Source organism: Schistocerca piceifrons, chromosome X, assembly GCF_021461385.2.
Source record: "Schistocerca piceifrons isolate TAMUIC-IGC-003096 chromosome X, iqSchPice1.1, whole genome shotgun sequence".
Classification (NCBI taxonomy): domain Eukaryota; kingdom Metazoa; phylum Arthropoda; class Insecta; order Orthoptera; family Acrididae; genus Schistocerca; species Schistocerca piceifrons.
Genome location: NC_060149.1, coordinates 739,195,628 through 739,267,716, shown reverse-complemented (window position 1 = coordinate 739,267,716; position 72,089 = coordinate 739,195,628). Strand labels below are relative to the sequence as shown.

At 42.3% G+C, this 72,089-nt stretch overlaps 1 protein-coding gene across 1 annotated transcript; it reads right to left on the bottom strand.

The window, feature by feature from the left end:
- Nucleotides 1–17,531: 17,531 nt before the first annotated feature.
- Nucleotides 17,532–70,323, bottom strand: LOC124723102. Its single transcript, XM_047248278.1, has 4 exons — nucleotides 70,114–70,323; nucleotides 61,852–62,046; nucleotides 38,326–38,582; nucleotides 17,532–17,884 (listed from the first exon to the last, which is right to left on the bottom strand). Exons 1-4 carry the CDS (start codon nucleotides 70,168–70,170, stop codon nucleotides 17,626–17,628), a joined length of 768 nt encoding a protein of 255 aa, XP_047104234.1. The 5' UTR covers nucleotides 70,171–70,323; the 3' UTR covers nucleotides 17,532–17,625.
- Nucleotides 70,324–72,089: the final 1,766 nt, after the last annotated feature.

Genomic DNA, 72,089 nt, shown 5'->3' with positions numbered 1-72,089 from the left:
TGGCCTGCACATTTTCCAGATCTCTCACCAACTGAAAAGTCTGGTCAATTGTGGCCGAGTAACTGGCTCCTCACAATACGCCAGTCATTACTCTTAATGAACTGTGGTATCGTGTTGAAGCTGCATGGGCAGCTGTACCTTTAAACGCCATCCAAGCTCTGTTTGACTCAATGCCCAGTCGTATCAAGGCCGAAATTACGGCCAGAGGTGGTTGTCCTGGGTTCTGATTTCTCAGGATCTATGCACCCAAACTGCGTGAAAATGTAATCACATGTCAGTTCTAGTATAATATATTTGTCCAATGAATACCCGTTTATCAACTGCATTTCTTCTTGGTGTAGCAATTTTAATGGCCAGTAGTGCATATCACGAGAATGAGGATAACTGCGGAGAATTGCAGTAACAGAGGAGATATACGGGGTGTTCCACAATTCATATTACACACATCTTGAGGTTGTAGGTGGGACTTAGTAGACCAAGTTTTACGTAGGAACCCATGTGCGGTAACGTCATCCAATGACGCTATAGAGAGCAAAGTCACAGGCGCTGGTGCTTGTAATTGTATATGTATAAGGGTGATTCCGTGATGACGTTAAAAACTTTATAGGACGATGAAGAAGGATGAATGTACCAACAAGAGTGAGGGTCGCTGAAGCGGAAACGAATGAGTCGAAAGTTATAAACAAAAACCTTTCAGATACCTCTGGCAGTGGAATATATGTAGTGGTACTGCTGTTGCTACGATTGTAGGGTAGACGACATTCAGAGGTTGTAGTATGGACCAATACAAGAAAAAGTCTAGTAAACATTGGCGTACCTTAAGAGCTATGAGCACTTGTTCAGTAGAAGGGATTTGTTTCACAGAAGTGAAGATGAACAAGAATTTTAGAGACCACGTTTAATAGACATTTTTTCTTGTTTTGGTCCATACTACCACCTCTGAAAGTTGCATATCCTACAATCTTAGCAACAACAGTACCAGTACATGTGTTCCACTGTCACCGCTATCAAGACGGTTTCCACTTATAAATTTCGACTCGTTCGTTTCCGATAAAGATATCATCACCTCAAACTGATACATTTATCCTTCTCCATTATCCTAGCAAGTGTGTAACATCTCAAAATCACGCTGTACACACATACATTTACAGTAGCCGGCGCCTGTAACTCTGGCATTCTGTAGCGTCGTTGGATGAAGTTTCCGGACATGTGTTGCTACGTAAAACTCTGTCTACTAAGTTCCCTCTACAATCTCGATGAGTGTGTAACATGAACTGTGAAACATTCTGTATGTAAGAACTAGGAAAGAAATGAAAATACAGGAAGACATTTTTAGTATTTTTGTGCACAATAGACAGTGACCAAGTGAAAACAGGAGTGGCAGCGGCAAATGAAAAATTTTAATGAACAATATTTGGACCTTGTATAGGTATTTAAGGAAACGATTATTTAGCGTTTCATCTGGAGTGCAGTTTATATGATACTGAAAAACAGACATTATAAATACGCGAAGAGAAGCGTTTAGACGTTTTCGAAAAGTGCATGGACCTGTAAGGAGACAGAGAGAGTGAATCTGAGGGACAAAATATGAAAAATGAAACTATTAAAAAGCATCAATGAAGGAAATATATTACCAAGGATAAGCAGGAGTAAGAAAAGAGCATTCTAATAGGACAGACAGCATAATAATGTAAGCTCAATAGAAAACGTTAATGCGTGGAAGGTTCAGGAATGGAGAAGATACCAGCTTGTGGATGACGTTTGGTAAATTCGTTATACTCGGAAAACAAAGAGTTGAAGAAATAGTGGGTAATGTGGGGCTTGCAGAGGCTGATGAACCTAGGACAGAACACGTGATAATGAATATCTGATGATCAGGATAGGAAGTACGGTTTTACTAATTCATAACCCATTAGAAATCTAAAAATTGTCCTGTTGTAAATGCGGTATCCAGGAGGCGTTTTCAGGAATCTAGAGCGACGAAAGAGCACGACGAATGTGCTAAACAGGTTGCTATGTGCCGACAATACTGTTAATGGGCCCTGCAGTGCAACAATGGCGGAGAGTCAGCTGAAACGCTTTGTTTACGCGTGACAAATGCACGCGCCGCAGGAAGCCCGCCGACTGAAAGCTCACGTATATTCCCAGCTACTTGTCATTTACCTGCCCATTCATTAAGGAGCCCACAGAAAGGAGGAAACATCATTTTTCTGCGCTTTGTGTACGCTAAATAACAATTTACTTAGCTATTGTTTGCAAAATTAGGACGAATTATAGGTCCCGAATGAAGTCCTCGCTCCCTCTGCCCCCGCCCCCACTCTTTCTCGCTCCTTTCTGCGTTGTGCTCGAAAACGGTTTAATGTAAGTTTTTTACTACCTGTTTCAGAGCTCTGTTCATTGCAAATGGGGATAAAAAGAAAAGAATCTAAAGTGCAGTATTCGGCTAAAAAATTTCAAACACAGTAATAAATTATAGTAGAGTTTTCGTTCTTTTTTTCGCTGACAAACAAAATACGACATAGGTTCTTGTTACTGGTTAAGAATCTAAAGTGCAGTATTCGGCTAAAAAATTTCAAACACAGTAATAAATTATAGTAGAGTTTTCGTTCTTTTTTTCGCTGACAAACAAAATACGACATAGGTTCTTGTTACTGGTTAGTAATACACTGCGAAAGAAATGCAGAAAGAAAAGATTTAAGAACCTGAAGAGTATGAGTGTAGAGTCTGTAGTCTACCCGCCGAGTCGGTGTCTATTTCAACCCTTCTAGTCCCAACAATACAAAAAATTAATTTTAAATTGCCCTTTATCATCATAGTAAGCAACGAATTCAAGAATAAATAGCCAAAATATAAACAATCAATTATTTTATAGAGCTGGTTTCGCTCTGGAATATAATTTTAAAGTTTTTCACACAATTACCCTTTCTATAGCACTTTATTTAATCCGAACACTGACTGTCTAGTACAGTAGCCGGTTATGATTTATTTTTAAATAAACGCAAAAGATTCCTTTACGTTCCGATAAGACTTTTGACGAGAGGATGCCTTACCCAGATGATTTTTATTCTTATTTTATGCCCTGTTGTGCTAGCTGGCGAATGAAATCTCCTTTGCTGCATTTTTTCATTTTTTATAATCTTTATTTTTGAGCTTTTTCTCATTACAGAGGCATTTTTCCTTAATCTGATGATACATCACAAGTGCGAAACGTGTTACTAGTATTAACAAAAACAATTTTGCAACTGAGACTGCTTTTATTTTTAAAAAAATTACCTTTATTGTTATAGTAATGCAAGAATAAATTGGCAAAAAATAAACAATCAATTGTTTTAAAGTTGTGAGACGTTCAGTTTTCAAACACCTATCATTCCATGAGATATATACGAAAGCAAATTCGTATTTTTTCCTACACGAAATCCCAGACTCAAAACTTCCGTGAACTCGTAGTGCCTAAAACAATAAGCAAAATGGGCCTAAAATTTAATAAATTTATTTCAATAGCGCATACGACTCCACAGGTATCATTTCCAAACACTCATAACAGCGGTAGTACCAACTAAAATTTACATTGCAATAACTTCAGATATAATTACTTTCACTGTCAATGATCTCCTCAACATGATCACTATAAAATTAAAAAAAAAAAACATATCTCAATTTCCTAGAATCACGTAGCATAATCTCCGCGCCGAGTGTTGCTTTGAATGCTGAAAGTGACTGCTACAATGTAGTAAGTTCCTAGAAGTACCTCAGTGAACCACTAGATGTTTCTGTCTTGCAATTTCATCGGTGGTTTCATATGAAAGGCACTGGAACTTCAATAAATAAATAAATAAATAAAATGCATTTCCATGCAGGAACCACTTGTACACAAAGGTTTTAGCTGTGTAAAAGGGACTACTTTTCCTCTTTACGTTTAATAATGTAAACTGAATTCCAGCAAAAGACCTGAAACTTCTGAACTTCTTTTTGTGGTATTCCTTCTCTCCCATGGAGAAGGAGAGGAAAATTAGTGTTTAACGTCACATCGGAAACTTGGTCGGAGTGGAAATGGATTGGGAGGGATATCGGCCATCTTTTTTTCACAGATATCATTTTGGCGTTCAACTTAAGTGATCTACGGAACCACATAAATCCCATTCTTAGTGGCCGGACGAATATTCGAACCTCACTGCCGTAGGACATGAGTCCAGCGTTTGGAATATTGTGCACCATATCCCAATTTGTTTAATGGACATCCATCTAAAACAGTAACCAATCAGTGTTTTTTACATGATACTCTGATGTGGCAAAACATTATCAGCACTGCCAACCGCGAGATCGCATGTTAGCTGGTGGCTTTCCGGGCACGTGACGCGGCAAGGAAGAAACACTGATCAGCCATTACATTATGACCACCTACCTAATATCGACATAAGCCCGTCCAGACGATAGCAGCGTCACCTAACGCGGAATGACTGCTAGTCAGACACACGTACGGTGCATTTATACTGAAAAGCCAAAGAAACCGGTACACTTGCCTAATATCGCGTAGGGCACCCGCGACCACGCGGAAGTGCAGCACCACGACGTACCATGGACTCGACTAATGTCTGAAGTAGTGCTGGAGGGAATTGACACCATGAATCCAACGGGGTTGTCCACAAATCCGTAAGAGTACTAGGGAGCGGATATCTCTTCTGAACAGCACGTTGCAATGCATCCCTGATATGCTCAATAATGTTCATGTGTGGGGAGTTTGGTAGCCAGCGGAAGTGTTTAAGCTTGGAAGACTGTTCATGGAACCACTCCGCAGCAATTCTGGACGTGTGGGATGTTGCATAATGCTGCTGGAATTGCCCAAGTCCGAGAGAATGCACAATGGACATGAATGGATGCAGATGATCAGAAAGGATGCTTACGTACGTGTCACCTGTCAGAGACGTATCTAGACGTATCAGGAGTCCCATATCACTCCAACGGCACACACTCTATACCATTACAGAGTCTCCACCAGCTTGAAGAGTCACCTGCTGACATGCAGGTTCCATGGATTCATGGGCTTATCTTCATACCCATACACGTCCATCCGCTCGATACAATTTGAAACGAGACTCATCCGACCAGGCAACATGTTTCCAGTCATCAACAATCTAATGTGTGCGGCTGGTCCCGGCGGAGGTTCGAGTCCTCCCTCGGCATGGATGTGTGTGTTTGTCCTTAGGATAATTTAGGTTAAGTAGTGTGTAAGCCTAGGGACTGATAACCTTAGCAGTTAATTCCCATAAGATTTCACACACATTTGAACATTTTTTGAACAATCTAATGTCGGTGATGAAGGGCCCAGGCAAGATGTAAAGATTTGTGTCGTACAGTCATCAAGGGTATAGGAGTGAGCCTTCGGCTCCGAAAGCCCATATCAATGATGTTTCGTTGAATGGTTCTCAATCTGACATTAGCCGATGGCCCAGCATTGAAATCTACAGCAATTTGCGGAAGAGTTGCACTTCTGTCACGTTTAAAGATTCTCTTCAGTCGTCATTGTTCCCGTTCTTGCAGGATCTTTTTCCGGCCGTAGCGATGTCGGAGATTTGATGTTCTACCGGATTACTGACATTCGTGGCACACTCGTGAAATGGCCGTACGGGAAAATCCTCACTTCATCGCTGCCTCGGAGATGCTGTGTCCCATCGCTCGTGCGCCGACTATAACACCACATTCAAACTCACTTAAATCTTGGTAACCTGCCATTGTAGCAACAGTAACCGATCTAACAACTGTGCCAGACTCTTGTTGTCTTATATAGGCGTTGCCGACCGGAGCGCCGTATTCTGCCTAATTACATATCTATCTATTTCAATACGCTCGCCTATACAAGTTTCATTGGCGCTTCAGTGCAGTATCAGTAAGTGTGCTGTCCGTGTGCAGAATGGGCAAGGCGCGCGACCTATCTCATTTGGACCGAAGGTAGACTGTGATGACCCAGAGGTCCGGCACGAGCCTTTCGGAAACTGCACGACTTGTCGAGTGTTCGAAGAGTGCTGTGGTGAGCGTCTTCAACACGTGGCGAAACCACGTCCAGACGTCGTGGGGTTGGGCGGCCACCCCTTATCACAGATGTTGGACGTCGTAGGCTGGGGATACTGGTAAAATAGGACAGGTGGCAAACAGTTGCGAAACTAACTTCAGACTTTAATGCTAGGCAGAGTGTAAGTGTGTTTGAACACACGGTGCACCGAACACTCCTAGCGATGGGCCGCCGCAGCCGACGGCCCTTGCATGTGCCAATGTTAACACCACGATATCGACAACTATGACTGAAAATGGGGGCCGGGATCGATTCCCGGCTGGGTTGGAGACTTTTTTTCGCTGAGGTACTGGGTTTTTGTGCCGTCTTCACCAGCATCATTTCATCCTCATCGACGCGCAAGCCGCCGAAGTGGAGTCACCTCAAAAGACATGCACCAAGCGATCAGGTCTACCCGCCGGGAGGCCTTCACCACACGACATTTCTTTTCATTTCGCCTCAGCAGTGTCTCAGAATCAAAAGCTATCACTTAACCATTTCCTTTCAACATGTTTAAATTTAACTTTAACGGTGATTTAAATTATTACATTTCATCACTGTAACCTCCGCCTGCTTAGCTGGGTGGTAACGTGCTTGCCTCCCATGCAAGGGGCCCGGATTTGATTCCCGCGGGGTGGGAGATTTTCTCTGTTCGAAGACTGGGCATTGTGTTGTCCTAATCATCATGTCATCCTCATCACAGGCGCGCATGTCATCCATGTGGCGTCGACTGAAGATTTGCAATCGGCGGCCGAACTTTACCGGATGTGGACTCCCGGCCAACGATGCCATACGTTCAATTCATTTTTATCACTGTAATAACTTGTACGTTTGGAAAGCCCACTATAGACTTTATCTAATGTACTCTTCATTTACTGCATTCCGTACAATTTTCTGATGGCGATATATGTATAGACTTAAAGTAGCGACATCTAACTAGCTTACGGCACTACCGTTATGTTGTGGCTACTATTCCGCACTCTGTTATGAACAGTAACGCTATTGGCAGGATGAATCTACCGGCACTGTGGCCTAGTGTAGACTGTATTTTAAATATGTGACACGATGCTAAGCTGATTTTGTGTATATTTAGTGACGGCACCACTGTGGCTTTATTGTATTAGGATAGGCCGCGTCAGGGTATGTTTCCAAATCCATGAAAGCAATAATTTTCCGTTATGGCATATTTTATTGTTTTAAAATATTATCTGTCCACTATTGTACATCGTTTCCCATTTTCGCTACAGATGTGAAGATGATCATTGCTGACCGAAACCAGTAGTCTAAGGACCAACTGTATTGTGATCGTTGAAATCTTATTGGCTCTGAGCACTATGGGACTTAACATCTATGGTCATCAGTCCCCTAGAACTTAGAACTACTTAAACCTAACTAACCTAAGGACATCACACAACACCCAGTCATCACGAGGCAGAGAAAATCCCTGACCCCGCCGGGAATCGAACCCGGGAACCCGGGCGCGGGAAGCGAGAACGCTACCGCACGACCACGAGCTGCGGACGTGATCGTTGACTGGAGTACATAAATTTATTGTAGAGGGTGAATTATTGTGTGGCCGGCCGAAGTGGCCGCGCGGTTCTGGCGCTGCAGTCTGGAACCGCGAGACTGCTACGGTCACAGGTTCGAATCCTGCCTCGGGCATGGATGTGTGTGATGTCCTTAGGTTAGTTAGGTTTAACTAGTTCTAAGTTCTAGGGGACTAATGACCTCAGCAGTTGAGTTCCATAGTGCTCAGAGCCATTTGAACCATTTTTTTTTTAATTATTGTGGCCTGGCACCTGGGAACGATCATCTCGGAAGCTGCGACACTGGTCAACAGTTCGCGCGCTACTCCCGTGACTATCTACGGAGTGTGATTGTAGGACTGTGAATCCATGAGTATAACTTGCGCCGAAGAAATATTGCACTTGGCAGTTCGCGTTACTTCAAGTTAAATGGGTTATGCTCCAATAGCAATGTTGCAACAGCAGCCTCTATACACATAACAGTCGATACGGTGTTCCGTTCCCTCTCGTAAATGTAAGCTATTGAGCAGTATCAATGTATATAAGAATTCGTTTTTGAACTGATACTACAATACTAGCAAATAAACAATCACATAATAATGCAGATATAACTGTAACAAAGCGCACAGTTTCGATAATGTAGGAAAGAGATACAGAGAATAAGGATTTGGCGATGGCCGATGTCTTCAGTTCAATTGGGTATACACTTTAGAAACTAAATAATAGTCGATATTGTAACTTCTCGCTCAACGTCCTATAATGACAGTGAAGCAATAAATAACCGATATTCGTAGCTTTTAACTCACCAGTTTACGGCGACAATGGTGCAGTTCCATCCAGCTCCCTATTGTCACCCCTGTCGGAATCAACGTCAGAACCGTCTTCATCGTCGTCATCGCCAAGACAAATTATTAGCTGTTCATAATCAGTGATGATACCTTCCATTGTGTGTGCTGCTCGAATAAGCTTTTCGACGTGCTCGATCTTTTTGCTCCACGAGGCTGCAGCCACAGTCGCAAGAGTTTCACCCAACAGCCTTTCCCCCTCCGTAAAGGACTTTTATGGTCCTTACGTACGTCTTCAAGATCACTCCAAATCAATGGGGTTGAAATGGCAGTGATATGGTGGCAGCCTTGTTACAGTATGATGCTGCTCCTTGGCGATTTCATTTATTATATGTGTAGGCGTCGTAGACTTATTTTCTTTTAACAAGTGAGTATAAAAGCAGCTTCATCACATTTATATCAGCAGTAATATTTAGCGCTTGTAATCGCTGCATCATAACGTCATTCCGTTCGTTTGTGGTTGGGGCTTTTTTCAGGATCGCTGAATGATATGAGGCACAGTCCATTACAACTCTGTAGGGACAGGAAACTGGTCAAAAACTTCCCTGAACCACTAAACAAACTGTATGTTGTCCATGCCCTCATGGTGCTCAACTGGTTCTTGGACCGAAAAACTAGAAGTGCATCAGGGACAAAACCACTGGAAGAGCCTGCGTGGACAATAATTAATCTACGAATAGCTCTTCTTCTCGTCGGTTAAAGACCGCTACTGCTAGGAGTGTAACCAGTCCAGCATTTACTGACAGCTTCCCCGTGTTAGCCCACGTTTCGTCGTTCCATAATATGAAATGAACGTCTTTGCCCACAGTTTTGTGCAAGAAAATGCTGCGTCCATCTACCGCTTTGTAACGGGAACCCATATTTTCAGCACAATTTTTTGTGACGTTTCCCCACTCTTCACTTTCTTTTAACGACACTAGTAACTTCGCCGGCCGCGGTGGTCTAGCGGTTCTAGGCGCTCAGTCCGGAACCGCGCAACAGCTACGGTCGCAGGTTCGAATCCTGCCTCGGGCATGGATGTGTGTGATGTCCTTAGGTTAGTTAGGTTTAAGTAGTTCTAAGTTCTAGGGGACTGATGACCACAGATGTTAAGTCCCATAGTGCTCAGAGCCATTTTTTTGAACTAGTAACTTCACTATAGTAGCCTATAGGATACTCTTTCCTGCTGTAGTAAGCAGAAACATGCCTGTGAATTCTATCAGTCTGAAAAGAATATGAGTCAGTGACAGAAGGAGGCTGCTTTTCCTTCTTTCCAGGGATGGCTAAATATATGTTATTTGAACCAGATAGCTCGGAATCGTTCCGGCTCTCGTCTACAGCTTTTAACTTTTGCAATAACACTCTCTGACTTACTACTGTTCTTACACTAATCCAAGAGTTTATGATGCTCGTTGAATAACTTCATCGGCAGGAACTGATAGCTATCCATGTATGCTTACGTATTCTTCCTCCCATTCGTAAAATTCATCAGTTCTGGATGTTTAGCGCCACACCTTGAGACAAAAGATTCTGGGCGAACGAAGTCTTTTCGCTGGCATTTTCCAAGTGTCAGAACTTCTAAATCACAGCGAAACAAAGCACGGTCCATCTCAAGCGAATGGTAGGAATCAAACACAGCGCATGTTTACGTTCACGCAGAACGAAGCCGGGAATGCGGTCGGTTTGGGCCACACACTTAGCGTCTCGCACCCCTCAAAAAATGGTTCAAATGGCTCTGAGCACTATGAGACTTAACTTCTGAGGTCATCAGTCTCCTAGAACTTAGAAGTACTTAAACCTAACGAACCTAAGGACATCACACACATCCATGCCCGAGGCAGGATTCAAACCTGTGACCGTAGCAGCATCGCGTTCCGGACTGGAGCGCCCAGAGCCGCTGGACCACACCGACCGGCTTCGCACCTCTCGTTCTTCATTTGTTAAACTGTTACGCTGACAACTTAAAACGCATACGTCAAGCGCAATGTTTCAGCGGGCTGCATACAGACAACGTCCACATCTCATCAAAAAAACATGGAGGCCGGAGGCTTGCCTCACCTGTAAAGCAGGATGCGCGCCGATACGTGGCGGATCTGACGACAGAGTACTATTCTGGTCCAGTCACAAGTGTTTTAAAGCACACTGTCCAGCATAGGTTGTTGAACATTGAGCTCCGCAGCAGATAACCCCTACGTGTTTCCATGTTGATACAACGACATCGTCTGTTACGTCTGGAGTGATAAGTGAGCACGAGGTGATCGGGATAGAATTGAGGGTCAGTGGATATGTGTCGCCCGGTCGGATAAATTACATTTCTTGTCATACCAGATCGGATACAATAGTGATATTCAACCTGTTTTCCTCCACATACCCCCCAAAACAGTTTTCTATTCCATCCTTTACCCCTAGGCATAGGCACTTGGCCTATCCCTAGAGTTATCCTTAATTCAAATTATGCACAACCATATCTAAAATATATTATAAACTTAACTTATTAAAGAATACAAAAAGCAGTATTATGTTATAAATGTGTAAAATAAATACAGGAATTATATTGTACATAAAACACACACACACAAATTATGTGAATTTGAATATTTTTCTGAGCCATTAATGAAATGGCTGAACTTGTTTCCTGGACACCAGCTCCTCTATTTGCGGCTGAATCCATGTTAATGCGAGAATCAAGCAATTTCTTTGTTTCACTTTGATTGCTGTTAGTCCAAAGAGACCCTGCTTACTCAGATAAGTAGAGGGGTTCAATGGTTCACATGGCTCTGAGCACTGTGGGACTCAACTGCTGTGGTCATAAGTCCCCTAGAACTTAGAACTACTTAAACCTAGCTAACCTAAGGACATCACACACATCCATACCCGAGGCAGGATTCGAACCTGCGACCGTAGCGGTCGCGCGGTTCCAGACTGTAGCGCCTAGAACCGCTCGGTCACTCCGGCCGGCAAGTAGAGGGGAATGGGAGAATGTGTGTAGTGGCAGTGTCGTCAAATTCAGAATACTGTTTGCGCCCTTATCACCAGAAATGATAAACTGACATGTTTTCAGTTTTTATTTTCAGCGCCGGCCGATGTGGTCGAGCGGTTCTAGGCGCTACAGTCTGGGACCACACGACCGCTACGGTCGCAGGTTCGAATCTTGCCTCGGGCATGGATGTGTGTGATGTCCTTAGGTTAGTTAGGTTTAATTAGTTCTAAGTTCTAGGCGACTGATGACCTCAGAAATTAAATAGCATAGTGCTCAGAGCCATTTGAGCCATTTTGAGCTACGGTCGCAGGTTCGAATCCTGCCTCGAGCATGGATGTGTGTGATGTCTTTCGGTTAGTTAGGTTTAAGTAGTTCTAAGTTCTATGGGACTGATGACCTCAGAAGTTAAGTCCCGTAGTGCTCAGAGCCATTTGAACCATTTTTATTTTCAGTGAACTGTCAACATACATTTGTAAAAGACTTTCTTTTGTTTTGCCGGAAGACCAGAGGAATTAATGGCGGTGGTGAAAAACGAATATGTAATCCGTTCTTGTGTATTATCGTCTTTCTCATTGTCTGAAAAGCACTTTAAAACCTGTAATCTGATTTTTTGTACATAGGATTTGACTACAGTAGAGCGTCGATTATCCGAAGTAATTGGGGGACAAGGGTGTTCGGAAAACTGGTTTGTTCGGATAATCGAACTGTACATGTTTATTCGCCAAAACGAAGTACTGTACAGTAAATTTATTCATAAAAGACAGGCATCTCGTTTAGTATTACAAAGTAACATACAAAGGCAACTTCAGTAGGAATATATAGTAATAATCTCGTACTTGTCCCTCATAGAAAGGACAACACGTTTACGTTTAAGCATTGTGTATAGTCAAGTTCTCTTCTTCACGCAGCAGCACACAAGTGGTCGAAACAGAGAACTGTTTGCACCGAAGCTCTTCTTGTGGGCGCGCAATCCTTCAAACTGCCGCTCCGGCACGCCTCAAATCTAAGCTGGCGCAGCTGTTGCTGTGAACAGCTTTGATACTGCCGCTACTTCTACTGCCAGTGCCAAGCCGACAGAAGTGTGCTAATTGTTGAAACACAGCGACTGGCGGCTCGGCCGGTCAGCAGCGCCTTGTGAAGGCCCCATTAGAAGCAATGTTCCGCCAGCGGTGGCCCAGTGAGGCGACTACTGTGGGAAACTTGGTTTGGGAGTGAGGGGGATGATGGACGGTAGGGTGAGAGAGTACACAGTTCGGTTAAGCGGTCGTTCGGTTGACCGACGTTCGGATAATCGACGCTCTACTGTATTTTCAAAAGTCCACCAATAATACTAACTTCATTTTATTCACCATGTCTCAACACAGTTGGAAAAACTGCAGTATTCCTTTTATTGATGTAATCAATATAAATAAAACTTTCTTATAAAACTTCTTTATTTTTTCACGAGCATTAAAAATATTTCTGTCAAAACCTTGGAGTTGAAGACTGGGATCGCTAAATTTGTTGAATGTATCTGTCAAATAAGGTAAGTGGCATATCCAATCTTCATCTTCAAAATGCTTTACCAAATCGGATTTCTGTTCTGTAAGAAACATTTTATCTCATTTCTTCAGTTAAAAAAGACGAGCCAATACGCGTCCCCGTGATAATCGGCGCATCTCTGTGTGCAAAAACAGTTGAGTGTACGTAGCTCCCATCTACTAACACTTTTTCTGAAATTTAACCAATACGAGTAACAGGAGCCCTTTTTCTTTTACCTGTCAGTGATGCAGCACCATCTGTTGCCAAGCATATAGGCAAGTTCCATAGCAAATTTAATTTTAATTGTATAAGATCATAAAGATTTTAAAAAAATATCCTTTCAAGCTGTATGTTCTGGTAATTCGTTAAATCCTAGAATTTCATCAGCAATAGCACCTTTTTCAGCGTCAAAATGCCGAACGTACCCTAATGTTCAGAAAAAACAGGTCATCTTGAACGACTAGAGATTGGGACGTTCGTATTCACAGGACATGTACAATGGTATCTTCTGCAGAAACGATTAGCGTTTCACTCACCTCGCTTCAACATGTGTCCTGTTGCCTAGTAGGTGCAGGGTGTGCCATGGTCCCCGATAAGTTGTTCCATGTGTGATAGCACCAACGCGTATAAGACACGAATGGCTTCCTGTGGTATAGCCATGTATGCTGCGTTCACGTGGTTATAAAGTTCATTTGTGGTGGTTGGCGATGTATCACAGCGCTGCACCTGTCGTTTCACCATATCCCACACATTTTCGATTGGCGAGCAGTCTGTTGATGTGGCGGGCCAGGGCAAAAGGCTGGCATCCTGTGACACCAAAAAGGCATGTGTTCCCGCAGCAACAAATGGTCGTGCATTGTCTTGCTGAAAAATGGCGTCAGGTCACACTAGTCACAGTGCCCTGGACACACACCAAGTGTGATTTGAGGTTCTACCCAACAGCACCCCACACTACAAGGCCTTCAGTTGGCTCTGTATGTTCCGAAAACCGCTTCATGGGCTAAATAACTATTTTTAAAAAGTTACTGGTTTTCATGAAAAGGTTCGAAAACCGGTTCATGGAGTAAATAACTATTAGAAAAAACTGACTGATTGCAGTTTTCTGTATTTAAAATGAATAAATAGTCACATGTTCTTAACCATCCTTGATGGGTAACCATAAAGTAGACATTTCCTCAATTTTGTGTAAAGACAGTAGTATTATCTGTTTCCTGTCTACTTTTATCGGTCACCCATCGCCCTCCTCCGTCCCACTACTTCCCCAATTACTGAGACTTGTCTATGCCCACTCAAATCAAACTTGAGATTATATTTTTATTGTTGATCTGTGAACGACGATGCCGGCCGGAGTGGCCAAGCGGTTCTAGGCGCTACAGTCTGGAACCGCGTGACCGCTACGGTCGCAGGTTCGAATCCTGCCTCGGGCATGGATGCGTGTGATGTCCTTAGGTTACCTAGGTTTAAGTAGTTCCAAGTTCTAGGGGATTGATGACCTCAGAAGTTAAGTCCCATAGTGCTCAGAGCCATTTTTTTGTGAACGACGATAATAAACGTGAATGTATCCATACATATTACTTTTGAATTAAGCTGCTATATACCTGTTGCGAAGGCTAGTCAAGTCAGACTTCCAACTAATTTATTTTAATACAGTAAGTTAACTGCGACTCATTTCATTCCTAACATTTGCAAAAGGGGTATAATTTACATATACATAAATGATCTGACAATTGAATTTCAGAATATCTGCATGTAACACTATCGTGTTTAATCTTGCAATCAGTATTTCAGGATGGGTATATATTTATCTCTGTTGCGTCAGTGGGCTACTGGTACACTGACAAGAATATGAAGTAACTGATCAGCCAGAACATTATGACCACCTAGCTAATATGCTAGGATAACAGTTGCAACACATTATGGTATGGAACCAATGACGCCATGGTAGGTCACTGAAGGCAGTTGGCACCACATCTGCCACACACTAGTTACCCAATTCCCGTTAATTCTGGAGAAGGGGGGATGAGCTCTGACCCCACGTTCAATAACATCCCAGATGTGTTCTATTGGTTTCAGATCTGGCAAGTTTGGGGCGAAGACATCGACTGGAACTCGACACTGTGTTCCTCGAACCCTAGCCTTGTGGAGTGGTGCATCACCTTGCTGAAAAACGCCACAGCCGTCGGGAAACATGATCGGCATGAAGGGGTGTACGTGGCCTGCAACCAGTTTACGATACTCCTTGGCCATCATAATGCCATGCACGAGCTCCACTGGATCAATGAATACCTACACGAACGTTCCCCAGAGTATAATGGAGCCGCCGCCAGCTTGTCTCTGTCCCACAGTACAGTTACCAAGGAGTTGTTCGCCTGGAAGACGACGGATTCGCCCCCTCCCATCGGCATCATGAAGAAGTTATCAGGATTCATTACACTATGCAACGCTCTGGCACTGCCCCAACGTCCGGTGCTCGACTGAGTCTTAGCTGTCGATGTCGTGGTGTTCGGTGCACTGTGTGTTCAGACAAATGTGTACTCTGCCCAGCATTAAAGTCTGATGTTAGTTCCGCCACAGTTCGGTTCCTGTCATGTTTTACCAGTCTGCCCAGCCTACGACATTCGACATGTGTAATGATGGTTGGCCGCCCAACCCCACAACTTGTGGACGTGGTTTCACCTTGGTCTCGTCACGTGTTGAAGACGCTCATCACAGCACTTTTCGAACGCCCGACAAGTCGTGAGATTTCCGAAATACTCGTGCCGAGCCTCTGGGCCATCACAAACTGCCCTCGATCACACTTAGACAAATAGTACCACCTCCCAACTCTACACACGATCACCACCCTCACTGATACTGAATGCACCACGTTTGTGTCTGTCTAGCAGACATTCCTCGCCTGGTGACTCTGCCATCGCCTGGTCGGGTTTATATCGATAGTAGGTCAGTGGTCGTAATGTTCTGTCTGAGCAGTGTATATAACACGCTGATCCAGAATAAAATTCTTCTGGCAGTCACACTGGCACATCAAGACGCTTCATTCGAACTCAAACTCGATAACATAAAGTCAATGTTGTATGAATTCATGTAAACGATATGCAAATAACTAATAAATCGCAAGTGCGCACCGTGGTTGAAATACTCGAGACTGGTATTCACACATACATTCAAGACACGACGGTCACAGGAGCTTTTAGTTCGAGAGAGGCAACCGCACGCCAGGAGGCCGGTCCCAACCCATCTACATCGGCCGGTGACCGCCCGTAGAGCAGACAGCGTTTGCCCGAGTGAAAGGACGACCCCATGTTCAGCTTAAAAGCAAATTCCGCTGCATAGTGTGGCAGCGGCCACCCTACACATTCTCTACACATAGGACGCAGTTTCAGAGATTTTCACAGGGAGACAGCAAACGCCAAACGCCGATACTACAGATTTCCGGATTGGTCGCGTTAAACGATACGTCATTCTCCCGTTTTAGAAGAGCAACGCTGATTGGCAGACAATATTTCTGATGCCATGAGCTGAAGGAGTAATGGAAGAGACCGAAAGATATATCCCTTCACGTCTGGCATGGAGAGGGACCGTTCCGTTGTCGCTCTTGGAGCGAGAACACGTAACGAGAGCATGCGCGCTCGTACGTGTACTCAAAGAGCGAGTAACAAGTCTCTCCTCAGTACTTCACTGGGAGAGCACCTCTGTTGAGAGCGAATCGAAGTGCAACTCTATATTGAGTCTTTGCGATTAAGCGTTGTTCACTGTGTTGGCCGCCACACTTTTTGTGCGGTGTGAACGGACAGAGTTATAGTTAAACACCTGCGAGCAAATTTTGAGTGGTATCACGGTGGACTGGTTATCTGACCGGTGTACCACGCCAATAGTTAGACTAGGAGAGAATAGGAGTCCTTGACTTCATCAAGGCGTAGGGAGAGTTTGATTGGCGAAGGTCAATCTAGATAGAAGGAGAGTTATCTTATTTGTCAGCAACGAGCGGCGCAGACAACAGTCATCGCAGCTTACGGTATTGTGCGCTACAGCTATTGCGAGCCCCATATTTCCTCCACAGCAGTACCCTTCACTGCATTTCACACGCGGCAGCCTCGACCGTACATAGCAACATTCTAATGGGTAATTATTCAAGTTGAGTAGGCGTGGCTCTCAGCCATTCTGCCAAGTCAATAACAATCTTAAACTTTGTATAGAAATTTCATTAGCGAATCCTATCCTTAAGAGGTAACTTCCCATTCCGAAAAGAATCCGGAAACAACATGTTCAATTCGTAACTAAAAGTGCCATTGTGATTTCTCAGAATTTTTGCCAAATAAATAATAATTTTCGTTAGTTTCGCACTACTCCAGTACCCAAGTATCCCACTAGTTACGTAAGAAATTGTGTGAATTTTTGTGTCATTTCCTTACAGCGAACGACTCCAGAAGATATTTATTGCTGAAAGTTTTTCAGGCATTTCTCTTTAGAACGTTAGGAGCGTCTATCTTCCTTCTGTAGTAGTGTGGGAGTGGTAATTGCATCTTGCAGGAGCCACAGGGAAAGGGTACATCTCAGATCAATCCCACGCTCACAACACGTGACAAAATGCAACAAAATGTAGCAAAGAAACTACAAAAAATTTCACACTTTATTAATCAGCATATCTACGGGGCAAAAATTTTAATGTAAAATGATTGGATTTATTGTAAATCAGAGAGAGCATAATATAGATGGAGCATCTGCGGGTCAGAGCTCCTCCTTGGGCGCAGGCTGCGCGCAAGCCCGGATCTCCTGGCGGACTGCGTCGTACTCGAGGCGCATCTGGTCCATGACGTCGGCCAGGCAGCGGTTACCCCGCTTCTGCTTCTCGCGGGCTCGCTGCAGTTGCTTCTCCAGCTTCTTGTCCGCCACTTCCTTCTCCTTGGACGCCGACGTCACCTCTTCCGACTTCACGCACTTCGTTATGTGTTCCATTTCGCTCATCGACGGATCGGATTTCTCAGACCTGCCAAATACAAAAGGTAAACACTCTTCATTCTTTACCCATCATACGAAGTAGAATTAGCTGATGTTAAAATGAATGTTCTAATGATAGGGCTGCCTCGAATATTCTAGCAGCTACGTGTAATCGACTACCTTTTGGATTTCATCATAGCGCAAGATTTGCCAGTATTTTTAATAAAATCGAGATTTGCGACTACTTTACATCAAACCACAAATTCTTTATGGAAGGAGATGACCAGGGAAGCAAGAATATGATTGACAACGATAAGACAGCTAGAATAGACTGCTTGAGGTGGATGGTCTACAGAGTGAAAAGTATTTAAACCGTCAAACTCTGGGAGGCTGTAGGGGATATCAAAACAAATATTTTTCCCTAATGTCATTTTTTCCTATGAGGATTATTTAAACCGGTGGATGCCATATTACGCTCTTCAGTTGTTAGAGGCCGTATTACACTCTTCAGTTGTAGGCAACTGTTCTCCACCAGTGTAGCAGTGTATTGTCTCTGTTTAGTAATGGAACGATACACCCCGAGTGAGTACACTGATATGGTTGGTGCGTTCTACATAGCGCACAACAACGGACGAGCTGCACAGCGGGTTTATCAACAACAATATCCTAATCGCCGTATCCCGCATCATACGACCTTTGCTGCTGTGTACCAACGTTTGCCTGAGACCCGGTCATTTAGCAGATTACCTGGACAGGGACGCCGTCGCACGGTAAGAACGCTGCAATTTGAGGAAGCTGTCTTGCAGCATGTGGAGCGGAATCCTTCAATCAGCACTCGTGCAATTGCACGTAACATGGGGACGAATAAGACGAATGTAAGAACAGTCCTTCGAGAGCAATTGTTACGTCAATTTCACTTACATCGTGTCCACAACCTCGAACCAGTTGATTATCCACCCAGAGCACAGTTTTCGCAGTAGTACCTGGAACAGTATGAAATGCATGCTACATTTGCATCCTCTGTGTTGTTTACCAACGTAGCAACGTTTGAGCATGATGGAGTCTTCAACATGCACAATTCGCATGTCTGGAGTGAGGATAACCCACATGCCACAGTTACTAGCGCTCATCAAGTGCGGTTCTTCGTTAATGCGTGGGTCAGTGTTGTTGGGGACTGTTTAATTGGGCCATATCTCCTACCTAGGCCATTAAATGGCAGGCACTATTACAATGTTCTCACAAGAGCATTGCCAGGAAGACTCCCGCTCCCTACAAGACAACACATGCGGTTCCAACAAGATGGGGCGCCAGCACATTTCAGTCGTCGTGTGCACCGATTCCTAGACCGACGGTTCCTAGAAACGTGGATTGGCAGAGGTGGTCCTGTACCATGGCCTTCTCAACGGATATGTCCCTTCTGGACGTTTTTGTGTGGGGAGAGATGCGCAACCTTGTTTACGCTACTCCTGTTGCATCAGAAGAGGATCTGGTTGCCCGGATAGGGTTTTTGCCCGTGTCAGACAGAACATGATCCGACGGTGTAACCTTTGTTTACGTGTCAATGGAGTCATTTTTGAAAATCTACTGTAATTGAAATTGGGTTGTGTTAATGTGTTGTCTCTTGGTTACAAAAAAATGGAAAAGTGCTTGTTGGTTCAATTAATTTGCTGCCAGAGAAATCTTCACCTACCGGTTTAAATGCTGCTCATAGGAAAAAATGACATTAGGGAAAAATATTTGTTTTGATGTCCCCTACATCCTCCCAGAGTTTGTCGGTTTAAATACTTTTCATCCTTTATAATTGTATGCTAAATATGTATAATAACTTTATACTTCAAATCACGAGGCCAGGTAAGAACAAAGTTACTGGTAACCATTTCATAGATTTTATAAAGTGTCCAGACATTCAACTACGAGAAACATCTACGTCCTCTTACCAGACTGGAGGCTATAGTGTACAACTACAAAATGGATCGTGTGTTTGACCCTGTTGGAGCTTGTTTAAGTATTTTAAACTCTAACAATCAGTATTTTCTATGTGCCCCATTTTACTCTGTGCCAATCACATTCATTTGGTGATGGCTAACTAATAATTTACAGAATAGTTGAAGTGTGGTGTTTAACAACGTTCTGCAGCTTGTCTACTGGGATAACAAGAACACCCGAAAATTGAGTGGTGTACAAATAAACCTCCCAGGCTTTCAAGACCGAGAAAATCTTATAAATTATGTTCTGTCTGCATACAGTTTTAATTATCTACCTGTAAACTACGTAAAGATTCTTAACACAGGCCCCAACAAAGACGATATAGTTATTGTACGGAAGTGCTATATTAAAGCAGGAGAAACAATCCAAGACATTGTTCTCCACAATACCATCACATATAGGTATTTCCGACATTGCTTCCTGTAACTAATGTTATACTACAAGTCGTAAAAAAAAAGAACCATTGTGTCAAATAGACTTAAGCCATTCCCTATTAAAGAAATTATTTCTTCAAGTCCAGATAATGATTAAGTGTAGGAGAAATAAAATTGGAAACAGAAGAGGTTCAGGCAAAAACGAAAATTGAAGTATATGACGAAAACGACTACCACATAGGATGGATACAGACTGCTAATACAAGAAGAAGAAGGCATGACAGATGTACCGGCAAGATTAACATATTACTTTAAAAACAGCATTTGGAAAAGTATGGCCACAAGTGTAAAATACAAGATATCAGCATTTACTGTAAATATCAGTGGTAAGTGGTCATATGTTGGAGTACTGGCCGAAATGTCAGTAACGAGAACGTTTACTATATTAAAGGACACTCGAAAAATATGTTTGTAAAGCTCCGTTCCCATCTGAATCTGCTTAAAAAGGATGGTCACATTGTTTCTAAATGTTGTGGACTCATTGTTGCACACGTAGCAGCAGAGCAACCGTTTTCAGAGTTTAAAACTGATAGAGTAACTACATTTAATGGTAATTAGTTTGCAAAAATTGTGAAGTTAAAGTCCCATACGGAAATTCCGCGAGAATGTGGAGCTGATGATTTGTCAATATACACCCAGAACAACGTGGAGTGTTTTAAAAAAATATGTTATGTAGAAACCAAGAGGAAAAATTTAAATTCTAGAATGCTCTCGGCTAGAAGAACTGCAAGAAGGAACGGAAATAACTGTTGAGGCCATAAAGGAGATAGTTTACAGAGAAAAAACTAGATCTGTATTAGAATTCGAGAACATACCGTCTTTCTACTTGTCAAATTACTGGTTGGATATGAAATTTATATTTCAGATGTAGAGTTAAATTATAAGTTACAAATTGACTTGGATGTTATTAAAACTACACCAAATAAAAATAAAGAAATAGTTGTTTTCTGTGTGGAAATGTATATGCAAAAATTAATAAAAATTTTTGTACAAGAATTTTGCTGTCATAGTCTCTACCCAGTCAAACATTCTGAGAGAGTCTCCAAATTACAGTGAAGGAGGTGTGTGACTTTTGGATTGAGGGGGGGGGGGGAGTTTATAGGAGGAGGATGACTTTGAAAAGCAGTGGAAACTAGGTAGTTGAATGTATAGTGACCTTCATTTCTCACCCACATTAAATAAAGAGAGTACCCTACATCCTTCCACACCATCGATATGCAAACTGAATTTTTAAAAAATAATGAATGTATTATTATCATTATTATTGTTATTGCTATTAGTATTATCATGTACTCAGCAATGCAATGTAATTTTCCAACAGGATAACACCAAAAATAAGGAAAAAACCACCGTATGTCCTTCAGATTCCTCAGCTCAGGACAGACTGACCGGTTTTTCCTCCATTTCCCAGGTGCGGGATGGGAGACTGGAGGAGGGTGGTGGGAGTGGGGTGGGTTGAGAAAATGAGGGAAGGGAGCGGGAACAGAGAAAAACTCACGACGTCATCGGACACCTCATAAGTGTGATGTTGCCACACCTACACCATGGGGTAGAGGCAGGCGTGGGTGGACGGTCCTCCATACTGAATAAATTAAAACTGTCCCACAACGAACATGACCTCACTAATAGCTATGACCCATGTACACTTCTATAAATGCCGTGTTAACTGTTGTTAATGTTCGTTTGCAATGAGAGTTCTTGGAAAATGTGACGATCAGTACAACGGTTTCTACGCCTACTGCCATGTAAATTTAACATGATAAACTGTGTAACACGATAATCTGAAGAAAGCAAGATATCGAAGCAATTCAGAGGTGTGTGGACATTCTTTTTGCAAAACAGTAATGTGAAAGTTTACAGAACTTACATCTGCGATAGACAGTGGAATGATTCACATCTCACGTTAGGATTGAAGATAGGAAAAATCAGAACTCTTACAGAAGCATATCATCAATATCATCATAATCATCATCATTATCATCATCATCATCAACCAATTCAATCATTAAATGATGTGGCCTCTTCGAGTCGTCGATTCAGGTAGGTTTTCAGCAGTCTTCTCCAAGTGGGACGGCCTTGGGCAGTTCTCTGCCAGGTGTTACCAGCGATCTTCTTGATGTCTTTGTCCCATCTGTCTGGTGGTCTTCCTCTAGGCCTCCGGTGCCGTCTCGGACTCCACTCCAGTACTAGCTTCGTCCATCTGTTGTCTTTTCTTCTTGCGACGAGGCCGACCCACTGCCATTTCTAGGAACCTACTGTCTCTAAGATGTCATTAACCTTCGTCACAGACCGGATGTCATCTGCCCTTTTCCTATCCTTTCTTGTATAGCCCAGCATTGATCTCTCCATGGCTCTCTGTGCTGTCCTAAGTTTCCTTTTTGTAAATGAGTTCAGTGTCCATGCCTCAGAGCCATACATGATCACAGGAAGAATGCATTGATCAAATCCTGCTTTCTTCAGATTTACTGGCATTTTTTATCTAAATACTGTTGAATTCTTCCCAAATGCTTGCCAGCAAAGTTTGATGCGTCGATAGATTTCTGGCCTTATGTCTCCCTTCATATTTATAATCTGGCCAAGGTAGACGTATTCACTGACCTCTTCTAGTAGACTAGTAGTAGGCGACCCCATCTCCCCAAAACTGTTCTCTGCTGTATTGGAAATGGCTATGTCAAAGCTGAGCTGGGAAGGTAAGCGAATTAGAATTAATGGAAGAAAGCTTACGAACTTGAGATTTGCTGATGATATTGCTTTACTGGCCAAAGACTTCGCAGAGCTCCAAAACTTAGTTACAGAACTTGCATCGGAATGTCAGCTGGTTGGCTTGAACATGAACCTTTCGAAAACAAAAGTAATGTCCAACAAATGGGTCCCAGCTAGAGACAGAAGCATATAGCCGTTATTAAATCGTTCCATTTTAAACTAGAATAAAGAGGGAATAATTATCTGTGATTCAGGGCGCCCTACACTACGCACTGTATGAAGGATTTGCAGCCGGCCAGGGTGGGCGAGCGGTTCTAGGCGCTACAATCTCGAACCGCGCGACCGCTACGGTCGCAGGTTCGAATCCTGCCTCGGGCATGGATGTATGTGATGTCCTTAGGTTAGTTAAGTTTAAGCGGTTCTAAGTTCTAGGGGACTGATGACCTTAGAAGTTAAGTCCCATAGTGCTCAGAGCCATTTGACCCAAGGATTTGCAGAGCATGTATGTACATTAGATTTTTGAAATGCTAACTTGAAGTGGTACACGTCAGAACACACATCAGAGCACTTTAAGAAGACAACAAAGCCAGATGTCGAAATATGGCGAACAAAGCGGAATCGCTTGTACAAAAATTCGAAAACATACCATCAGTCAACCACATTGACAAGGAACCGCTTGCGTGCGAGGTCGCAAAAGGCAGGGACGTTACGGCCTACGACGTCCCACATATTGTCTACCATGCAACCACAATATTCACTGCAAATAGCAACAGGGAGCAGGTACCCAACGGTGAGCACAGCATGAGGCTACGGAGCGTAGTTGAACTGATTACTCAACGATTAACTCACAACAGTACTACGGTGATAGTGGTGTTGATACAAAGCAGAGCAATGGCAACGATAAACGAAGCAATCACATCATTGTTCCACAAAATTGCGGGAGAACTGCCGGATGCCTGTAACTTCCTACCACAATATTTCGGCACAGAGTCTTCTGGCCACCTTCAGGTGATGCTGGCGAAAGCGCACTGGGCTCTGGTATGTAAGGCCCCGCCGGCACATGCGTGATAGATTCACTTGGCGTTGCTCGTGCGCTACTTGAGCGCGTTCGATTCTGCTGCGCCGCGCCCCCCCCCCCCTCCCCCCTCCCCCCCCCCCCCCCCGCCCCACCGTGGTGAAAACTCGCCGCATCGATATCAATTCGATTGACTTCCCGCGGTTCCATCACAGAACTACGGAGGACACGAAGTTTTTCAACGATTGGATTCCATGCCGAATTCAATTGAAAACCTCCGTCTCTATTAATAAGATACTCACTGTCAGACAGTCGTATTTCCACGAATTCATTAATAACACAACTACAACAAATAGACATATGGGCCACAGATTTGGTCCCACTCTAATTGATTATATGACCACGGAAATACAGTGTTCGGCAATGGAAGACTTACAAGGCGGAAGGAGGTGAGTATGCCACTGATCTTTTACAATGCGATCCTGCACAGTACGCGTCGTTTGCCCTATATAAGATTTGCCGCAGTCGCACGGAATGCCGGCCGGGGTGGCCGAGCGGTTCTAGGCGCCACAGTCTGGAACCACGCGACCACTACGGTCGCAGGTTCGAATCCTGCCTCGGGCATGGATGTGTGTGATGTCCTTAGGTTAGTTAGGTTTGAGTAGTTCTAAGTTCTAGGGGACTGATGACCTCAGAAGTTAAGTCCCATAGTGCTCAGAGCCATTTTAATCGCACGGAATCCTGTAAACACCTGCCTTGCGCAACTCTAGGTCGTCTTTCACAGATCCCAACAGCGACGAAATTTTTGCAGGAGGATTAAAGATTGCTTTCACTTTATATTTTCTTAGTATTCTGCCTATTTGCGCTGAGATATTACCAATATATGGTAAATAGGCAGTAGTTTTAAAAGCCTCTTCCTCTTCTTTGCTCTGTCGCTTACAGGTCTGCAGCGCTCTCTCCACTTGCTGGGACGAATACCCATTCTTCTGAAACACAGTCTGCAGGTGCTCCAGTTCCGTTTGCAAACTATCGGTGTCAGAGATGACGTAGGCTCGGTGAATCAAGGTCTTCCAAACCCCCATCGTTTGTGGCGGACGGTGGCAACTAGCGGCTTGCATGTAAATGTCTGTGTGAGTGGGCTTTCTATATACTGAATGACCAAGTGTGCCATCGCTCTTACGTCGCTCCTTCTCCAACTCCATAGTAAATTTTATGCCGGCCGGTGTGGCCGAGCGGTTCTAGGTGCTTCAGTCCGGAACCGCGCGACCGTTACGATCGCATGTTTGAATCCTGCCTCGGGCATGGATGTGTGTGATGTCCTTAGGTTAGTTAGGTTTAAGTAGTTCTAAGTTCTAGGGGACTGATGACCTCGGCTATTAAGTCACATAGTGCTCAGAGCCATTTGAACCATTTGAGTAAATTTTATGTTTTCGTGTATGGAGTTCAGATGTTGTAGGAACTCTCGCAGACGATCCAAACCATGAGGCCAAACTATAAAAGTGTCGCCAACAAAGCGCCAAAATACTGTTGGTTTAAAAGTGGCCAAGGCGAGTTCTCGCTCCTCAAAATCTTCCATAAAAAAATTGGCCACCAGGCGAGGTAAATGACTCCCCATGGCGACATCGTCTGATTGCTCATAAAACTCGTTGATAAATAAAGTATATCTAGAGGAGAGGGTGTGCTCAAACAGCGCTGTAATGTCAGCTCCAAACCTATTGCCAATGAGACGTAATGAGTCCACAAGAGGTACATTTGTAAAAAGTGAGACCACATCAAAAGTGATCAACAATTGATAACTTTGCAGCTGCAATAACTTAAGTCTGCTGATGAAATCACAAGAATTCTTTAAGTGATGTGGAAACTTTTCTTCCATTGGTTTGAACAAAGCCGTCAATCAGTTTGCTAAGTCGTAGGTGGCTGCTCCAATAATACTCATAATTGGACGTAATGGCACGTTATCCTTGCGGGTCTTCGGCAATCCATATAGCCTAGGTGGGACTGAACTATTTGGTTTCAGTTTCTTAATTACCCCCTTTGGTAAGGAACTGTTAGTCAGAAGTTCTGCTGTTTTTCACACCACTCGGGTAGTAGGATCCTTATCGACTTTGCGATATGTTGAGTCGCTTAATAAAACATTGATTCGCTGTAGATGAAGTTGAGGAAGTACGCCGGGAGTCTTGTCATGTGTTGACCTCCTTTTGCCCGGCGTAGTGCAGTAACGTGGCGTGGCGTGGACTCAACAACTCGCTGGAAGTCTCCTGCAGAAATAATCGAACCATGCTGTCTCTATAGACGACCATAACTGCAAAAGTGCTGCCGGTGCAGGATATTGTGCACGAACTGACCTCTCGATTATGTCACATAAATGATCTATGGGATTCATGTTGGGCGATCTGGGTGGCCAAGTCATTTGCCCGAATTGGCCAGAACGGTCTTCAAACCAGGCACGAACAAAAGTGGCCCGGTGACATGGCACATTGTTATCTATAAAAATTCCGTCGTTGTTTGGGAACATGAAGTCCATGAATGGTAGCCAAATAACCATTTCCAGTCAATGACCAGTTCAGTTCCATGTAAACACAGCCAACACCATTATGTAGCCACCACCAGGTTTGATAGCGTCTTGTTGACACCCTCGGCCCATAGCTTCGTGGGATCTACGCCACACTCGAACTCTATCACCAGCTCTTACCAACTGAAATCAGGACCATATGACCACGCCACGGTTTTCCAGTCGTCTGGGGTCCAACCAATATGGTCACGAGAACAGTAGACGCGATTTCATGCCGTTAGCAAAGGCACTCGCGTTGGTTGTCTGCTGCCATAGTCCATTAACGCCAAATTTCGCCGCACTGTCCTAAGGGATAGGTTAATCGTACGTCCCACATTGATTTCTGTGGTTATTTCAGGCATTGTTGCTTGTATCTTAGCTCTGACAACTCTATGCAAACGCCGCTGCTCTCGGTCGTTAAGTGAGGGCCGTAGGCCACTGTGCTGTCTGTGAGAAGCATAACCTGAAATTTCGCAACTGCCATTCTGCGTTCAAAGTCCGTTAATTCCTGTCGTAGGGTCATTATCACATCGGAAATCTCTCGCATGAATCATCTGAGTGCAAAGGACAGCTCCACCAATGCGCTGTCCTGTTATACCTTGTGTATAACAGGGCATATCGCTATCCCATGACTTTTGTCCCATCAGTGTATATCTACAACAGTTGCTGAAGTTCACATATCGTCAGAACGGAACCCAAGGAGTTTCACAAAGTGTAAAAGAAGTGACAGATGAATCAGTTCAAAAATGGCTCTGAGCACTACGGGACTTAACATCTGAGGTCATCAGTCCCATAGAACTTAGAACTACTTAAACCTAACTAACCTAAGGACGATATACATATCCATGCCCGAGGCAGAATTCGAACCTGCGACCGTAGCAGTCGCATGAATCAGTGGAATGTGTGGTGTCGTATATGCTCAACTGTGCGAACAGTGTGCACAAGGAGTACAATGATGACGATATGTGTTTAACAAGTGACATCGACATTGAAACAGGTGTGGAGCCATGTAGTTTATCATCCTTGTCGGACAGAGATCCACAAATCCTGTCTTCAGCGAAACTTACTAAAGAACAATCTATGTCCAAGTTGCGAGTACTAAATATAATTACGTACATGGAAGATCATCCGAACCATAAGAATAATAAAAAAAGTTATAAACAGATTTCGAATAAGTCGGCTAAAATATGATCGTGTAGTGCATAAGAAAAACCATGGATATTCAAGAGAGCACAAGGCGCACTTCTTACAAAAACTGGTATTTGCGCGCCTTAAGGATACTTTATACAATTTATGGGAGTTGTGCTTGATAGTGGTTTATTACGTTATGCACATCAAATTGCGCACGACATAGATTACGGTGATTTCGAGGGAAGCAGTGGATAGTTGCACAACTTCATACAGTGCTACAGAATTGGAATACGTAAGATAACGAAATTTCAAACAAAGCGTCAACTTGACGATGCACAGTAAACTGTGGACTCGGCCCAAAAAGTTGTAAATGAGATAAACAGACTTACCCGATTCTTCAGTAAGGAATTTGTTTACAACTTCGACGGATCGGGATTTGAAGACGAAATGCATATGAAAGGAACCCTGGAAATTACAGGTACCAAGAGGGTTGTGTGAAGATCAACTAAAATCAATGCCTCAACTCATTTGTATACAATTATGCCGACTGTTAATCTGGGTGGTAACTTGGCTAGAAAGTTATTTATTGTGCGGTGAGAAGCTAGAGGTGCTCTGTCAACTACGATTCTTTCTCGTGTGCGTAATCTTGCAAGGACAGTAGGGAATATTTACGTCACAGCAAGCAAGAGTGGGGAAATGGGCGTAAGAGAACTATAGTTACGTTATGAGCAATGCTTTTGGCCAACAGCTGGACAAAATGACATGCTTTTGCTTCACTCTTGGACTGCGTATAAAACTCATACTCTTTTAGAGCAAACAATCCCTCCCGAAATGTGTGTGGCACTGCAGTTCCTGCCACCTGGAATCACTGGACAAATTCAGTCTCTGGATGTTTGTTTTTTCCGTGCCTTTAAAATATATTATCGCACTATCTGCAGCTACGCCTTAAATACTAGCCAGTTTCACGTTAAGTTCCACGCCAGACTGTTACGCATTCGTTTGCATGCCATCACATTCCATCAGTTCTCATCACCCTGTTACACCAATATGATATGCATTCTTTAAGAGTTGAGCTCTGCAGATGACGAAGAAATTGAAGACATGTATGATGAAATAAAAGGAATTATTCAGATAGTGAAGGGAGACGAAAATTTAATAGTCATGGGTGACTGGAATTCTTCAGTAGGAAAAGGGAGAGAAGGAAACATACTAGATGAATACGGATTGGGGGTAAGAAACGAAAGAGGAAGCCACCTGGTAGAATTTTGGGCAGAACAGAACTTAATCATACCTAACACTTGGTTCAAGAATCATAAAAGAAGACTGTATACATGGAAAAAGCTTGGAGATACTGACAGGTTTCAGGTAGATTATATAATGGTAATACAGAGATTTAGGAACCAGGTTTTAAATTGTAAGACATTTCCAGGGGCCGATGTGGACTCTGACCACAATCTATTGATTATGAACTGTAGATTAAAACTGAAGAGACGGCAAAAAGGTGGGAATTTAAGGAGATGGGACCTGGATAAACTGAAAGAACCAGAGGTTGTAGAGACTTTCAGGGGGAGCATAAGGGAACAATTGACAAGAATGGGGGAAAGAAATACAGTAGAAAAAGAATGGGTAGCTTTGAGGGATGAAGTAGTGAAGGCAGCAGAGGGTCAAGTAGCTAAAAAGACGAGGGCTTGTAGAAATTTTGGGTAACAGAAGAAATATTGAATTTAATTGATGAAAGGAGAAAATATAAAAATGCAGTAAATGAAGCAGGCAAAAAGGAATACAAACGTCACAAAAATGAGATCGACAGGAAGTGCAAAATGGCTAAGCAGGGATGGCTAGAGGACAAATGTAAGGATGTAGAGGCTTATCTCACTAGGGGTAAGATAGATACTGCCTACAGGAAAATTAAAGAGACCTTTGGAGAAAAGAGAACCACATTTATGAATATCAAGAGCTCAGATGGAAACCCAGTTCTAAGCAAAGAAGGGAAAGCAGAAGGGTGGAATGAGTATTTAGAGGGTCTATACAAGGGCGATGTACTTGAGGACAATATTTTAGAAATGGAAGAGGACGTAGATGAGGATGAATTTGGAGATATGATACCGCGTGAAGAGTTTGACAGAGCACTGAAAGACCTGAGTCGAAACAAAGCCCTGGGAGTAGACAACATTCCATTAGAACTACTGACAGCCTTGGGAGAGCCAGTCCTGACAAAACTCTATGATCTGGTGAGCAAGATGTATGACACAGGCGAAATACCCTCAGACTTCAAGAAGAATATAATAATTCCAATTCCAAAGAAAGCAGATGTTGACAGATGTGAAAATTACCGAACTATCAATTTAATAAGTCACGGCTGCAAAATACTAACGCGAATACTTTACAGACGAATGGAAAAACTAGTAGAAGCCGACCTCGGGGAATATCAGTTTGGATTCCGTAGAAATATAGGAACACGTGAGGCAATACTGACCCTACGACTTATCTTAGAAGCTAGATTAAGGGAAGGCAAACTTACGTTTCTAGCATTAGTAGACTTAGAGAAAGCTTTTGACATTGTTGACTGGAATACTCTCTTTCAAATTCTGAAGGTGGCAGGGGTAAAATACAGGGAGCGAAAAGCTACTTACAATTTGTACAGAAACCAGATGGCAGTTATAAGAGTCGAGGGACATCAAAGGGAAGCAGTGGTTGGGAAGGGAGTGAGACAGGGTTGTAGCTTCTCCCCGATGTTATTCAATCTCTATATTGAGTAAGCAGTGAAGGAAACAAAAGAAAAATTCGGAGTAGGTATTAAAATCCATGGAGAAGAAATAAAAACGTTGAGGTTTGCCGATGACATTGTAATTCTGTCAGAGACAGCAAAGGATTTGGAAGAGCAGTTGAACGGAATGGACAGTGTCTTGAAAGGAGGATATAAGATGAACATCAACAAAAGCAAAACGAGGATAATGGAATGTAGTCGAATTAAGTCGGGTGATGCTGAGAGAATTAGATTAGGAAATGAGACACCTAAAGTATTAAAGGAGTTTTGCTATTTGGGGAGCAAAATAACTGATGACGGTCGAAATAGAGAGGATATAAAATGTAGACTGGCAATGGCAAGGAAAGCATTCCTGAGGAAGAGAAATTTGTTAACATCGAGTATAGATTTAAGTGTCAGGAAGTCGTTTCTGAAAGTATTTGTATGGAGTGTAGGCATGTATGGAAGTGAAACATGGACGATAAATAGTTTGGACAAGAAGGGAATAGAAGCTTTCGAAATGTGGTACTACAGAAGAATGCTGAAGATTAGATGGGTAGATCACATAACTAATGGGTAAGTATTGAATTGGATTGGGGAGAAGAGAAGTTTGTTGCACAACTTGACTAGAAGAAGGGATCGGTTGGTAGGACATATTCTGAGGCATCAAGGGATCACCAGTTTAGTATTAGATGGCAGCGTGGAGGGTAAAAATCGTAGAGGGAGACCAAGAGATCAATACACTAAACAGATTCAGAAGGATGTAGGTTGCAGTAGGTACTGGGAGATGAAGGAGCTTGCACAGGATAGAGTAGCATGGAGAGCTGCATCAAACCAGTCTCAGGACTGAAGACCACAACAACAACAACAAGAGTGGATACTTAACTAAACGTCCTGCACGGTTTGTAACTCCCAAGGAGTTCGCCTTCTATCTTGATTGAGTGAACCTTTGTGATCACTGTGGCGCGCCATTTTTCATTTGGTGTTTATGGTACAAGTTAATGGTTTGTTTTGAACATTTCTTGAATGTCAACGACTTCCATTTTGTGAACTGTAATACATAAACCCCACAGAAGGTTAATTTCTGCATCTTCTGGGCACCAATTTTCTATCGCTTTTCTGATGCACATGGTGATTGATTACCAGCTAATATTTTTCCTGTCATAATTGCTAACACAGCACTTTCAAATGAGTCTTACTAAAGACTGTACTTTCGACCTCACGCTCAAAGGCATTCCTTGTCAGAAAAACGATAGCAGTCTGCTGTTATGACTTACACTACACTGCATGTACAGGCCTATGATTGCCGACAGATCGGGCAAGCAGATGAATCATTTGTACGCTGGTTTGTTTCAGAGGTGCCTGGCGGTGTATGTTTACATACAACCCCCGTAAATTGTGATTATAGAGCTTACATGAAATAACGTTCCGGATGTGTTCAGATTAGACGAAACTAATGAACAAGACATCGACATTAGTGGTCCTCAAACCACACGAACACGATTGAGTCTTATACCACAGTTAATTACAAGAGTTTTTCAGCAAGAAAATTCGCTATGATAGCTAGACAGTGAATTATGTCTTAGACCACGGCGTAATACCTATAAAGCTCAAATCAGCCATATCGCTATTACTGTCCGTGAAAGCGTTCATTCTCTTAATAATAACAAACTTTCCTAACTTCGACAACTTCGTAATTTATGCAATATTAAACAGTGTCTGCAGTCACGTTTATCAGTATTTCACTGAGCTCTAAGATTGTGAACACAGGTTTGCGGACTATGGACTATGACAGTACGAGCGTATAAATCGGAACAGTCAGCGTTCCCGTTAGTTCTTTTCTTAGCGGAGCGTCTTTCCCTTTCTGTCTTGCTTTCTCTCGACTTCCTTCGTTATGTCAATTCCACATCACGACCCATATCACAGCCTGTGAATGGACACTTTTTCCTGGCTGAAACGTTTTTACATCCAGTCAGGCCGCAAATCTATGTGGGGTAACGCTCAACAACGCAAATGGAAAGTATCTTCTCTTAAACCGAGTTTGTGATATTTTTATAATCCCTTACCATTTACGAGAGTTAGTTCTCATGGCACTGTAGTCTCCAAAAGGGAGTTGAAAATTTTGTAAATTAATATAGACAGTCCATCCAAAAAGTTCCCAGGCTTATTTCTTTCATGATACATAACCGACGTAAGTGCAGCAACTATGGTGGAAGCTTGAACTAACAACTGCAAACAACAGTGTGCGGCAGTGTTAAGTTGTGGACATGCAGCCGTAGTCTGTCAAGTGCATAACCAACATTCAAGCCAAAGTGACACGTGCGTTTCACAGCATCCCAAAGAAGGACTTTCCTGTCTGTTTCACGCTATTGCATTGTAGGCGGAGACCATGTAGAACACATGAAGCATTATAACCACTGTCTTAAAGTGTGTCATAAACCTAATAACGCCCCCTCACCCCTTGGAACCGCACTTATGAAGAAGGAGCTGAAGCAAACCAGTGCACAAGAACCCAAATCGTCATAAGCCAAATAAAAGGATCAAGACACAAAGTAGTTGAAGACATTTGTTGCCAGTGGGGACTGATTTTTAGGTATGGGGCAAATTAAAAATTTGTGCGAGAATGGGATTCGAACCCACGTCTCCTGCTTACTAAATAGCTGCACTGACCACTACGCCACCTGCACACAGTAGTCAGAACACCGACACGAACTGCCCTATCCCCCTTTCCGTCAGATCCTAATTCTCAACTTATACCACACACTACTGACGTAGTGCCCCTGCCCCTGCTCATTATCCTCATTACTCGCGGCATCTCGCCGATTCCCGTACTTGGTGTGCATCTGCACCGAAGGGAAGAATGACCGCCATCAACATATATATATATATATGGTGTCTGTTCTTTGAAGCTACGACACAAATCTTCAACTTTCCCCAATGATACAAAGCAGTGCATACTGGCAGCTAATGTCTTTAATTCATTTATGTCTCGATTGAGAATGGCTGCAGAATCAAAATAGTGGCCGTCCCTTGGACATGTCTGAGAGAACAGACACCACATATATGTAAATGGATATTTTAGGGAAGTCTGTCATCAGCATTAATGGAAATTCCACACCTGTGATACTTATCGTACCCGAAATAAATACCAAATAGAATCCGTATACAGGGTGTTACAAAAAGTTACGGCCAAACTTTCAGGAAACATTCCTCACACACAAATAAAAAAAGGATGTTATGGGGACATGTGTCCGGAAACGCTTAATTTCAATGTTAGAGCTCTTTTTAGTTTCGTCAGTATGTACTGTACTTCCTCGATTCACCGCCAGTTGGCCCAATTGAAGGAAGGTAATTTTTGTTGACTTCGGTGCTTGTGTTGACATGCGACTCATTGCTCTACAGTACTAGCATCAAGCACATCAGTACGTAGCATCAACAGGTTAGTGTTCATCACGAACGTGGTTTTGCAGTCGGTGCAATGTTTACAAATGCGGAGTTGGCAGATGCCCATTTGATGTATGGGTTAGCACGGGGCAATAGCCGTGGTGCGGTACGTTTGTATCGAGACAGATTTCCAGAACGAAGGTGTCCCGATAGGAAGACGTTCGAAGCAATTGATCGGCGTCTTAGGGAGCACGGAACATTCCAGCCTATGACTCGCGACTGGGGAAGACCTAGAACGACGAGGACACCTGCAATGGACGAGGCAATTCTTCGTGCAGTTGACGACAACCCTAATGTCAGCGTCAGAGAAGTTGCTGCTGTACAAGGCAACGTTGACCACGTCAGTGTATGGAGACTGCTACGGCAGAACCAGTTGTTTCCGTACCATGTACAGCGTGTACAGGCACTATCAGCAGCTGATTGGCCTCCACGGGTACACTTCTGCGAATTGTTCATCCAACAATGTGTCAATCCTCATTTCAGTGCAAATGTTCTCTTTACGGTTGAGGCTTCATTCCAGTGTGATCAAATTGTAAATTTTCACAATCAACATGTGTGGGCTGACGAGAATCTACACGCAATTTGGCAATCACGTCATCAACACAGATTTCCTGTGAACGTTTGGGCAGGCATTGTTGGTGATGTCTTGATTGGGCCCCATGTTCTTCCACCTACGCTCAATGGAGCACGTTATCATGATTTCATACGGGATACTCTACCTGTGCTGCTAGAACATGTGCCTTTACAAGTACGACACAACATGTGGTTCATGCACGATGGAGCTCCTGCACATTTCAGTCGAAGTGTTCGTACGCTTCTCAACAACAGATTCGGTGACCGATGGATTGGTAGAGGCGGACCAATTCCATGGCCTCCACGCTCTCCTGACCTCAACCCTCTTGACTTTCATTTATGGGGACATTTGAAAGCTCTTGTCTACGCAACCCCTGGTACCAAATGTAGAGACTCTTCGTGCTCGTATTGTGACGCCTGCGATACAATACGCCATTCTCCAGGGCTGCATCAGCGAATCAGGGATTCCATGCGACGGAGGGTGGATGCATATATCCTCGCTAACGGAGGACATTTTGAACATTTCCTGTAACAAAGTGTTTGAAGTCACGCTGGTACGTTTTGTTGCTGTGTGTTTCCATTCCATGATTAATGTAATTTGAAGAGAAGTAATAAAATGAGCTCTAACATGGAAAGTAAGCGTTTCCGGACACATGTCCACGTAACATATTTTCTTTCTTTGTGTGTGAGGAATGTTTCCTGAAAGTTTGGCCGTACCTTTTTGTAACATCCCGTATATCATAAAATTGTATGTATGTATACAGGGCGAACATTAATAAAACCTCCACACTTCACGGATGGTTTCCTAATTGAATATGGAGGAAAAAAGGTCCTATAAATATGTGTTCGGAAATACATCGTTGCCATGGTAGATGGCACTGACGAATGACAGTTCCCCTGACCACGTGCCGTCTGTTCCTTACGTGTTGCAGGCTGTGTGATTGACGCAGCGTACTATAAGCAGCAGGATAGTCCGGCATTCATGCCAGGGACAAGCCGAGATGGTGTTTGTATACGACCAAGCAGATGGAAACGGACGATAGACAGGACGGCTATACCACGTTTCTGTGATAATGGGTCCTTTCAGATAAACGAAAGTGCAGGAGGCAGCAGACTGTGTGTACACCAGATTTGGAGGACCAGGTTCTACTGGATCATGAGACAAACCCTAGTACAAGCTCCAGGCAAGTGGCCCATCAACATGGTGTAAGCCAAAGTAAAATTATGTGCATCCTGCATGACAACCGCTACAATCCCTATCACCTGCAATCCCATGAAGGCCACTCTGAACGTCTGTCGCGACGTGGATGCGATACAGCTCTGTACTGTGTTCCAGGACGGTTTGCTATCGGTACACGCACACCGTCCATTTCCATACACATGTTCATAGGACTTTTTTCTTCCGTTCCCAGTCAGGAATCTGTCCCTGCAGTTTGTCGGTTTTATTAACGTTCATCCTGTATATGTATCATATCTCCTAAACTATGCATCGATTCCAACCAAACTTAGTACACATATTATATATGCTCAGGAAAGGAATACTGTGGGTGTACGAATCAGCAATCTCCTTTGGAGCTAGGCAATAAAATAAAATCAACATGGAATGTTGTTAGAAAGGAGACAGGAAAAGTAACCACTGGGGTAGGTTGTATTACTGTTAAAGAGAACGAGAGCATCCTAACCAATAGTACACAAGTAGCTAATGTATTTAACAACCGTTTCTTAAGTGTAGGAGAAACAATTGGTGAGAACAGTTTAAAAGAAAAAGCTAGGCAGTACATGGAAGAGTCTGTTTTGAAAAAATTTAGTCAGATTAAGTTTCACGTAACAACCTCTTGTGAAATAAGTAAAATTATTAAATCTTTGAAAAATTAATGTTCTGTTTCAGTAGATGACATCCCTAATAAGATATTAAAACAATGTAGAGCAATTACAGCTGGTGTTCTGAGTCACATATGTAATGCATCACTAACTCAAGGTATTTTCCCACACAGTTTAAAATATGCCACTGTTAGGCCTCTCTATAAAAAGGGGGCCACCACAGATGTCAATAATTATCGGCCAGTATCCTTGCTTACAGCTTTCTCAAAAATCTTCGAGAAAGTAATGTACTCAAGAGTGGTTAGCCATCTCAACAGTAATGGGATATTTAGTAAATCACAGTTCGGATTTCAAAAATGCTGTTCCACTGAGACAGCGATATACAATTTCTCTGTCCACATAATAGAGTCTCTAAATAATAAAATGTCACCAATAGGAATTTTCTGTGACTTGTCCAAAGCATTTGATTGTGCGAACCATGACAATATATTACAGAAACTACTATTCTATGGTATAAATGGAATAGCATTGAGTGGTTTAAGTCATACCTACAGGACAGGAAGTAAAAAGTTTCTTTATATGGATCAAGTGATTTAAATAACTTTGCCACTTCATATAACTGGGGTGAAATTACATTAGGTGTTTCACAGGGTTCAATCGTGAGTCCCCTTCGGTTCTTGATATATGTGAACCACCTCCCTTCCTATATGAAACAGAAAGCTGAACTGACACTGTTTGCTGATGATACAACCATCATTATTAATCCAGTAAAAGAAAGTCAAATTGAAAATGATACAAATAAGCTCTTTGGAAAAGTCATTAACTGGTTTTCTGCAAATGGGCTTGCTCTAAACTTTGAAAAAACACAGGACATTCAATTTTCAGCTGCAAAAAGTACAATTACATCAATAAATATAACACATCAACAGAAGTCAGTAGACAGGGTAGAGCATACTAAGTTTTTGGTTGTACATATAGATGAGAATATTGATTGGAAAATTCATATTTTGGATCTTCTAAAGCGACTAGGTTCAGCAACTTTTACGATCAGAATAATTGCCAATTTTGAGGATACAGAAATTAGTAAGCTAACATACTTTGCATACTTTCGCTCTCTGATGTCATACGGAATAATATTTTGGGGTACCTCAACATTTAGACAAAAAGTATTCACTGCTCAAAAGAAAGTGGTTAGAATAATGTGTGGGGTTCATAGTCGCACATCTTGTAGGCACCTTTTTAAAAGATTGGGAATTCTTACAACAGCCTCACAATACATCTAATCACTAATTAAATTTGTTCACAACAACACGGACCAGTTTAAAAGCAACAGTGACATTCATGATTATAATACCAGAAGAACGAAAGACTTACACTATCCTTTGCTCAACCTATCTTTGTAAAGTATGCTGCTATAAAAATTTTCGACAAATTACCAGATGCAATAAGGTGTCTGACAGACAGCAGTAATAGCTTCAAAAATAAATTGAAATCATATCTCCTTAACAACTCCTTCTATACCATAGATGAATTCTTGAATAGAAATAAATAAATCTGTAAATATTGTATATGCATTTTGTGCCACTTAAGGGAATGGGCTAAATAACAGAAACATTAATCTTTAACTCTGTATTGTAATATATATATATATATATATATATATGAAAAATTGTTTCATGTGTGCATTTCTTGTGCACTTGACACTTTCCACATCATAACGGCTACTGTACCGTGCGATTGATCGATGAAACTCGCAACCAACTAACTAACAGGGTGATGGGGTAGAAGTGTGGAGCAGTAGGTGGACAGTGATGGACTAACAGAAGACTGGAATAAATATATACCTGGGCAAAGACAGGTGCTCAGCTAGTAATTAATAAAATTGATCCAAATGCGGCCAAGAAATTGCAGTTCACCGGGAACCCGTTAATTAAGTATTACAAGGCTTCTGAGGACGTTGAGCTTTCCACAAGTTCACTTGTTCTTCTACAGCAAAATGAAAGAAGAAAAATTAAAAAAATCGTTCACTGGCGATACACAGACCGCCTCCGCTAGACTGGACAAAGGCACAGGCGTGCGTACGTACTCCTCGATGCAGTCGAGCAACTTGCGCTGCAGGTTGAGCAGCAGCGGCGCTACAGTGTCGACGGCGACGCGCACGTCCTCGCGCAGGCGGAAGCCTTCCTGCGCCTCGTCCTCGACGCAGAGCCGCATGCGCTCCACGCCGTCGGGGGACAGAGCGCGCGCCTTCTCCTCCAGCTTGGTGACGCACTCGTACGCCAGCACGCCCGCGTCCTCCGCCTCGATCAACGTGTCCTCCGCCAGCTCCTGCGTCTTGTATAGCTGCGGCCCCAACACATGTGTCTCATTCGTTGTTCAAGCATATTCTCTTTCTCTCTCTCTCTCTCTCTCTCTCTCTCTCTCTCTCTCTCTCTCTGGCATTCTTACTCCACATACAGGGCGAACACATTCGGGCACTCTAACGTCTCAGCACGACTCGTTGTATAATAGCAATATAAAAATGTCTGTTATGAAATGTCATTCCTTGCACACTTTCGGTAGAAAATGAATGTCAAAGAAAGGCAATTCGCCAAGTCTGTAATTGCAAATGTGACAAGTGTCGTCATTCAATATTCTGCAGCTGTCCTGCTTCGTTCGTGCAGTGGCTAGTTTTGCTTTATAATACTGAAGTTCGGGAACTCGATTCCAGGTCAATATTCAGTTCTCTTTCTAACTTTGATCTGCCAAATGTGTGACTAGGGCCTCCCGTCGGGTAGGCGGTTCGCCGGGTGCAAGTCTTTGGAGTTGACGTCACTTCGGCGACTTCACGTCGATGGGGATGAAATGATGATGATTGGGACAATACAACACCCAGTCCCTGAGCGGAGAAAATCTCTGACCCAGCTGGGAATCGAACACAGGCCCTTCGGATTGACAGTCTGTGGCACTGACCACTCAGCTACCGGGGACGGACATCTGCCAAATAATGGTGTACTACACAATAATTATTGGTCAAACGTGACAGAAACGTTCATAGTTAATTACAAATAAATTAACTGTCGAAGGATAATGACAACTATAAAATCTATGAGGACAGTTTAAACGAACGTACTATATTCACTACGGGTGGAAGGCATGGAAGGGTGTAATCCAAGGACTAGAACACAGTAAACGTTTAAAGGCAAAACATGTCCTTAAAAGTGGAATAATAAAAAGCATTTTACTCTCATTATTGTGTTAGTATTACGTAACCGATACTGTTTCGTGTAGGGGCTGCTGTAGTTGTTGTATAGCAATTAGTGCGGCAGTTTAAAATTAGAAAAAATTTACTTAGACCTGGAATCGAATTCTCTAACTCTTAGCATACCGTCGGGAAACAGTACTCACTGCATTAACCGTGCAACACAACCAGACAGTACTGAATGAAGACACTCGTCGTACATGAAGTTATAATGTTGTTAAATTGCCTTTAGACTTTTCCACCGAAAACATGGACGGGACGAAATTTTGTTAGCGTCCTTTCTGTACTGTTGTGTACTAGGAATCGCGCTGTTGCAACCGCATGCGTGACTTTTGGTTCTCACTGTATATCTAGACGTTTTCAAAATACAAGTGTCTGAATCTACACTGACGGGAAAAAAACGTTACACCGTAAAGCACTAGACCCATATTTGTTAAACTTAGAGGTAATTTTAATCACGTAACGAGCATGAAACGGTTAAATTTCCACTACATTCAGAATCGATATCTATCGTCAACATCAACATGAGTTGTGGCCACCTGGAGAAACGAATACACTCCTGTACTGGTTGAGCCAGGGACTCGAACAGCTTCCGAATATTATCTTGGGGAATTTCTTGCTATGTCAGTCTCACTTCACCTCACTGCTGGCTGAAAGGTGATATTCCAGACATGCTCTATGAGTGACAGTCAGGGGAAAGGCAAGGCCAGTCGAGGATCCGTACATTCCACAAGGCGTTTATGGTGTGAACTGCAATGTTGGGTTTTGCTTTATCTTTCCGGAAAATGTCGTTTAGTACCCTGGTCATGAAGTGGATTCTTGCTACATACCAAGGAGCATTCAATATCCCATCAACAATTACCAAGACAGTTCACAATAATTTATCCATTTTAATCGCAACTAAGCTCCGTGGCTGTGTAATATATTATTTTAATAAATTCAGCTACCGCCATATTGTTATGTATTCTTATTTAAGTTAATACTAGTTTCGGGCTTTCATATCTCTTCAGTTAGCGTAATATAGATTTGAGTCTTCGTGCAGTACGTAGTTACAACATCTACAGCAAATTGGACGCTATAACTGCCCTGTGCAAAATAACAACTTTACTTACCTACTACGCTTCGCGAGTAGTTTATTTACGACGTATTGCTGTCGAGGTGTATTTACATTCTTCTCTGCTTGTTGTTATTCCGATCCTCACCCTTATGGATGTGGCGCAAACTCTTTTGTACTTCCGTTTAGCACTAAAACAGCCTTGTATTCGCCAATCTTTGTTTACATCCGAAAACAGATCTATCGTCAAAGATTACATTTTACTTACAAGCAGAGTAGAAAGTAAGTACAGCAATACATCGTAAATATACCACTCGCAAAGTGTAGTAGTTAAACAAAGTTGTTATTTTGCACAAGGCAGTTGCAGCGTCCAGTTTGCTGTCGGTGTTTGTTTGAACCATGTACTGACTGAAGACTCAAACAGACTATCGCTCAAAAGTCTTTAACCATTAGTAATTTTGAGGGAAAAATGCAAATGAAACCAGAAATGTTAGAAATACTCATAATTCAATTTTGGAGTAATCTTTTATTGAAACCAAATACATGAAGTCAAATTTTACTCTCCTCAAAGTAGTCTCCTTTGGCTTTAATCAATGCTCTGCGTACGCGAGGCATTCTCGCTGTCGACATCAACAGAGTTTCCTCGGTGATATGCCACCACTCCTCTTGCAGTCTGGTCGAGAGGTGATGAACGTTGGTAATAGGTCTTGATTTAACTACTCTATCAAAGTGATCCCAAAGCATTTCAATAGGATGAGGCGGCTGTATCATATTTTTCAATTACTTCTTCTTTTCTAAATTTGCCAAATACGCTTTATACAGTTTTTTAACGTGGTTAGGATCGTTATCTTGCTATAGGACGAATCTCTTGCCAATGAAACGTCTGCCACGTGGATTTGCATGGTAATCCTCTCTCTTTATCGTTCCGCTTATTTGCTCAACATCAACAGTCTTACCACTTCCAAAACATCCCCAGACCATGAGGGAAGCCCTTCCATGCTGTAATGTTGGAGATACTCATTGGTGTAACATTCGTTATCCTGGCAAAAGCCGAACAAACTTGCGTCGCTTTGTGCCAAAGACCTCAAATTTGGTTTCGTCAATGAAAAGTACCTTTTTCCACTGATTTACTGCCCAATTTTCATGTCATCTTGCCCAGTGTAGCCTCTTCTGCCTATTAACAGCCGTCAGTAATGGTTTCTTAGCCGCCACACGCCCGTTAAGGTTCACTGCCTGGAAACGTCTTTTCACTATACTTACACTCATCCGCTTTTCCTTATTATGGTTGAATTGTCCTTCTAAACCTGGCACTGTTTTGAAGTGATTACGTTTACTTGTGACCACTATATATTTGTAATCACTTTTTGATGTGACATTTGGCCTACTCTTTCGATGTCGGCCCATATTCTGGCCAGTATCCGCATGCCTCTGCAAGATATAATGGACGAAATACGTTCTTGACGTGCTGTTTGTCGCATTGTAAGACCGGCTCTACGTGAAGACACAATTGCAGAACGTTCCTCTGTTGGAATTTCCTTTCTTCGCCAAATTTTCGATGTTTACACTGAGCACTCACACAAGTTCACTCTTTTATATCTCGTGCATAACTATATACCCCTTTCTTACCTGTAACCCTGTTTACAGATTTGTTGACGTCCCATGAACGCCTTCTAGTGAGGAAAACTAATATTATGCCACCAAAATACAAAATTAGTGGCATGCAATGCTTGGAATCTGAACAGCATACCGACGGAAAGTTATGTTTTGAACGATTCCATTTTTAAAAACGTGGAACAATTCTCTTAAACGTTATGTTGAGCATGACATTGAGGAAACTACCTTTTTTGTCTTCCTTTCAGGGCGTTTCGAAAACTTTTGAGCGATAGTTTATGAATTATGATAATGGAAGATGGGTGAAAGCCCGAAACATGTATTATCTTAAATAAAAATAGGTAACGAAGTGGGTGGTTTCTATATTTACTAAAATAAGAAATCAGTCCTGTTGCCCCTTCCAATATCTCCCCACGTTGTAATTCCAGGAATTGGAAACGTCTTGGTCTCGAGAATCGCTACCTCCAGTGGCGTTTCACCATGTCGTGCACAAATTGGTTGGCGTTAATTTATGTACACCACTACACTCGAGAAATGTCTGTCGGCGCCAACAGGGTGTCTTCGACCTCACCTACAAGCGTTAAGGGCGATAGGGTACACATGAAGAATTATTTTTATCAATGAACATATCCTTTCTAGCTCGTCACTTACGAGAATATATAGGAGAGAAGTAAGTTGTTCGTGAAACGGAACACACTGTAGTTAACTTTTAACTGTTTTGATACTTTTGTCTTACGAGTTCTTTTCATTTGACCTTTTAGATCGAGCATAGGTTACAGATTGTTCGAGCTCACCGACTTGAACATGTGTTATTATATGGTGGAGCGCAATTAACGATACTCTCGGGATATCAAGATTCGGAACATGGGTTCGACTCTGGATGGTGAGAGTAGGATGCACACAGAGTTTTTACCGTCTGTATGAATTCTGTGGCCCGTAGTAAGGCGTAGATTAGGTAACCGCTTGGAAATTATGGAAGAGTATAATGCACACATGTACCAGCTACAGAGGGTCAGGCAGTATCGTTTACGCGAAGGTACCAAGCTTATAAGGAGGCTCAGAACGGAGTGTCTGAAAACATTCAAATCTGCCGGCCGGTGTGGCCGAGCGGTTCTAGGCGCTTCAGTCTGGAACCGCGGTTCCGCTACGGTCGCAGGTTCGAATCCTGCCTCGGGCTTGGATGTGTGTGATGTCCTTAGGTTAGTTAGGTTTAAGTAGTTCTAAGTCTAGGGGACTGATGACCTCAGATGTTAAGTCCCATAGTGCTCAGAGCCATTTGAACCATTCTGAACATTCAAATCTATTATAGTATGAGTTGAGTAAATTTAATTCGTATCAATTTTTTTTCATTTGTACCGTGTGTGTTGGTTGTTGGGCTAATAGTTATAGCTATGGATGGGGGTCTCTGTTATCTCTCCTCTTAAGTATCTGAATTAATTGTACCAACTATCATTGTTCAGTAGCAAACCACTCGACTGCTGATCTCCTGTCCCAGACGTCGGACTTTTATTCTTACAGCAAGTATTTCACCGCTTAGTGAAAAATAGATTAAAGGGACAACACGGAAGCTAGAAACCAATGAAATTCAGTATCATCTAGCAATGCATCTATTCACAAATGGATACATAAATGAGAGGTACCCCTGTCACAAGTTTCCTAACGTATCACTCTTAATAAAGTAGCCACTAGACGAACAAATGGACTTTCTGTGGGATAAGTCAAAAGAATAAAAGTTCACGCAAATATTAATGTCTTCATAATAAAGACCATTCTCTACAGAGAGCGCAAAATGAATTAACATGAATCATTATAACAAAGAAGCAAGCTATGGGTCAAGAATGCGGTCACAGTAACAGGAGTCGAACAATAGATCTTACCACGATAAATGTCAATTTCCAGCGCCGGTACCTCGCGGCGTAAATATACGACAGCACAGACGCAACAGTTTTGGCTCTGAGCACTATGGGACTCAACTGCTGTGGTCATAAGTCCCCTAGAACTTAGAACTACTTAAAGCTAACTAACCTAAGGACATCACACACATCCATGCCCGAGGCAGGATTCGAACCTGCGACCGTAGCGGACGTGCGGTTCCAGACTGTAGCGCCTTTAACCGCTCGGCCACTCCGGCCGGCCGCAACAGTTTTACTTGCAGCCTGCTTCGTAACTGCAAACAGCACAGTCAACCTGCGTAACACAAGGCTGCTCCCAAAGAAATGGAACATAACACTTGACACAAAATAGCGGTAACTGCTGCACGATGAACCTCGCGACGTCGACACTATTAGTAACTGCAACGAAAAGCGATAAAGAGCTGCTCTCCGAGCTATTTGAAGACTCGTTCGACGAGCTGCATTGCACATTCGCGGTATACGAAAAGATCATTTTGGCCACCCTAACAATAGTTGGATTTGTTAACGTACCGCTGTTCTGGCCGTCTGGAACGACCGAGTTCTTGCCTTCAAGTTGGGTGTTCCGAAATGGCGCGGATTCCCAGATGGCAGGAGAATTTTCATGTCTCCGTCACCATGTGGCTTCAAGGAGCATTCGAAATAACGGCCAGGGAAACAAGCTGGATTTCGTCATCTTGAGCGTCCCCTATATTAAATAAACGGGGAATGCCAAAATTATCCTGCCCCCTGCAACCGATGATTCTCCATGTAGACAATAGCTCTGCAGCGCCTGCGGACCTGGGAAAACTAGTTTAGTAGTAATAATTGAGTATTTAAGACTGACGACTTGTTAATCAGTTGACCGACTGGACTCTGTTTGGTCTCAATTCACTCACAGTTTTATTGGGTGCTCGTGTCTGTGATCATAATAAAATGATTAGTTTTATTACTCTCTCTTCCATTGCGCTGGGGCTGGTCTGGACAGATGCTCTAGTCTCACCACGTGCGTAATGTGCTTGACAGTCACTGTTACACATTCTCAGCATCTGACAGACGCTCATGCGCCTAACTCACACCGTATGTTAAGAGGAATACGTCTCTTAGCCAAAAATAATCTGTGTGTGACCTATCATTCCGCCAAGTTTTTCAGTGAGGCCCAGAAATATCCAGCGACCACCGGAAACTCTACACGATTTTTATCAAAGAGTATCATCCGTAACACTGCTTTAGACGTATTTTCACACTTGTAGACTGACTCGTGGTAAGAATAAGTGTAGCTGCCCGAGGCAATTTATTTACACATTTTGAATGTTGAGAATATTCCAGATGAGAAGTTACTGTTTTTCTACTGTATGTCTAGGAAACAATAAGGCTTGTCCAAAACATAACGAATATCTGTCTACGGTGGAACTGAGTATTGCTAGGCACAGTTTAATAGAAACATAATACAGAGTGGGGCAAATAAAAGTGGCCGAGAGAACAGAGTTCCAGGGTACAAAGTAACACAGCAGACGAAAGGAAATACAGGACTAACCTGACTATAGTAGATGCAGAAAGTGATCACCATTCGTCTCTTGGCACTTTTCGGCTCTGGTCAGCCCGGACGAGGACCCATCCTGTAGATGTCAGGATTATACAGAAATCGTTCGGACTCGGCGTGCATAAAATGGAAAATAGTTCTAGGTTTAAGGGTCTCTAACGATTGGCAGGTTATACTGGATGAGCTAACAAGTACGGTCAGACGGCGAGATTTTCTGATTGTCTACAGTTGCCATCATTGTTATCTACTGAGTTACGATACATAATGATGGGACAACTAATAGACTACAAAATACGAGGGATATGTCTTATTCAGCAATATGGGAGCGGAGGTTTACTCGTTTGTAGAGCAGTGTAGGTGGTAGTCACTGGAGCACCTGACAGTGAAACCGAATGCTTATGAAAGCAAGCGCTCTGGAGCACGTTGTTCGCCTCAATTTGTTACTCATATAACTGGAGCTTCACGGCAGGTACACTATGTGACCAAAATTATCCGGACAACTGGCTGAAAATGACTTACAAGTTCGTGGCACCCTCGATCGATAATGCTGGAATTCAATATGGTGTTGGCCCACCCTTAGCCTTGATAACAGCTTCCACTCTGGCAGGCGTACGTTCGATCAGATGCTGGAAGGTTTCTTGGGGAATGGCAGCCCATTCTTCACGGAGTGCTGCACAGATGACAGGTACCGATGTCGGTCGGTGAGGCCTGGCACGAAGTCGGCGTTCCAAAATATCTCAAAGGTGTTCTATACTATTCAGGTCAGGACTCTGTGCAGGCCAGTCCATTACAGGGATGTTATGGTCGTGTAACCACTCCGCCAGAGGCCGTGCATTATGAACAGGTGCTAGATCGTGTCGAATGACCACACCGTAACAGCCGGCCAGTGTGGCCGAGCGGTTCTAGGCGCTTCAGTCTGGAACCGCGCGACCGCTACGGTCGCAGGTTCGAATCCTGCCTCGGGCATGGATGTGTGTGATGTCCTTAGGTTAGTTAGGTTTAAGTAATTCTAAGTTCTAGGGGACTGATGACCTCAGATGTTAAGTCTCATAGTGCTCAGAGCCATTTGAACCACACCGTAACACCACCGCCTCCGAATTTTACTGTTGGCATTACACGCGCTGGCAGATGATGTTCACCGGGCATTCGCCATACCCCCACCCTGTCCTGGGATCGCCACATTGTTTACCGTGATTCGACACTCCACACAACGTTTTTCTACTGTTCAATCGCCCATTGTTTATGCTCCTTACACCAAGCGAAGCGTCGTTTGGCATTCACCGCCTGGTGTGTGGCTTACGAGCAGCCGCTCGACCTTGAAACCCAAGTTTCGTCCTCGCCGTAGCTCGCAGTGGTACTCAACACAACAGGATACAGTAGTCCACTCACCTCATAGCAGCCCCACACCGAATCCAGGGGTATTGTGCGGTTCGGCCCCCAATGGATCCCTCTCGGGAACGTTTCGCACCAGACGAGTGTAACCCCAATGATTGCGTGGTAGAGTAATTATGGTGTACGCGTACGTGGAGAAAGTGTTTGCGCAGCAATCGCCGACATAGTGCAACTGACGCGGAATAAGGGAAACCAGCCCGCATTCACCGAGGTAGATGGAAAACCGCCTTAAAAACCATCCACAAACTGGTCTGCACACCGGACCTTACCCTAATTCGCCGGGCGGATTCGTGCCGGGGACCGGCACTCCTTCACGCCCGGAAAACAGTGCGTTAGACCGCACGACTAACCTGGCGGGCTAACTGTCACAACACTTGCAGTGGATCCTGGTGCAGTTTGGCATTCCGGTGTGATAGTCTGGATAGAGGTCTGCCTATTACACATTACGCCCCTCTTCAACTGTCGGCGGCCTCTGTCAGTCAACAGACGAGATCGATTGTACGCTTTTGTGCTGCACGTGTCCCTTCACGTTTCCACGTCATTATCACATCGGGAACAGTGGAACTAGAGATGTTTAGGAATGTGGAAATCTCGCATAGAGACCTATGACACAAGTGACACCCAATCATCTGACTACATTCGAAGTCCGTGAGTTCCGCGCAGCGCTCCATTCTGTTCTCTCACGATGACTACTGAGGTCGATGATATGGAGTACCTTGCAGTAGGTGGCAGCACAATGCACCTAATATGAAAAACGTATGTTTCTGGGGGTGTCCGGATACTTTTGATCACATAGTACAGGTGCATTTCATAACACAGTGACACTGTCGCTTATGTCAGAAAAGCATAGCAACATCTTCAACGAAAATAATGTACTTTATGAAGTGGTTACCTGATATAGATTATTCTGTGTGGGAGCCGGCCGCGGTGGTCTCGCGGTTCTAGGCGCGCAGTCCGGAACCGCGCGACTGCTACGGTCGCAGGTTCGAATCCTGCCTCGGGCATGGACGTGTGTGATGTCCTTAGGTTAGTAAGGTTTAAGTAGTTCTAAGTTCTAGGGGACTGATGACCACAGCTGTTAAGTCCCATAGTGCTCAGAGCCATTTCTGTGTGGATATTCTGTCTTCAATAACAACACTTTCTAGGCACGTGCACTGTGGAACGTACAAATGTAAGGATCATAATCATCTGGATTCCCAAAAGCACAAGTTATAGTTTCAAAAGGCGCCGTGAATTCTACGATCTTCATCAGTATTATTTCTAACCGTTGCATCCTTTCGTTGCTGGTATTTCCAACCTCAGTTTGACCCCCTCCATTGATACACAGCAATTGTCTACACAATACAACAATCGTACTACAGTAATTTGAGAAGAATTATGTTGAATTCCAGTTCATATGCTGGCCATCAGATTCACTTAATATCTAACATATCTGATGTGAGATGTCATTATCAACATCTCACAGCCCACGAACGACTACAGCAAAATTTACGAGAAGTGTGTAAATAGATATCTGACGTCTAGTGCTATCTTAGTACTGACATTGTGCCATGAAATTTAAGAAAATTCCTGTAAATAAGAACTGCAGCTTTACCATGTAATAAAGTTGGTCAAAGAAGCTATTAAATGGAGGGTCTCTATTACAGTATTAGACGAACGCTCTAACAGTTAATTTTCTTTTTTAATAAAAGGAAAACAATAATATACAAGTATTAGGATTGCATATAGAGAATTTTCCAACTCTGTAAGTGGTAAAGCAGTTAACGAGAATGTGAACATACTGTTACAACAGCAGTGTTGCACAGAATTACATCATACGTAGCAGCAGCTCCACAATCCGATTTCGTCATGTATACATAACAGACAACCGTGAGCTTATCGCAAGACGTTTTGTGTGAATGGCTCTAATGAATCATTTGCCAAACTAGCAGCTTGGACGGTTGTTCGTACTTTTCAGGGTGGCCTAATACAATACATAAGCCGCTGAATAGTTGAACATTCGTTGTATTGTTCATAGTTTTTGACAGCAACTTCCGATCACAGATTTAATGATGCACAGCCAAAGATATGTGGTGATGTACCATGTTTGCTCTTAAGTGTTATGATGGAAGGACACCGACCTCAGCACAACAACAGTCTACATTTCGTATAATCACAAAGGGTGTGACAGCGTTGAGCGCCACACACAAAAGGTTTCATGCATGTGGCTGTATCCAAGGTGCCTAGCTACATGACTACCGCACACTACCCGAATCTCTGAGAAGCATTAGAAGTGGCATGTCACGTTGACTTGTGATCAATGTAAGGCAGTTTCCTTTCAGGAAAGAGATCTCTTTTATATGGAACAGTGACAGCAAATGTGCTTTGATCTTCCGAGAAACCAGAACTCGTTACCATATATCTACCATCAGTGAAAGGTGTGCCTTCTGAAGAGACTGTCTGCGTGGGGTGGGTTTAGGTGGATACACAGAACGCTATACCCACGAAAGGAAAAAAATCTCAACACCAAGAAGGAGTTGTGCGACAGAAATGAAAATTGGTAGGCGTGTTTCTACATATGGCAACAAAGACGCCATTATCAAAACCTCACTGTGTTTGAAGAAGGTCGTGTAATAGGGCTACGAGAAGCTGGTTGTTCTGTCTGCGATACTACAGAAGAATTTGGCAGTAATGTACCCACTACACAGGGTGTAAATTTTAAGTTGACAAACCAGAATAACTCGAAAAATAAGCTTCGCACGGAAAAATGCGTAGAATCCAAAGCTGATTATTTTCGAGGGGGACATCTGCTGGTGCTAAAATTAGCCCGCCACCCCAACCCCCTGGGGGTGGGGCGGGAGGCAACTCTAAAATGTCAAATGAGAACCTCCATTTTTTATTCCAGAATCAGAGTCTACATAAAAAATACGTACATTTTCTCTTAAACATTTGCTTTGATTCTTGATAGTTGGCGCCGTAATTCAAGAAAATCCATGTACTCATTTTTGGGTAAAAAATGGTTAAGGATGAATAAAAAATACTTATTTACTTCGTAAATTTTGATTCGCGAAAACTAAAACTCTCCCTCTTTCCCCATAGGGTGGGGTTTGAGAGAGAGAGGAATTAGAGTTTTACAAATGTTGACCCAAATATTAGTTTTTTCCCAACTGTTTGAGTCAACATTTGTAAAACTCTAATTCCTCTCTCTCAAACCCCACCCTATGGGGAAAGAGGGAGAGTTTTAGTTTTAGCGAATCAAAATTTACAAAGTAAATAAGTATTGTTTATTCAAAAATGGTTCAAATGGCTCTGAGCACTTTGGGACTTAACATCTATGGTCATCAGTCCCCTAGAATTTAGAACTACTTAAACCTAACTAACCTAAGGACATCACACAACACCCAATCATCACGAGGCAGAGAATATTGTTTATTCATCCGTAACCATTTTCCACGAAAAAATGAGAACATGGATTTTCTTGAATTACAGCGCCAACTACCAAGAATCAAAGCAAATGTTTAAGGCAAAATGAACGTAATTTTTTATGTAGAATCTGATTCTGCAGTAAAAATTGGGAGTTCCTATTTGAAGTTTTAAAGTAGCCTCCTGCCCCATCCCCAGGGAGCTGGGATGGCGGGCTAATCATAGCAGCAGAAGATGTCTCCTTCGAAAATAATCAACTTTGGATTCTACACATTTTTTTCGTATGAAGCTTATTTTCCTAGTTATTCTGGTTTGTCAGCTTAAAATTTACACCCTGTTTGTGATTGCTGGCAGCGGTCTTCACGAAAATGTAGGCCGCAAGAAGACCGGGCTCCAGACGACCACGTGGCACTACCGACGCAGAAGACCATCGTGTTCGGCGTATAGCTCTGGCGCATCGTAGAGCACCAGTTGGCACCACAGTGACGCAGCGAACTGTTACAAATCGATTACTTCCAGGACAGCTCCGACCCAGGCGCCCTTTAGCGTTAATTCCTCTGACCCCAACCCACCACCATTTGCTATTTCAGTGGCGTCAAGTGAGAGCTCACTGGATGTTTGCGTTTCCTGATGAAAGTTGGTACTGCCTCAGTGCCAGTGATGGTTCTGTGTTGGTCAGAAGGAAACCTGCAACCAACCTGTCTTCGTGCTAGACACACTGGACCTACACCTGGAGTTATGGTCAGGGGTGAGATTTCGTATGACAGTAGGAGCACTCCTGTGGTTATCTCAAACACCCCGACTGCAAACTTGTATGTCACTCTAGTGATTCGACCTGTTGTGCTGCCATTCATGAACGGAATTCCAAGGGGTGTTTTCCAACAAGATAACGCTCGTCCAAATACCTCTGTTGTAACTCAACAGACCCTACAGAGTGTCGACATATGGCCTTGATCTTCTGGATCACCAGATTGTCTCCAGTGGAGGCCATATGGGACATCATCAGAGTTCTGCATATTAAAATCCATTCAACAGGGTGCAACTTTCCCGTAGTGGTAACATCGGCCACGTCTGTTTCAAAACACAATAGCTGCCTTACAGTGCCCTTGCTTGTTTTCAATATTAGCCAGTGCATGGTAAGACTACTATTATGGTTTGAAGCAGATGTGGCAGGTGTTATCACTACAAGAAAGGAGCATACTGGAGAATGGACGTTAGTATGGATCAGTGAAACAGTTCACTCAACGCTCAAAAAGCAATGTGTGCTGCCCAGAAATTGTGGTCAGTATTCGAAATCAAATTCCTATGCATTACAAACGAGGAGCTAAATTACGAGTTATATAAGACACATTTGGAACTTGGAAACACCATTAATAATATTGATGTTATCTCCCATCTGATCTACCCGAAAGCCACACAAAAACTGCTGTACAAAGAATGGAAACAGTTCATCGAAGAAAGATTAGTTAACTCAAGAAACTTCAGTCACCACACAATAACTCTAAACACAACCAACGAACACACACACACACACACACACACACACACACAACACACACACACACACACACACACAAATTCTACCGAAGATTAGTAAACCTTACAGTTACACAAATAAACCCATTGGAGAAAGGATTAAAATATAATGAAATTTCAGAAATAGCTGAAGATTACACAGGGAATCTAATTATAAAAGCAAAAAGTATGTTGGCAAGGGGACATAGGAGAGAAACAGAAATGGTAACTTCGTACTAACTAGAGAACTAGTAAAAGAAGAAATCCATAATATCGGAGCCAACACGAAGAAATAACAGCACAAAAACAACACTCAGAAAACTTAGCAAAAAACTTCAAAATGAATATGTCATCATTTGGAAAGCAGACTAGGGGTAAACAGTAGTACGTATAGACAAATAACAATACCATAATGAGACTTTCACTCTGCAGCGGAGTGTGCGCTGATATGAAACTTCCTGGCAGATTAAAACTGTGTGCCCGACCGAGACTCGAACTTTAAATAACAATACTTTGAAAAAACACAAGAATTCATCTCCCAAAATAACGTCACAAAATTAAAATCAAACCCACAAAACAGATTCCAGGCAAAAGTAAAAAACATTCAGAAAAATATAGATACCATACTGTATAACACGAATGAAGGAAATCTGACACAAATGAATCTCCCTCTTACTGTCCTCAGAAGCCTACCAAACATTTAAAAATGGAATCTCCCTGCGATGCCGATACTGCATTTCAGAAAAATCTCCCACTTACAAGCTTTCAGGACATATCTTAAAAGCAATATTTGAAAATTTTGAAGTACAAGAAGACAGACCCGTTAAAAACGTCACACAGCTAATACAACAAATAAAAGATATAAAAACCCAAGACACAGCAATACTCCCGTCATCTGATGTAGAAAGCATGTATTCCAACATACCAGTACCAGAAACAATAGACATCGTAGACAAAAACCTGTAAACACATAGTCAACTCAATGAACAGATTAATGAAATGCTCATATTAATATAGCTCATAACAGAACAAAATTACTTCCAATTCAATAATGAATTTGATTTACAAAAAGATGGATTACCAGTGGGTTCCGCAGTTTTAGGAGCCTTAGCAAATATTTTTATGAACCACATTAAACAGATCATTTTCAAAAAAAACAGTAGCAAAAGAATACAACATATTATATTGATTCAGGTGTATGTATGACATCCTCTGCTTAATAGATGAACCACAAACCACAAAAACAGAAAAATTACATACTGACAGCAACAAAATGCATAAAAATGAAAAATTCATAATCGAAAGAGAACATAATATCGAAATTAACTTTCTGGATATAACAATCAAAGAACGAAACAATAAACATACATTTGAAATTTACTGTAAACTCGCAATGACTGACATTCTCATTCCCCAATCATCAAACCACCCACACTTACAAAAGCAAGTAGCACTTCGACACATGCTCCGTACACTCAACACAGTGACACTCAACAAAGAAAACTACCAAAAAGAACATGACATAATAATGCAAATAACCAAAAACAATGGTTATAAATGTAAACAACTCAATTAAAAATACAATAAAAGCATATAACAAAAAACCACAGTCAACAATACAACAGGACCAAACACAATCACAAACACTCAATACCGTACCAACTACACCGAATAATCAGGAAAATATAAGAGAAAACATAAGAAGGTACACAATGACATGCATACACCAACTCACACATAAAAACACCAACATTTTCAAAATAGAAGGCCTAAACATAGCATGCAAACAGATAGTTCTATTCGAAAATACATCCCAAAACTGACAAAAGAGATAGATGTATACCAGAAAACATGTACACATCAATTACAGTGTAACATCTGTGATGGCAGATACAAAATACAAACAGGCAGCACATTTGATGTCAAATACAGAGAACACATGAACGTCTGGAAGGGTGGGACAGACCACCCCTCAGTTGTAGAACATCTAGAATAACACAATCAAAAACTAGCCGCCAAAGAGAAGACATGAAAATAATTAGAATCAACAATTAAAAAAAACATCCCAACCTTGTAAGAAAACCGCCACATGCAGAAAACCAAAACAGAAAAGAAAACCCTGTTTAATTATGAAGTACACATGACATTGTTTGCAATAATAGATAAAATAATTAAGTGACACTCCAACAGAGGCCTATTATCGTAATAAGAATACCACCCAACCTCTTTCCAGTCACTTGTCCATAAATCCCCGACAAAACGTTCAAGCCAAATCTCAAATCAGCTGAACACCAAAACTTTCAACCCCTCTCTGACAGATAGTACATTCATATTCACACACACACACACACACACACACACACACACACACACACATATGTGTGCGCGTGTGTGTGTGTGTGTGTGTGTGTGTGTGTGTGTGTGTGTGTGTGCATACATGCATATATATATATATATATATAACACAGACAGAGAGAGAGAGAGAGAGAGAGAGAGAGAGAGAGAACAAAAAAGAAATGAATAGACGTTAGTTTTCAGAATATATTTCGTTAGGTTGTAAACGTATGTTTACAAACCAAACGGGATGAGTCACAAAATAAGCACACAGTAATTACGACCTTAAATCATAGTTTTTGGTAAAATATCTACAACTATAGACAGAAGACTAATAGTGCTCCACAGCAATGAGGACAAACAATACGAAAATTGTGAAGAAAAATGTTCATAACGTGAGAACCTGCTTATGTTTCGTAAGTGAAGTTACAGTGCGACCTCCAGCGTCTGACCAGATAAGAGGAAACGCAGATGCCAACTAAAAACGCGGAAAACTATAAGAAATCACTTATTACTTTTCAAAAATGAGACATGAATAATAATCCATAAATATCGCATGTCGATACAAAACTGTATCATTCTAGATTCCACTGAAGATACGTTAAAGTAAAAGGCGAAACGCGTCTGGAATAAATAAAATACATTGCAGCAAGAAAAGCAGGTTTCTGTTTACAAAACTAAGAGAGTCAGGTGTTGCTGATTTTAAAGTAAGACGTGGAATTTATATCCAAATACTTTTATTGTGTTTTTATTGTATGACTAATTGGTGCTATTTAAGTACGTATGCATGAAAATTTGACGGCATGCAGCCAGATAATGGGAGCTTGACACTCTAAACGCATGGCTTTCAATTACATTTCCCACATTTGTGTGTTGTATGCTAAATAATGTTGATCATTATCTTCACAACCGCTCCTCTAATCTTCAAGATGGATAATGTTAGAGTGTTGAGGTTTACACTCGTGATACTATAGCCCCTCAATAATATTGTGTTTCACTTTGTTATATCCTCATCTCTAAAAGGAATGTAGGGACAAAGAAACTCGTTTTATTTATTGACTGTGGAAGTGACAAGAAGAAAACATAAGAACTGAAGTCAGCACTTTACGGTCTACCTCTTCAAAAGAGATGGGAGTCGTGTAAGAAATAAAGCAATGATTGAGTTTTAAATTTTCTTTTGCTTACCTATTCCTACCAGAGCAGTGAAATATTCTGTGCAGCAATAAATCTTACAATCGAGACCACTGCGTTTCGATTACCCGTCTGGACAGTAACAGTAACATTCTTCGTGGCTTTCATAAATTTTGCAGAATACCGATCAGGTAACTAAAACAGGGTTATTATAGTAATTAAAATAAGCGAATTTTCTAATAACAGTTACTTACGAAACGACCATGCAACATCACGCTATGAAACCCATCATGATGTACGTACTTCATCCCATCAGTACGAATTTCAGATAACACCGAAGATATAAAATTAATGATTATAAAGAATCCGCCTTGACTGCAAACTGAAAGCCTAGGTTGACCGAGGTTTCGGCGCGGATAACAACGCCTTCTTCGGAACACACTAAAACTACAAACTGCCTAAAGAGTCATGGTCCAACATTAATATAGAACGCCCAAAAGGGCAAAAGACTCTAATAAAACGTAAAGTAACGGTACGTGTGTACCATGTCAATAGCTGTACATGGCTCAAACGTCACAAGCGTGTTTCCTCACCCCAGCCAACGTTCGGTGGGCCGCGGACTGTTTCAGCTTACCTGTTTATTCACGATTGGTGACGCGCTGCAATGTTAAAAGTTATGAAGATGTAAAAGTTCATAACAATGATTAGTCCATTATAGGAGCTTGAGTGATAGTCTCCATATAAAGAGCTATTTTTCTCTCACTATCAGTTCACTTTGGAGCGTATTTGCCGAGTTCATTATCCACAAATTATTCGGCCAAGTACAGACTGTGCCTTTGACATGTTCTTTCATATACAGTCTGTTCATGACTCAAAAGTATATATTACACCGAGTGTGTCATTTGCTCATCCTCCTCGTAATATCCACTTCAGGCTCAGTTTTTCCCGGCTTTTGGAAAATGCAGCTCGCTTTGGCTAAGCATTTGTTTTTATATATTCTCAAAGCTTACTGCTTTTTCTCATGGATCAGAATACAATTCATTTTTTTATCAAGGAAATTATGTCTCACTTTATTTCTTTAATTAACTGAATAATCTCACTGATCAATCTCGCACCACCTATTTCATTCACAAATACTTTCAATTTTTTCTTAATAGTTCTGCTTTCCACCGACCAGTCCATTTCTGCATAATCTTATACTGTCCTTCCACGAAATGTCATTAATATGCCATATTGATGGCAACTTTGCTCTCATGACAAATCGATAAGTGGTTTGATGTGACGGTGGGTGCTTTACGTACCGACGATGGCGATACCATTAAAGACGAAGTACAACAATTATGGCTTCCCTTAATAATATATACTGCAGAAGGGTCCAGCTAGAATCCTGCCGTCTGGAACTCTTCGCAGCTTCAAACCCAGCATTTCATGCAAAATTTTGGCCGTGATAAAGCCAAGAACCAGTGATGGAGGCACAGAAAAACAAACCTGTTTGGGTAGAAATGCAAAGAAACGTATTTCACAGAAATGGGTGAATATTCCCTGGTTATTACATATCATAAATTCGTAGCTGAAAACTGTTTGCACAAGAGTAGGAGGGAGGATTGGGAGAGCAGCGTCCCGACAAGATTTTTAGAGACAGAGGACGAAGACGAACTTTGGAAGCGATGGGGACGGAAATCGACAGTGTCGTTTCTAAGAAACCATCTCGGTATTTGCTTTACCTGATGATTTCGCCATGCCTCGGAAAAACCGAAACTGTATGCGCAGAGTGAGATCTGATCCATCATCCACTCGTATGAGAGTCCTGTGGGCTAACTATCCGGAATGCTCGACTTCTCACAATTTTTGTTGTTTTGGTTTTACATACAGAACATTATTAAGAAGATGGGGGCTAGATAAACTGAAACAACCAGAAGCTGTTGAGAATGCCACAGAGGCATAACAAATCCAAAGAGGATTGTCTGAAGCAGTGGAAAGAAATACAATAGAAGCTGGATTGGTGGCCTTGAGAGATAAAATACTGAAGGAGGCAGAGGATCATATAAGTAAAATGACAAGACCTAATAGAAATCCTTGGAGATCACAGAATCAGAGGAGATGTTGAATTTCATTGATAACAGAAGAAAATATAAAAATGTGGTAAATGAAGCAGGTGAACAGTATTACAGACTTCAAAAAAATGAGACTGACAAAGTGCAAAATAGCTAAGCACCAATGTTTCGAGGACAAGCGAGGCTATAGAAGCATATATAACTAGGGGGAAGATAGATACCGCCTGTAGAATTATTAGGCAGACCTTTGGAGATTCAGGTAAATGCCGTGATGGTTCCTTTGAATGGGCACGGTCGATTTCCTTCCCCATCCTGTTTGGTCCCTTCCCCCAAATCAACCAACCAACCAGCCTTTGGAGAAATGGGAAGCAGCTGTATGAATGTCAAGAGATCAGATGGAAAAATCAGTACTTAGGGAAGAAGGAAGAGCTGAAAAGTGGAGGCTATACTGAGGAAATTAACTTGAAGGTAATATTATAGAAAGCGAGAAGAGTTTCATGTCCATGGAAAACCCTCAGCTATTCCACCTGGTGTGCAAGATACGTGAGACAGATGAAATACCTCAGAAATCAAGAATTCTATTCGTGAAACACTTTTGAGAAAATTTAGAGAACAGGCATTTGCAGCTGACTGTAGAATGATTCTACTGCCACCAACGTACACTTTGCCTAGGGACTGTGAAGACAAATTAAGAGAAATCAGGACTCAATGGTTCAAACGGCTCCAAGCACTATGGTACTTAACATCTGAAGTCATCAGTCCCCAAGACTTAGAACTACTTAAACCTAACTAACCTAAGGACATCACACACATCCATTCCCGAGGCAGGTTTCGAACCTGCGACTGTAGCAGCAGCGCGGTTTCGGACTGAAGCGCCTAGAACCGCTCGACCGCAGCAGCAGGCACTTAGGACTCGTACGGAGACATACATACAATCGTTTTTACCCAGCACCATTTGCGAGTAGAACAGGACGGCACAAGGTATCGTGCGCCATGTAAATACAATGCTATGCGGAGTATGTGTATAAATGTAGATTATTTAAATAAGAATGGAAAAACAGATGGAGGCCGATCTCGGGGAAGATCAGTTTGGGTTCCGGAGTAATGTAGGAACATCCGAGGCAATGCTGAACCTAAGGTTTATCCTAGAAGATAGAGTGAAGAAAGAAAATTTACGTTTACAAAATTTGTACATTTAGAGAATGGTTTTGACAGTGTTGACTAGAATACACTTCCCGAAATTCTGGCGGTAGCAGAGGTCAAGTATTCGGAGCGAAGGGTTATCTTTACAAGTTGTACGGAAACCAGACTGCAGTTATGAGAGTCTGAGGATATGGAAAGATAGTAGTGATTGAGAAGGGAGTGAGGCAGTGTTGTAGCCCATCCACAAAGTTATTCAATCTGTACCTTCAGCAAACACTGAAAGAAACCAAAGAGGAATATGGAGAGGGGATGGAAGTTCAGGGAGAAGAAAAAAACTTTCAAGTTTGCGATGATACTGTAATTGTCTCAGAAGAGCAAGAGGCTTGGAAGAGCAGCTGTATGGAATGGATGTCTTGAAGAGAGGTTGTAAGACAAATAACAAAAGTAAAACAAGGCCAGTGGAATATAATCAAATTTAGTCAGGCGATGCTGGAGAAATTATATTAGGAATTGAGATGAGGTAACAGATGAGATTTACTATATGGACAGCAAAATAATTCATGATGGACGAGGTAGAGAAGATATAAAATGCAGACTGACTATAGTACGAAAAGCATTTCTGAAGCAGAATTTGTGTTGGCATGTACCGAAGTGAAACGTGGGCGATAAGCAGGTCAGACAAGAAGAGAACAGAACCTTTTGAAATGTGGTACTGAATCGAAATGAGGAAGAAAATAACAGAGAGAGAGAGAGAGAGAGAATGGTGTAAAATTGTAGAGGGAGGCCAAGTGATGAATACAGTAAAGGGTTTAAAATGGATTTAGGTTGCAGTAGCTATTCGGAGAATAATCCAAGCCAGTGAACAAATCAAACACATTCATACTCCGCAAGCCAACTGATGGTGTGTGGTGAAGGGTACCACTAACTGATACCCATTCCCTGTTCCACTCGAGAATGGTGCGTCGGAAAAATGCTTGTCGGTAAACATGTGTATTACCTTTAATTTCTCGAATTTTCTTGTCGCGGTCATTTTGCGAGATGCATGTTGGAGGAAGTTATATGTTGTCCGACTGTTCCCTGAAAAGTACTCTCTGGAAATTTCAATAATAAACCTCTTCGTGATGCATAACGCACCTCTCGTAGCGTCTCCCATTGAAGTTGAGCACCATTGCAACGCTCTCGCGCCGATTAAACTATCCCGTGACGAAACTCGCCACTATTCTTTGGATCTTCTCTATCTCTTCTATCAGTCATACCTGGTAAGGGTCCCATATTGATGAAAGATACTCAAGAATGGGTCCAACAAGTACCTTGTAAGACATTTCTTTCGTGGATGTGTTACATTTCCTTAAGGTTCCTCCTATGAATCTTCGTCTGGCATCTGCTTTTCATAACATTAGTTTCATGTGGCCACTCCAATTAAGATCGCTCTGGATAGTTATTCCGAGATATTTTACGGTAGATACTATTTTCAGCAGTTTCTCATCAACAGTGTAGTTGTACATCAGTAGCTTTCTTTTCCTGTCTATGTGCAATATGTTACATTTACTGATGATCAAGGTCAACAGCCATTCATCAATCCTCTGCAGGTCATTCTACAAATCGATACTGTCCTCTAGCGTTGTACTGCTTTTTGTGTTTCAGGTATTTATGGAACTAAAATAGTATATGATGTAGGAGGGTAAAATGTGTTGCCATAAGCGTTTCAGAGGCAAAGAATTCCTTCAGCTATTGGTATTCGAACCCCATTACTGGTTGATAAATGTATGACAATTATTTAGAAGGACACCATAAATGATGGGAGACTATGTTGTGTAACTAATTTTGCGTGTGAAACAAGAATCGTTAATACCATAGATTAAGCCGTCAACGTAGCTACTTATTGTGGAACAATGCAAACACAGAGTGATCCGTCCCACGGCTGCCCCAAAGTTGTTGTCTATTCACGTAGAACGAGGTACTCAAATAGGGCTTGATAGTGCATTATCCAAATCTTTACTTATGTTGTGACACGTTTTAGCTGTGTCAGACTATCGCACCAACGTAAGATTAAAACGAAATTAGAAATCAGCTATAGTTGACATTTTACATGGTGTGGGAGACCCCACGAATAGTCGTGCACTGACTCCACCGACACATCACAAAAGCATGATGTGAAAAACTATACAAACACAAAAAATGGAATATATTATTCTTACGATGGATATCCGACGTACACAGCATTTGAAGAAATTGGCGTTTCTCCAAAGATACTCCCATTAGCGAGGAGATGTGCCACAATTTGTCACATAGTGACTTAATTTGAAAGACGAGAAGTACAGGGTGATTCAAAAAGAATACCACAACTTTAGGACTTTAAAACTCTGCAACGACAAAAGGAAGAGCTAAGCACTATCTGTCGGCGAATTAAGGGAGCTATAAAGTTTCATTTAGTTGTACATTTGTTCGCTTGAGGCGCTGCTGACTAGGCGTCAGCGTCAGTTGATGCTAAGATGGCGACCGCTCAACAGAAAGCTTTTTGTGTTATTGAGTACGGCAGACGTGAATCGACGACAGTTGTTCAGCGTGCATTTCGAACGAAGTATGGTGTTAAACCTCCTGATAGGTGGTGTATTAAACGTTGGTATAAACAGTTTACAGAGAATGGGTGTTTGTGCAAAGGGAAAAGTTCTGGACGGCCGAGAACGAGTGATGAAAATGTAGCACGCATCCAGCAAGCATTTGTTCGCAGCCCAGGAAAATCGACTCGCAGAGCTAGCAGAGAGCTGCAAATTCCACAATCAACTGTATGGAGAGTCCTACGAAAAAGGTTAGTTATGAAACCTTATCGTCTGAAATCGGTTCAAGGCAGGCATCCCGTGACAGAGCACTTCATCACTGGCCTCCAAGAAGCCCTGATCTTACCCCCTGCGATTTTTTCTTATGGGGGTATGTTAAGGAAATGGTGTTTCGGCCACCTCTCCCAGCCACCATTGATGATTTGAAACGAGAAATATCATCAGCTATCCAAACTGTTACGCCTGATATGCTACAGAGAGTGTGGAACGAGTTGGAGTATCGGGTTGATATTGCTCGAGTGTCTGGAGGGGGCCATATTGAACATCTCTGAACTTGTTTTTGAGTGAAAAAAAATCTTTTTAAATACTCTTTGTAATGATGTATAACAGAAGGTTATATTATGTTTCTTTCATTAAATACACATTTTTAAAGTTGTGGTATTCTTTTTGAATCACCCTGTATATTCTAGAATGAGAGTGACTTATTTATCAGTTTCATAAGCCTTGCAGAAGGTCTGTTGCTTACCAGTTGATTAAGTTCCTTCAGCAACGAGACTTGAACGGACTCTTTCATCTGCTCCACGAAGCTCTCCGTCATGGCGCGCACATGTTCAAAGTTATCGATCAAGAAACGTTTCTCTTCATTTATCTTCTGCAGTATAACCTCTTTTGATATCTTATTTTTTGCCGGCTCTCCTTCTTCAGATTCAGTTTCCACATCCTGAAAGGAAGCATGAGACAAAGATTTAATCACGCAGAAACTCATTACATTAAGTACAGTTCACAGGAGCAAACATTTGCATTGATTCATGTCGTATGGCTGCTTCCAAAACTCATGTATCCGTCTAACTTAATTTAACTGCAAACACGGCATAGCCTACATGAAGCAACATAAAGAAACGAAAATAGAACTAAACGTACTTTATGTGCAAATAAATTTAAAATTTGCTTTGGACTAAAGAGCACTATTTAAATCCACTGCAGTTGTCTTTGCATATTCAACCAATCACACGAAATCTCAGGATGCGTTATGTACTTTAAATCGTAGGCTAAAAAACCGGGGAAGTGTAGTGATCCATCATTCAGATCTACATATGACCTGTAGGTGTTACATGAATGGGTTTTCTCCCAAGCACACACCTCCAACGTTCCTATTCTTCATAATGTATTTTTTCTATTTAAGAAACAGGTAGCACAGTCAATGGCTCCGCTCATTAGGGTAACATGCTGTGTTAATATGTGTATGTCTCTGTCACCAACTCCATAATAGGTAAACCTTGAGCATAAAGAAAAAAGATTCGTCCTACTGACTTCTCTGCTGATGTGTCGATGAGTGCGTCGGTAAAATATGTGTATTATTTCTGTTATCTAGCTACGTACAATTAAGAACATAGAAATGTTTGACAAAATTGCTGTTACGAAATCCTAAACCGCAAAAATGAATCATACATAACGTAACTGTTATTCCACGACGATTTGTATCATCATTTTATCATCTGTGATTGAATGTGTTCATCATACAGCTCTTGCGGTTTCGCTTCGCGCTATAGGTGTTATTCAACAAAAAAACTCCTGTGCGATATCTCTTCTGCAGAATCTGTAACTGAATTTTAATAACGAAATGTATTCCCAAACTGCAAATATTATTATACACCAGCTGTACAAATGATTAGCGACAGATGGATATCTGTGTTGGAGATGGAGTGAGACCCGGATCTCGCGCTTAATGCGAGCGGTCGCCTAAAACACTTTGGCTATCCGTGCTCGCTTCGCAGAGCGACCCATATTTTACGTCTGAAGGACGTTACTTTAGACTATACAGACATTGAACTATACAGACATGATGTAAGTCTACAGGCTTTCGTGGCCGTTGTCACTGAAGTTAAAATCTTCTGGGTTATCAGGCCGCGTCATGTTTCGTCTAAAATGAACGACGTTTCAACCCCTCTGCTGGGATTTTCCTCAGGATCTTCTGGTGTCCGCTATTGCTAGAACACTAGCTGTTCTAGTAGTGGTGGACACCAGAAGATTCTAAGGAAGATCCCAGCAGAGGGGTCGAAACGTCCATCATTTTAGAAGAAACATGACGTGGCCCAATAACCCAGAAGATTTTAACTTCAATACAGACATTATCAACCTGTATTTCAGACTACGGCAAGGCAAAACGACGAGAGTAACAATGTTTCTCCCCGTGCGGGAATCACCAGAATACATGCCAGTATGGTACATAGACACAGCGGCAAACGCAACTTTGCGTCAGTCTCGGAAGCGAGCATAGATAGCCAAAGTGGTTAAGTTGACAACTCGCGTTAAAGGGAGAATCCGGGCTCTAGTTCCGCTCTGGTACAGTTTTTCATCTGTCGCTAATCATTTGTACAGCTAGTGTAGAATCGTTTTAGCAATTTGCGATTAAATTTCTTCAATTTAGTATGACTGTAGACCGTCGGCAGTGTGTTCCTTCAGACATACATGCGTGAATGGCTGAAGGCCATTGCATTACACTATACAGACACTGAACAATACAGAGATTGCTAACCCCAATTTGAAGAGTTTGCGAAAAATGGTAGAATCCCAAAGACAGCTATCAAGAAAATACATCTCAAGGAAAATCCCGACTGTTTAGAATACGAGTCATCGCCCTACTCCATACTTTTTGTGCAATATTTTCACCAGAGGAAAAATGTTCCTATCGGAGCCCAAAAATTCTTGATGCACCTATTTTAAAAGACCGACTGAAAATGGGGTATCAGCGGCCTCATTCTACCGTCCTTAGCACCTTTAAAAATTTTCCCTAAAATTTTGGTATTTAGCGCTTTTTATGCTGAGAGAGAAGAAGGCAGTGGCAGTGGGAAAGAGAAGGAAAAGTAATAAACACTGGAAGATAGTAGGCAGTGGTTGCGGCATAGGAAGAGCGAAGGCGACAATGGCAGTGGAACATAGCTCACCGTGACAGAACAGTGCTGGAAAAAGAGGGAGGGAAGAAGTGCTAATGGGAGAGGAATAACGAGAATGAGAAAGTAGAGTAGGATGAGAGCTAGTGATAATGAGAGATGGAGTCTACGACAATGAGAACGAGGAAGAGAGGTAGTGACACTAACAAGAGACAGAAGCAGTGGGAAGGAATGAATGAGATAGAAGCAGTAAGAAAGACCAAGAGGGAAATAGTGACAGAGTGTAGTAGTAGGACAGAACGAAGGAGGCTAGCTGTGAGACAGGAGATACTCCCACCATCTCCCCAAACTGTTAACTCGCTCACATCCACTAGCCCATCGCTGCACTCTTAAATCACTCAGACTCATCCACTCCCATTTGCCCATTCTTACTCACTAATTCAGCGCAACATTTAACTGCCACTGTCTCCTGTCACACTGCCACAGTAGGACGTCCAGCAACCATGTCAATTAACCAGCTTTCGTAAGGGTCAGAGGTGTACCAACGCGTTATTGACTTGCTCAGTTTGTGAAGCTCTTTCTCCTGAATAAATCATCCAATTTTTCTGAAATAGTAATAGTTTGTTTGTCTGCACATGTAAATCACGTCTACCAATTTCCGTCCCATCCACTCTGATAAATCCTTCGTTTTTTTAGCGTATTTTTCTCACTAAACGACCGTGCGGGACGGTGTCAAATGCCATCCTTAAGTCAGTACTGGAAAACATTTTCTCTAGAAGCCGCGATTTTCTAATTACTAAAGAAAAACATAAAAAAATAACCTTTAAATACCCCCGCCCCCTCCCACGTTATGCTCACACCCCACCGGTCGGTATTTTTAGTGCGTTCTTTATGACACACCCTCCCACCAATGTACAAAAATTTGCCACTACGCGAGGCTTTCCCCTATTTGATCTTTTTTGGTCTTCGTTGACTGGGCTATCAAGTAAATTTTCAAGTTTGTTCGCTATCAGTATAGTGAGAATATATCGTAAAAATTCAGTCAGTTGCTGTGCGTCGCCGTCTTCGAATCCACGGCTCGTTTTTGGTACCCAAAAACCATGTAGTTCGGGTTTTGCCAAGAACCGCCCATGAACTAAATGGTACTTCGATAAGCCCCTTAAGGCACACTATAGATCACATCTAATGCAAAAAGAACCAACCAGTTGTACTATTTGCCTAAGCTGAAGGTAGTATGTAATATTCAAAAGTCAACCGTGTACTGTAGGATAGTTACAGTAAGATGATCTTTCCGTTGTGTATACAAATTGTCCCTAGCCCAGAGGCTATCTAAAGCACTTGACCTTCCCTCTCTGTCATCAATAGAACCCGAGATATGACCCCCGGAAAAATCCCCTTCTTATGTGTGGCGTTTTGGAACATACTAGCTAGCGCATTCTGTGGCATGCCTAATGATTTTCTCAGATAGTCGTGCCCGTGCACTGGCGAAACATCGCCGTTTGTGGTAATTTTTCAATTACCAGTACAGAAAGTTGTTTGTCCACAAAAATGGGTACCATTCTTTGCTCACAAACAATCATGATGGAATAATATGCGAATGTGCTATCTACAGATTTTCTACCGGATGACACCTGGATATAACGATGGTATATATGATGGCGCAAAAACATTCGAAAAACTGTTATCTGACTGGTATCTGTTTCACGCTCTGGTCGTGTTGTACTGTTGGCGTTGTTATGATCAGTAACTTCTAAAATATGATTTTCTACATATGGCAGGGTAATCTGTATCTGTACTTTGATAATGCTAATTTAAAAGCGGATACATTTCTACGAATCGATGAGAAATTGGTCTGCATATTGCCATGTGTGTTGCTTATCTCTTCATAGGTACTGTAGTATCTAGATATCCATGATCTACTCACCTCGCTCACACAGAAAACCGACACTCATAGACGTTTTTTTTCTGCCGTATCAGTACGGAATCAATATTTCATGTGCCATTTTGCAAATCTGCGCACGTTACGTAAAATCAATAACACACATAAAGTAACTTGTCAGTTTTTTAATACCCAGCATTACGCCTCACCTACATAAAAGTGGACGTTGTGGCTACTGCACCAAACATAGTAAATGCAAATGACACTGTTGCAGATGATATCCTCCAGGGTTTGGCATCCTAAATCGGAAAGGCTTTCTTTAGTGTAGGTAGGTGTCGATAATTACAGAAGAGACGTGTGTGAAACCCGGCGCCAGCACATAGCTTACTACTTTCGAAATAAGGAAGATTAGCGTTAAATGTCCCGTCGACGACGAATTATCACAGATGAAGCACAAGCTCAGATTGAGTGAGGAGATCGGCCGTGTGCGTCTCAGATTTGCCTTCAGTGATTTAGGGAAATCACAAAAAATGTAATTCTGGACTGCTGAACGGGATTTTCAACCGTCATCCACCCGAATACGAGTTCAGTGCGCTAAATAATGCGTTACGTCGTTTGGTCAGTACTAACGCCACTGAGAAGACCAATGCGTTTCAAGATCCCCTCTGATGAACGGATCACCTGCAAAATACCTCAGGAGTTCACTCCACAAGCGCTGCAGAGTGGTTTAGAATTTAATGCAGGACGTATCTGGAAAGTCTGATCAAGAACGTTACGACACCATCTGTATTTAACTCATAGATCAAATATTGACATTGAAAAATCCTTCTGATATGAAGATTCGAACCAGTTACTTCCGAGTCGAGCGCCGTCACAAGTGTGTCTTAGAGGCCTCAGTTACGTAAAGGAGTATCAACAATGGGTTACAGTCGTTCTCAAAGCGTACTTGTCTAGCACCCTCACTAACAGTTTCTGGCTGTATCAGCTAGTGTTTATGTGATGTCACCGCCAGACACCACACTTGCTAGGTGGTAGCCTTTAAATCGGCCGCGGTCCATTAGTATACGTCGGACCCGCGTGTCGCCACTGTCAGTGATTGCAGACCGAGCGCCACCACACGGCAGGTCTAGTGAGACGTCCTAGCACTCGCCCCAGTTGTACAGCCGACTTTGCTAGCGATGCTGCACTGACAAATACGCTCTCATTTGCCGAGACGATAGTTAGCATAGCCTTCAGCTACGTCATTTGCTACGACCTAACAAGGCGCCATTACCAGTGTATATTAAAATGGAAATTACGTACAGTCAAGAGAGATGTTCTACAATTGTGGATTAAAGTTAAGTATTACAGCAACTGCGTCCGTTTTTCTAAGTTCTCATTTCCTTGTAATGTTCCAGACCTCACGCCAATCTGCGTGAGCTTAAAAGCGTACATTTCGGCCTCCTCTAGCAACACGGTGTTGGCTCTTCTGCCAACACTTCAGTTTACATATTAGGAATTCGTACCTGTAATGCACCATGCCTTCCGTGACACACTACATGAAGTTTCAGCCTCTGTTATTGATGACTAGTGCAGTTGTATTCTCAAATAGCTCCCTGTAGCTGAACTGCCGCACTCGTGTGAGCGCCGCACAGCCGAAGCAAACAAGGAACAGCTGTGGAAACATTTCCTTATATCGAGATCCTCTACATGCGACGTACTCTCATTCTGTCCAAGTTTTCACGAGGTCTCTGACGTAAATCTACAATTTACACTCCGAACGGGTTAAGTATCCTATGACGAACTAAAATATTCATAATGATTTGCAAAAAAATTGCTAAATATAGCTTTAGTGGTACCCTGAATTTAGGGAACATTCAGTGTTGTACTTACAGCCAAAGTTCCTTAAAGTTTTCACTGTGACTGCAGCATTTGCTTTCCCTCCATTTTGCGCCAACCTTGCTACATTCGATCAACATTGTAGGAGGTCGTACGATAAAGCATGCGCCTAGCGAGTCTAGGACAACGGTATATCCACTGATGCTTTCCTCTAATATTTCTAGAAGAACGACATGTTTGAACTGAAGGTTATCTTCCTGACAACTAGATTAAATAAAGTATGGACTATATTATGGAGGGCAGTATGTTGGTGTATCTCACTTAACAAAGATCCGAAAGCTTTTTGAAAGTTCCCCCCACCCCTCTCCCACTGCATGCCCGGACGGGCAATTTTAAACAGCCAAAAGTTATCACTATGATTTAGAAGTTCAACAGTGCTACAGGCAAGGTCAACTGTAAGAGGACTGTGTAGTTATTACTTCTGCAGCTTGTGCTGCAGTAACTATACTTCAAGAGCCACTAGGAAGGAATTAATATGTCGACCCTCCGACATTAGTAATTAAGATTTATTCGTAAGTATTGCACTGAATATGTACATCTACGTACATACTCAACAACCAACTGGGCTGTGTGAAGCGGAGGACATTTCTTACCAATAGTGAGTCCTATCACATTCGCACATTCAACGACAGAAAAATGACTACCTACATTCCTTTGGATGAGCCTTAATCTCTAAGATTCTTAAGATTTCTACTTGAGCTATACAATTGTAGAGGTAGAATTTCCGTAGTCTACTCTACACACAACGGAGTTTCTCGAGTGAAACGTAGTGTTTCTCCCAAGGATTCACCTTTAAATTCCGTGAGCATCTCTGTTAAGACTTTCGAGTGGGTTACAACGGCCAACTGAACTCGTTCAATTTAGGGCTACTAAGCCACTTCGTAACTTCTAACGTATTTTATGTGATGTTCTTAACACATCCATCCAACGTTTCGCCAGGAAACTTACAACAAATCTAAATCTTCCATTCACCTTCGTAACACTGATTTTTGGATTCCTCTCATTTCATATCGCTTGTTAGTATTACTCCCAAGACTGATGGCCATAGATGTTAAGTCCCATAGTGCTCAGATCCATTTATTACTCCCAAAAATTTATACGATTGATGCTCTTCGGAGGTTCGCCACTAATCTTGTCATCGGACCGGGTACTATAGGTTTCTCTCTCTTTATTACGAGAATTATCTTCCTCTTGTTATTGTAAGTCATTTTCACTAAACATTTCTTTAAAAATTGATTGAGACCACTCGGGAATAATTTACTTTGGAGACTCGCAGATGTGCTTTAAAAACTCCAGGTAAGTATTACTATTATCAGTATCACATTCTCACTTAACTGTGATCACATAAATGAATATTTTGTACGTTATTACGACTGAAGAAAGCTTTTTCATTCGGACGTAGCCCACATACGCCTCCAAAAACTTTCTGGCCGCGGAATGTGTGTCGTCCATCTATTGTACCGATTAGAGCATAGTCGAATAAAACAGTCGTCGTGGCTATCAACTCGTAACCAAAAACTTCAAATTATCCTTTACGTACAAACGTGAAAATCTCACAAAATTACATTTTTTGCATTGTAGATCATTATCTCACTACAGTTTAAATAGACATCGAGATGATAGATTTTAAGTTGTGGTGAAAATGAAGTATCATGCGAACATAAGGGCTTCCTTGTGTTATATTATTTATTTATATGGGCGAAACACACAGAAAATACAAGGTTCTACGGGTCCAATGTGTAGATCGTGATATATCATGCTGACAAATCACCGTGCGCTCCAAACAACAGCACGTGTATACAGTTGTGACTAATCACTGGTGGGATAATTATGGTTAAGGAAAAAATCGTTCCTTTTAAGCAGTAGCATGCACAACAGCAACAACACGGTGGTCCATCATGCAAGTAGTTATTTTTGTCTGGTCAGTACCAGCAACATTTTAGTTACCATTTCACCTTTGCGTTGAATGTTCGATACAATCTGAAAATAGGTACTTGCTGCAATTGTAGCTTAGAATGCTGAGGAAAATCACGCTTAACCTCATACCCTGTAAGATATGTTTCCTGCTACTGTCGTGACCCTCCATAGATACAGCGGAAAGGTCAAATGGAATGTTGACACGTTATTCGAGAGAACTTACCTGCGAAGTAACGAGCAGCGCAGAGATGAGGACGAGAGCGAACACCTTTACAAACATGCCGTGTACACTACGCCGATTGAAGGTGCCCGTAAAGAGAAGCGTGAGCAGATAAGCCGCCGGCTCTGCTCCAGAAGTCCACGTAACATGTGCTGATAGGACAACGCTGGCACGGCCGGAGTGCTACTAATCGCTCGCCATCAAGTCCCGCTATCTGCCGCCAGCTGTATGTCGTGGATCCGGCGCACAGCGACACGTCACCCGCGCTCTATTCAAGATACCGCAAGCCTCCCTGCTAACAGTGGCTGAAGCGAGGTCAGTGTTGTGTTAACCCCCGCGGAGGTAGCTCGTTCGAATCCTGGTGTTGTAAGAATTTTTTACCGTCAGAAATTAGCTTCCGAGAGAAGGGGAAACGATTGCATACTAATCTTCATCTTCAGCCTGAGCGCCAGTGCTCTGTGTTAAACACAAAATGTCGTTGCAATGTTTCAAAGGAGCAAGGGCATTTTATTAGCCGGCAAGAGGAGCCAGAACGACAGCACCGCCGTGTTAACGCCTCAGAGTCAGAAAAAACGGAGACACCACATCTACATCTACATCTACATCTACATGATTACTCTGCAATTCACATTTAAGTGCTTGGCAGAGGGTTCATCGGACCACAATCATACTATCTCTCTACCATTCCACTTCCGAACAGCGCGCGGGATAAACGAACACCTAAACCTTTCTGTTAGAGCTCTGATTTCTCTTATTTTATTTTGATGATCATTCCTACCTACGTAGGTTGGGCTCAACAAAATATTTTCGCATTCGGTAGAGAAAGTTGGTGACTGAAATTTCGTAAATAGATCTCGCCGCGACGAAAAACGTCTTTGCTTTAATGACTTCCATCCCAACTCGCGTATCATATCTGCCACACTCTCTCCCCTATTACGTGATAATACAAAACGAGCTGCCCTTTTTTGCACCCTTTCGATGTCCTCCCTCAATCCCACTTGGTAAGGATCCCACACCGCGCAGCAATATTCTAACAGAGAACGAACGAGTGTAGGGTAAGCTGTCTCTTTAGTGGACTTGTTGCATCTTCTAAGTGTCCTGCCAATGAAACGCAACCTTTGATTCGCCTTCCCCACAATATTATCTATGTGGTCTTTCCAACTGAAGTTGTTCGTAATTTTAACACCCAGGTACTTAGTTGAATTGGCAGCCTTGAGAATTGTACTATTTATCGAGTAATCGAATTCCAACGGATTTCTTTTCGAACTCATGTGGATCACCTCACACTTTTTGTTATTTAGCGTCAACTGCCACATGCCACACCATACAGCAATCTTTTCTAAATCGCTTTGCAACTGATACTGGTCTTCGGATGACCTTACTAGACGGTAAATTACAGCATCATCTGTGAACAACCTAAGAGAACTGCTCATATTGTCACCCAGGTCATTTATATAGATCAGGAACAGCAGAGGTCACAGGACGTTTCCCTGGGGAACACCTGATATCACTTCAGTTTTACTCGATGATTTGCCGTCTATTACTACGAACTGCGAACTTCCTGACAGGAAATCACGAATCCAGTCGCACAAATGAGACGATACCCCGTAGGTCCGCAGCTTGATTAGAAGTCGCTTGTGAGGAACGGTGTCAAAAGCTTTCCGGAAATCTAGAAATACGAAATCAACTTGAGATCCCCTGTCGATAGCGGCCATTACTTCGTGCAAATAAAGAGCTAGCTGCGTTGCACAAGAACGATGTTTTCTGAAGCCATGCTGATTACGTATAAATAGATCGTTCCCTTCGAGTTGATTCATAATGTTTGAATACAGTATATGCTCCAAAACCCAATTGCATACAGTCTGACTTTTTTATCAAATTTTCAAACGGAGTGAAAACGAGACTCCCTAGCAATCACACAATGGATTTTTGTAGGAATTTTCATAGACTAACAAAAGAAGAGAAATGAACATATGGGA

Coding starts and splice junctions, on each gene's coding strand:
- LOC124723102 (XM_047248278.1), bottom strand. CDS start 70,170: ATGTTTGTAAAGGTGTTCGCTCTCGTCCTCATCTCTGCGCTGCTCGTT. Junction 62,047..70,113: donor CGCTGCTCGTTACTTCGCAG/GTAAGTTCTCTC, acceptor GCTTCCTTTCAG/GATGTGGAAACTGAATCTGA. Junction 38,583..61,851: donor TGAAGGAACTTAATCAACTG/GTAAGCAACAGA, acceptor TTGGGGCCGCAG/CTATACAAGACGCAGGAGCT.